This window comes from Hippopotamus amphibius, chromosome 3 (assembly GCF_030028045.1).
Source record: "Hippopotamus amphibius kiboko isolate mHipAmp2 chromosome 3, mHipAmp2.hap2, whole genome shotgun sequence".
NCBI lineage: Eukaryota > Metazoa > Chordata > Mammalia > Artiodactyla > Hippopotamidae > Hippopotamus > Hippopotamus amphibius.
The window spans coordinates 125,550,877-125,612,853 of NC_080188.1; the positions used below are offsets into that span (position 1 = coordinate 125,550,877).

Below are 61,977 nucleotides of genomic sequence, written 5' to 3' on the forward strand. Positions count from 1 at the left end.
GACCTTTAGAGAGAGAGGGTCAGATTACAGGCCAACTTTGGATAGGGGCCACCAGCCTGGAGCAGGGGCCCCTGGGAACTGTAGTCCTGTGGCCCACAGGGGTAGAACTGAAGCACCCCCTACACACAGACACACACACGTGCACAGTGGCCAATGGTACTAGGTCCCCCCATGATGCAGCTGCCAGGTGAGTGAATGAAGGCCTTCTCCCACTCATTTCTCCCACCAGGGGCCATGCAATAGGCCAGGATTTAGTGCACCAGGTTCACAAATGTGACTTCACCTATAAAAAGGGAGCCGCTGTACCCGGGGAATGTTACAACATTCCTCCTCATGGCCTGGCAGCTACAGACCCTTCCTGCTGAGGCTTTGGCTGCCCGCAATTCACTGCTGGTGTCCTGGCCCCTGCCCTGATTTGCTGTGTGAACTTAGGCTGGTTGCTTTATTTTTCTGAGCCTTGAATTCCTTCAACCAAATGTACACTTTCAAATGAGAATATAAATCCCTGCTTCCTCTCAGTCTTGTGGAGGCAGACTTTGGAGCAAAAGGAGTCCAGGGCCTGATGCTACTTCAAAGGATGCCTGGGCTTCCCCGGGCAGTGGGCTGGTGCAAGGGGAGAACTGGGTGTTCTGGTCTGAGGGCCAAGGAAGCAGGTCAGAGGCCTGGACAGCTGCAGGATGCCACTGAGTCTAGTTCAAGGAAGGCCAAGCTGTTTCTGAGGACTTTTTGAGCCACAGCAGACCCAGCCCTGGAATTACCAGCTGAGCATGGGGGCCAAACTCTAAGCCTTCCAGAAGGCCAAGCCCTGCTCTGCCCCTGCTCCCAAATAGCGTCTGGACTGGTCTTCCATATTGCGTGCTTCAAAGCAGAGAAAGAAGTCCAGGAAGAGAACACCAGAACACATCTGCACAGATGTTGTGAGAACATAAACAACTTTCTCTTAAAACTTTTTTGCATTTTAAAAGACTTTTACACCTTGTATTCCAAAAGAATGCTTGGTGTCTCTCAGGTCTCACCGCTCTCATCCTCAGCCTTTCCACCTGGGCTGTGCCTCTGGGGAAGTTCACCCCACCCTCCACCAAGCACCTGGCCTCTGGGCTTGACCAGCATCTCAGGCCACCTGGCCTGTGGTTCCTCGTGGAGGTCCAGGCAGAGCTCAGAGGCTCCTTGGCTCACAGCTGTCGACAAGGCAGCGCGCCAATTACCCCCGCTGTCACCTCACGCCCCAACTGTGGCTGTGTGCTTTGGCCACACAAACCTTTGCATTGACCCAATTTTCCTGCCATTAAGGACTGGCTCCAAAGAGAGCATTCCTATCTTCTTACCCCGCTCCCCAGGACAACTCAATCCCCACCCCTCTCGCTGCTCATCAACCCAGTGCTCACCCTGCCCCTGCACTCAAGGCACTTGAACTGGGACACATCCTGTTTCTGTTGGAAAACAAGTGTACTTTGGACTGGTTTTTCCAACTACCTATTTTTTTCCCTTTTTAAAAAACATTTGGTTGTGCTGGGTCTTAGTTGCAACAGGCAGGCTCCTCAGTTCTGGCATGCAGGTGGGATCTAGTTCCCTGTCCAGGGATTGAACCCGGGGCCCCTGCAAGGGAGCGCAGTCTTTTCCACTGTGCCACCAACGTAGTCCCTCTCCAACTACCTTTCTTGTGGGTTCTCTTGGCCTATGTTGTGTCAGTGGCACCCACTCAAACTTTCCAGTCTTCTCCAGGGGTGATGTCACCTCAGGAGCCCCTCCTTTATTTTGCTTGCCCTGGACCAGCATGATGGAAACTTTAAGGCTGAAACTGACCTGTTTCCCCTTTGCATTCCCTATTAATGTCGTGTGTAGATTTTTAAGAACCCTGAAAGCACACTTTCCCAACCTGAACTCTGTTGTTTATGTCCAACTAGGCTTCTAAACAGACATCTGAAGTAACTCAAGGTTGTTTATGTCTGACTAGGTTTCTAATCAGAAATCCTGCCTCCTTCCTGGGGCCAATCTTGGGTTTCTCCAGAGCCCTTGGCTGGGTCTCAGTAACAGAGCCCTAACAGTGACCTTTCCCAACCAACATTCCTTTCCCCAACCTAGCTTTGGGGGGGTGGGGAGACACTGCTGCTGCAGCAGAACAGAAACAGGGTCAAGTAGAGGGCTTTTCTCTACCCTAGGTGTCCAAGGCAGGTGGGAATGCACTTCTCATCTGGTTCCGCCACAAAGGCAGGTGCTTGCTGCGGTTCTGAGGGCCAAGCCTTCCTGCTGTCTCTCTTCCATTTTGGGGGCCTTGAGCTGCTCGGAGAAAGGCCGAGACGGATGCCTCGGTCAGCCACTTTGTTACTCTCCAAAACCTTAACAAAAGCTGACGGCAGGGAGTAGAGAAGGAGTGAGCACAGGAACGGAGCTGGCCCCAGGGGAGAGAGACGGAGGAGATAGCTGGGCTGTGGTTAAGTCATTTATTGATTTTATTTCTAAAACCCACATAGCGCCACTTTGCCTCTTCCAGAGCTTCAAAGAGCTAATTAACCGCCCAATGAGCCCACCAGGGAAACCAAGCTTGTGGGGGAAGCCATGAGGTGAAGCCAAGGTCAAAGAGGGTTGCCAGGCCCCAGGCCCTGCCCCTATTCTGTCAGCTAAGGACAAAGAGAAAAGATCTTCCCTCTCCCTTTCAGTCAACCAAAGTTTAGGGCTTGCTTAGGGAGACCCAGTGAACAGGTCTGGCTTCTGAGGCTTCATTAACCCCTGCAGGCCTACAGCAAAGAAGCACAGGCATCCTGGACAGGGCCCAGACACGCAGGCCCGACTCCGGATCAACAGCAGCAGCCAGCCCCAGCTTGAAGCTGGAAAGCAGCCCAGGCCAGTGTTGTCCCCACTGGCCAGGTGCCGTGGACAGCAGGAGCTTGCTGTCCCTCAGCCTCCCCAAAGGAAGGAAAAGCAGTGGGAAAGGGGAGGCCCCAGTGCAGCTCTCCACACGGGAACAGCAGCAAAGCAGCAGCAGCTGAACAAGAACCTCGCTGCTCCATGAAGTCCTGAGGTAGATTTTTCTGGTGCCACGATGGGCCCTGTCCACTATCCCACAAACGAAAGAACAAAACAGCCTGAGACCCTCTGCAAAGTGCTTACGAAGCACAAGGTAGGGCCCCTTCTCCTTGCCCCCACCTCTTCCTGAAGCCTGGAGTGCTGGCAGGCTGCACGTCACCAGCAGAGGAAGAAAAAGCCACTTGGCGGTTTTAATTTTAGCAGCTCTGAGCCTGACAGGCAGGATTCGTTGGCTTGACCTTTAGTGCTGCTGCCTCCCTAGGCCCAGAACCCCAGTCAGGAGGCAGCTTCCAGGCACAAATCACAACTGGAGCTCATCCAACGTGGGGGTCCGAGCCCCAGGGAAAGACCTTCAAAAAGACAGAGACCAGGGATGGGGGAATCTGGTTCTCAGCCATGAACTAGTAAACAAGGGGGAAACGGTGGGGCCGCCCACACACCAGCCTCCCCCAGCAAAACTGCACAGGAGGTAGACAGGAGGCTTCCTTAATAAAGGGTCCAAGCAGCTCTCCAGGGAGAAAGGAACAAGTGGGGCCAGGTGCTAAACACAGGTAACTGGTGCTGATGGTGGCAAAGTGGGTTTAAAAGAAAAGAAACACACCCAGAAAACCACACTGCTCTTTTATTCAATGGAACATCCCCCTTTAACGCAGTGTTGAATCATACACCAAAAAAAAAAAAAAAAAAAAAAAAAGGCCCAGAGAAATTTCTGCAGATAAACCAGTGAAGAGAACGCGCATTATACATTATCGTCAACATAATCACTCCATGAAGAGGGAAAGAGGAAAAAAAGGAAGCAGAACGAAAACAAGGGGCTCAAACCCCTAGACACTGCAAAACATTCAGACGTTTGGGACTAAAATAAATTTTAAAAGGAAGCTTTCCAGGAAGGAGAGGAACAAATGGAATCTGAGGCAGCTTAGGTGCTCAGGGAGCATGGAAAGGGCTCTCTAGGCTGGCAGACCAGCCCAAGGTGGCTTAGGCGGCCCCACCTACCGCTGGCAGGGCTGCCCGGATGGATATGGACCCTGGACCTGGGGGTTTAACCCACTACTCTACAAGGGCGGCAGAAACAAAACCCCACACTTAAAATTAAGGGAAAGAAATCTCAGGGTGACTATGGCACCCTGAAAAATCTTAGAACCAAAGGAAACCCCCCACTAACCCGACACTGATGGCCAAAAGCCTTTGCCTAAAAACCATGTGCTCCTCTCTCCTTAGAAAGAGAAGAATGAGGAATGAGAAAAGGGAAAGGAATCTAATTGCAGCAGAAGACCGGGGAGAGCATCTCCTTGGACGGAGTCTGAAGAAAGGAAGAGATAAGGAAATAACAAAGGAAAAAGAAAAAATTAATAAAAATTTCACAATATGGAGCCAGCGTGTTGCGATTCCGTCCATAAAAATAACTCAGGCTGCTTTGCCGAACCATCCTGTCCACCAGGGGCGCTGCTGAGGCTGTCTGCCTGGAAGGGTCACCAATGGGCGCGGAAAGTCCTCACTCTCATGGCTCGGGCCATCGCCGCCGCGGGGAGGGATCCTGGCGGCCCGGTTTGGGGAGAGGCAAAGGGATTTGGGTGAGGAGAGAAAGAAGACAAAGAAGACACTCGATGCTACGGGGCGCCAGGAGAGCCCAAGCCGGCGCCCCTACTACCGCCTGCCCGTTCCCAAGCGAGTCCTCAGTCGCTTGGCCCAGCCCGGTGCGTGCACACACACACATGCGTGCACACAACCACACGCGTGCGTCCCAATGTCTGGCTCCATATGGTGAGGTTCGGCGTGTGTTTAAACGAGACCAATTCTCTCTCTATATAATATATATTTTCTTAAAAAACCGAGTCTAGTTCTGTGGTGGAGGCGGTGGGGGAGCTGGAGGCATCCCGAAGGGTGGCATGCCCGCCACCCCCATGCCCATCATGGTGACAAAGTTAGAAGGGTCCATGGGAGGCGGAGGAGGAGGGGGTGGGGCATACATCATGCCGGAACCAGGCGGCGGAGGCGGCGGAGGGGGAGGGGCCCCGGGCGGCAGAGGCGGCTGGACCCCTGGGGGCAGGGGCACCATAGTGGGGTTGCCTTGCATCTGAGGGGCTCCTGGAGAAGCTGCGGCAGCCGCCTGCTGCTGTTGCCATGGCGGGATGGACCCTGTGCCAGCGCTCGTGGTGGTAGTCGTCGTATCTGGGGTGGTAAAGAAGCCCAAGGTCACACGCGCGGGGGCACACCGCGGCTCTCTGCGGCTGCTGCCTTGGGATGGGGGGGCGAGGGATGCCTGCTCCTTGCTTGGCATGCGGTACGGTGGTGGGGGGCGGGCGGGCGGGGCTGTCCTGGCGATGGGGGGTGGAGGGGTGGGCAGGACTACCCTGGGGTCAGCCTCGAGGTCTCTAGGCTTAACGGAGTAAGCCCTTTGTCACCAATGCCCCTGGAAGGGCTGAAGGGAAGGCACCAGACACAAGAACCGGCTCTGACATCCCTCCGCCCATCCGCCGCCACCACCGAACGGCACATTCAACCTCAAGGCCACAGCTACTCTCCGGTCCCCTCCCTGCAGTCTCTCCAGCCCCAGTCACAACCCTCTCCAGAGCATGCATACACCACCCCCAACCCGGGCCTAACGCATAGGCTCGGGCCGGCCAGCAGCTCCCTCGCGGAGAGCCTGGACTTCCGGCACCCTACCTATGATGGCGGGCTTCCCTCCAGGCCCCCGCAAACCTCTCCCAGACACAACCACGCCAAACATCAGCTCTCCTCCCCAAGAACCCCAGGGGCCACGAGGCCCTTTCTGTTTACCCCACAGCAGAGACCAGAGTCTCACCCCAAGGTGTGTGCCTGCCTGTCTGAGCTGTGAGGGTCTCTCATTCCTCTCAGCCCCACCCCACCAATCCCACCCACCCCCACAAGCCCAAAATATGCCACTCACTTTGCTGCCATGGCAAGGGGGTACTGGAAGCCATACTGCTGCTGGGTGGAGGGGGCGGCGGAGGCTGCTGCTGCTGCTGCTGCCACGGGGGCAGAGGGCCAGAGGGCGGGGGCGGCTGCCCACTGGGCGGCGGCGGCGGCGGCGGCATCATGCCCATAGGCGGCGGCGGCATCATGCCTGCAGGCAGCGGGGGGGCGAGGGTGAGGCCCCGGGGCAGAGGAGGGGTTGTGGCAGAGCCCCCACTCCCTCCCAGGCCCAGGCAGGCGACACCCCAAAGGGAGCAAACGACCAGGCTCCATTACCTTTTCCTTGATGCAGGCGATAGACCCCAGAGCCCACAGGCGTACTTCCCAGGTACTGATCTTGATGGAAGGAAAGAGCAGGGACTTAGCAGGACATGGGAACTGCCCAGGGAAGACGATGCCCCCACCAACAGCTTAGTCGCACAGCTTGCCATCGCTACCCTTACGAGAGCAGTTCTGGAACACCACCTCTAAGAGGTGGGCTTGTGCCTACTCCACACACAAATCCCTTCCTGAACCAGGATGGAGCCTTGTTCCTGCCCTGGAGCCCAAGCCTTGGCAAGAGACTCAGCACCAATACCCGACCACTCTGAGACCTACCCTCAGTGTGCAGTGACCTGATGTAAACCCCTGCTTATCCCAAAGCCCCAAGGTTTCTGGTCTGACACTTACTTACCCATTGGAGGAGGGCCATGGTGCCCAGGTGGGTGGGGGCCCTGGTTCATTGGTGGTGGCGGCGGCTGCATCCAAGGGGGTGGGGGTCCATTGGGGTTGTGCTGCATGGGATGTCCACCGTGCCCACCTGTCAGGCTGGGTAACGGGTGTGGGAAGCTGTGGGGGCCACCTCCGGGCCCACCAGGACCACCTCCGTGCATGCCATGGTAGGGCCGACTCTCTGACGGGCCAGAATTCATCCAGGGCGGGCGGCTCTGGGTAGTGGACATAAGAGACTACGGTGAGAGCATTTCCCGCCAGCGTCCCTGCCTGCTCCCCCTGGTGGCAACACTGTTCTTTCGGCTATGCCACAGGACCAGGACACAAGTACAAGATCTTCCCCAAGCTGAGAGGTCCCCAAACATTCTTGACGTCCCGAAAGAACAATGTTGCCGGCCACATCCACCTGTTCTACCCAAACCACCTGGCCACGTGCCCCAGTCTCTCAGGAAGACAAGGGGGGCCAGGCTGTGAGAACCAGCCCGTGAAGCTCACCGGTGGAGGTGGGTTGTTGGCGGGAGCAGCAGGCCTAGGCGCACTGGCCAGGGGTGTGGTGGCAGGCCCAGAGGTGGAGCCCACAGATGCGGGCACAGGTGCCTCCCCCAGTTCAGCCATGAGGGACAAGTATTCTTTATCCATCCGTGCTTTATCCTGAGCTGACTGGGGGTCACCAGGCCTGAAAGTGGGGTGGGGGACACAGAGAAGGGGAAAAGAACTCGTTAAGAAGGAAACCTTTACTGTGAGGAATTTACACAAAGAAAGTTCTGAGGAATTTAGTCACCCTTTCTAACCCCTTCCTCAAAACAGTATCATCAACTCTTCAGTTCCAGGCCCAGCTCTGCACCTGGGATTACCACCCGCACCTCTGCCACAGCAGAGACCCCCTGGGACAAGAACAGAGGAAACAGGAAGCACCAGCCCATAACCAACCAGGCCAGCCAGGGAAGTGTAGGTCTTCCCAAACAGGGAGTATCATCAATTTCTACACAGCAAGTATCATCAATTTCTACATTCAGGTCTCAGGGAAGGAAAATCTACGCAATACCGGAACAACTGCCAGAACTTCCACTTAATAAAGCTTTTTATATTTGCCACCAAAAGTAGAAAAATGTTGCTTTCAAGTGCTGGTTTGCAACTGGTCAAAACATAGATTGCTGTCTTCTTATACCAATCTTAAGCAACAAACAGCAGTTAATACTGAGCCACAATGAAAACACCTATACCCAGAAAGGAAGTTTCCAGTTTCCCTGGGCTCAAGATACGCAATAAAATAAGGATGTTCTGCATCGGCTGTTTCTAATCATCCTGGGCTTTAAATCACACCATTACAGACCACATGCACAGAAAGGAAGCTTCTCTTGGGTCTGTAGGTTAATAGCAGCTGTCCTGTACACCACAGGCTACCAGGAAATCCTCACCTTTGGAATTTGCAATCGGAAGCAATGTGGCCAGCCCCTCCACACTTGGTACACACTGTTGTATTGGTAATGCTGCGGGTCTCCGAGCTCTGCCAGGGTCTTAAGATCCTGTAGAGAGAAAAAAGTCACCTCAAGGGCTACGGCCAATCACCCTTCTTCCATAGGTCCTTCGGGTTTCTGTGCACTCCCCTCTAAACCCTTCACATACACACCTGTTATCATCTTCCCGAAGGGTCCCATTCAAGCGAGCCAACTCTCGAAGCTGCATCTTCCGTAGATCATTCTGGTCCTCAGGGGTCTCAATACCCTGCTTCAGAATGTTTCTTATCTGGTGGAGAGGCAACGGGCAAAGATACATAAGTCCTAGGACTACCACCTAGATTTCTAGCTACAGGCTTCCTTTCTGTCCTACTCCCTCACCTGTTCCACTGCTTTCTTCACATTCTCCATGGTATTGGCAGTAACCAGGGCATGAAGGGGCTCATCTTCTCCTGGAAGCATCTGGCCATCTTTGCGCCCGACTTTCCCTTCTTTCACAGAGCCTTTCCCCCGGATCATGATTTTGGCATTGCACTCCTTCTCTATGTTCTTCAAGGTGTTCCCTCTATCAAAGGCAGGAAAGAGCGTTGTCATACCTGACGTGCAAATTCACACACCAGAGTCGCCTGCTGGGCACTGGCAGGAAACCGTGAGTGCAGAGAATGGGATTTTCCCACCAAGAGCTTCATGACCTCTAAGTTAAGGTCACAGCCACAACAATCCTTAAGATTTGACTTCACTGTGGTGAAGTGGGGAAGTCAAAGAGATTTTCTCACAAAAAGGCATACACTCAGCCAAAGTGAACATCCAACCAAAAACAGGAAGGTGAGCCACCAATGGCAGCCCATTAGGCACAAGACAAACACATCTCACGGGTCCTTAGAAATTCTATATTCCACAGAATAGTAGCTACTCACCTGGGCCCAATTAGCAGCCCCACAAAGTTGATTTCTGGATACTCATCTTGTGGAATCATTACTTTATCGCTCACACGCGTCGCTGGAGGTCTAAAAAAGAAAAGACTCAGACTCTGCACACTTCTGAAGTGACATAGATCATCAATAGCTCTTCTTGGCACTACGTGTTAATTACAGATGATTGGGGGCATTGAATAAAAGGTTAGTACCAAAATTGCTCTACCAGACTGCACCTAATCCGCAGGTATCCTTGCCCCAGATTACCCTGCCCCCCACTTACTTGTAATCTGCAGGTGGCTTGAAATCAGGGTTGAGGGCAACCATTTCCGTGATGAGGTTATGCCGCTCCTCTTCAAGCTTTTTGCGCGTACGGAACTCGCGAGTGTTCAGCCGCTTCCCCTCGCTATTGTAGATGGGCTCAGGGGAAGGGGACCTGTGGGAAACAGACCACCATTACTGCTCTGCCTTCACTTTCCTCTCATTCTCAAATGGGCTAAAATAAGTCTTCCCCAGCCCCTCTGCCTCTTAGACCCTAACACAACACTCTTCGGAGGAACCGACCATAACGTGTGCTATTCAAGATCATAAGGAATGGGGAGGTGCAAGCTGGCTTAGCATTAGGGGGACTGGGGTGTGTGTGAGAAAGAAAAAAGTGGTTGTGCTTCTAAAAGTGATGAGAGGGAAAAAAAGTCTGTCCTGGGGGAAAATCTCTAGACTGTAAATGGCAAGGACAGTATCATCCTCTGGAGTCTTCTTGCCAAATATGAATTTTCTTTCATTTGAAAAAAAATTAACATTACAACTTCATGAACCACGGAAACCCCAAGTTTAGGTTAAATGTTAACTCTTGCAGAGCTCATGTCCTATCAGGAAGAGAGTCTGTACCCCTACCGCATAGTAAGTATGAGCTCTTTAACCCAATACAACTGGGACACAAGGCTACTGCAGCTACTTGGCCCCCACAATGGAGAGAGATGGTTCAAGGCTTCGTCTCTGCTTTTCCTTCAATGGCCTGGCTGGCTGTGTCCAAGGCCCAGGAGTCAACCTGTTTTCTGGCTGTTCGATGTTGGGGAGTCTGGGTAGAGAAAACCGTTAAATTGCTAAAGCAGCTTCTGTGAGAGGCTGCGAATGCAGATTTGGTCAAGTACTTGTCTAGGGTCTGAACCTGCAAACAGCAAGGGGAAAACCTACGATTCTCCACCAGAGTTTACAAGTCCAGAAAGCAGATTTTCTCTCCCTCTTTTTTTTAAGGAGTAAAATGCTGTTGCTACAAGTAAAAAATAGTAATGATAAAATGGTGAGTTTACCACAGCTGGATTTTGCGGTAATAAAAAAAAAAGAGAAGTTACACTCCTAGAATTCTGAGTTAAGATTACAAAAAGGACCATAGCTTGATAATCTGAATGAAAATTTAGTAGCAGCTGCAAGAAGGGAAGAGACCATGTGGATCAGGTTATTTTAAAAACATCCTGAAAGTAGTTAAGACTCCTATACCCTTGGTTTAGTTGAGAGAACCTTGCCTAGTTGGAGAGCAAGGACTGAACTCGGCTGCTCCCACTGTCTTCAGCCTAAAGGGAACCATGTCATACCACGTTACACACACGATGGAATAAAAGGTCAGGTTTGTTCATTGCTAATGACGGCTAAATGACACCTCCGTTTCTAGCATTTGTATAAACTGTTAGCACAATCCAATAATAGTGAAGAAAAACAAACATACCCCAGCTCATTAGACTATCATCTTATACATTTAAGTCTATAAAAGATTTTAAAACATTCTTAACTGTGCAACTTGAGCAACATCAAAATGGCATAAAGTGGCTTCATATTGAGAATACACCTTCTTAAGAAATGATCTTAAGTAAGAAACTCATGGCATTTCCCTCCAACCTGGGTTCTTTCACAGCAAAACCACAAGGCATTAATTAGGGCCTCTTTCAAACTGAACACAAGGGAGAAAAAAAAACTGTTCTGGTTTTATTTCTAATGTGCTTGACATTTCTAATTCCCACCTCATTCATACCTGTCTAGAATTAAGCATTTCTCACTAATCATCAAAAGAAGTTTTACCAGTACCAAATTGGCCATTTAAAGGCCCCACAACAGTGTACCTCTTTCCAAACTGTAGAAGTGAAAGGCAAAAGCCAACATTCTAGAGGTCAGATTGGCCCAACTTCTTCACTTTGAATAGGCATTGTATTTTAGATCCTCTACTTTCTAATCCAAATTCTCCAGAAAGCAAAGGTTTGTTAAAAATTCAACTTTTTGAGGTATTGCCTGGTAACCTGTAGACATGTTATTAAAGGGAAAAAGGCCAAAAAGGCGCTAAACAGTTGTGGTCTACGACCTATAATGCAAATCTTTGAAAAAAAAGAAAAAGAAAAAAAAGGCAAAATGTAAAACGTAACACAACCCTCCAACCAAAATCTACAGGTGAAAAAATAAATTTAATTAAGTAAAATTAAAAGCGTCAATATGGAGAAATAAGTTAATTTGTTTCCTGACAAAGGGCAGCAGAAAGATGTTATAGTGAGTGGCTTCTAAAACCATTACATCATCTTCCTGATTTAAGAAGTTATTAAAGTGGGTAACAAAAGCCAAAAACACTAGTTTTTAAAGCAAAGTGTTTCCAACTATTGCTGCATGCACTAGGAGAAATTTCACTGATAGGGAGGCATATGGCCCTTCTATTAAATGGACCAGATTTTAGCTGTTCAAATATCAGCCTGCCAGTAAAATTCCTGTTGAAAAAAGTATTTCCCTCAGATTTTTTATTTTTACTTTTCAGAGGTGAGAGAAACTATAAACTGAAATGACATGACCACAGCTGTTTGAGGACCACACTCCCTTTAAAAAAATAATAATAATTTAGGGTTGGTTGCTTGCCTGCCTTCCCAAAACAGGTCAGAGTATTCTGGCCCCTCCCAACACTCCAGGCAATGGCCAAGGCTGAAAATTAACTGGCAGTGAAGGAAGCTGGTTAGAATCTTGTCTATTTTAAAACCATGTCAAAACCATGAGCAGGAGACTGCAGCAGTGAGCTGGCCAGACTGAGTTTCTGGCCTGCCCAGATTCAACGATCCTCAAAAATACTCATTCCCTACATTGTGTAGCACCTGTGAGGAACACTTTACACCTGGGCTTTCAGCCAAAACAGGTACTGAAATGGCTGGTTAATGGGCCACCTCACTGTCCCTACCGGTGGGTAAATCAGGATAAACTCTACATGCTTACCAATTAAAACCAGTTGTCCGTTTTCCTGTAACTTTTGACTCTGCTAGTAATTAAATTTCATTCCAATTTTCTAACTCATGACTGACCAAATATACTGCTAATTTACACTCTAGTTCCCAGAATGGTCACAGTACCAGTCTTCTTACTAGGATTTATTGAACTGACACAACATGTTGCCACCAGTAAAACGTATTGAGAAAAAGGTAAAAGCGTTACTGTCAGCTGGTTAAAACTGTTTCCCAACCTGTCCTCAGGGTTAGGGGGGATGCCCAGGTCTCCTGTGCGCAGTTTACGAGTCAGGTCTTCTATCTGCAGTTGCACTGGAAGAAACCAGGTTAGGAAAGAAAAAAAAGGATGGAAAAAAGACAATGTTACCAAAAAACATCTCAAATCTCAACAATAAGCATGAAGAACTCGGAGACTTTGAAAGGGACGACTGATCAGTGAACACATTGAGGCAAAAAACCCCCAACCACCTACTGGCAGGAGTCCATTTACATCTATAAGTATCTTTCACTTCAAAATGGTTATCACTTAAGGAAGCAAACAATTTGTTGGAAGAGGGGTTAGCAGTATAGACTGTTCACTAAGGCTAACATCAAAGCAATTATTAGGAGGTGTTTCACCTCTCCCTCCCCACCAAGGCTTGCTATACAATTGGCACCCAAAACTAAACCATAGATTATTACCAATACCCTGTGCCCACCAAACTACATTCCTGAGTGCAAGACTCTTAAGAGTTTATTTTTCCTTCATTAAATATTAAACATAACCCAAAATGAGACTCAATTAACATGGGACAAGGAAAAACACCAGTTAAGCAAAGATCATTTTCACTGATACCAGGCTTAAAATTCCTTCAATAAGACATTTAAAAACCAATTCAACAATCTCATGTAAGTTTGTACATACTTTTTGTGTAAAACCAGACCCATACTGGTAACGATCTCCCAATACCTGTTGTTTTTACTCAAATTTTATGGCAATCCATATACCTTAATAAACCAGCAGCCACTAAGATGCAAGAAGTCTGTTTTTAGACTTGCTCCTTATGTGGGGAGTAAAAGTAGGGATGCAGAGGATGAAAAGTGTGGGTCAAGGAGAGTATGTGTGGCCCTCAGACTTTGACAAATGAGGCTGTATGTGAAAAAGAGAGATGAGGGTTTCACAAAAGTTCAGTGACTCCAAGGAAATATTACCCAGCTGATTTCTTAAGATAATGGAGCTGCAGAGCCAGGTCACTTTCTTCTGTATGCTGAGTGACCACCTGTTTCTTACCTTTGTAGCATCTGAGTATTCTAAGCAGATATTTCTAGTAAGGACAAGCCTTATTGGGTTGGGTTAAGGTTGAGTTGGCTCCAAGAATTAATGCATGTCTAACCCCAGACACCCTTCTAACTTTAAATACATTCCACAGGGCTATATCACACACTCAAATTCAGAAGAAATGAAAATCCACATTAATATCAAGAGAAGATATTGGGGGCATTCAGTACAAGGCAGTATGTACCATGAAAGACAGGAACGCAGTAGGACACACAGGGCCCCTAAGCTCTTTCACGCCAGAAAAGTTCTGACTTGGCAGTTAAGTATTAAGCCCAACAGCTCACGGTAAAAGTCACCTTCATGGAGGTAGGCAGTCCTCTTAACTGGACTGTAGGGGTGTGGGATCTGATCTTAGGAAATTACTGGCACTTATATCAAAAGGTTGCTATCTTCCTTGGAGCAGATACCTACACTGGCCTAGGCTTTGCTTCTCTCTACTTTGATTATAGCTATAAATAGCCCTTAGGGCCCAGAGCATTTACTCCCTCCAAGGGAAGAAAGCTGGAGACGTAAAGAATGAGTTTGTTTTTCCCATTTTCTACATCTGCTTGTGTTCCTGGGCTATCACTCCACTAGGGACACTTTCATAAGGTTATCAAGACCCAGACCAGTCAAATATGAGCCATAAAGGGACGCGTGGGTGTAGATTAACAGTGGGGGAAAGAAGAATTATTAGTACTGTAAAAAGGAGATAGACAATTCCAACACCTCAAAATTCTCAGCAGTCTAGAAACAAGACATTAAGATCGTCAAGAACAACAACGGCCTTGAAGTTTTTTATTCATGAAGGCCATAACCTCATGGGTCTAGGAGGCTTACTCCAAAGGGGATGTTTATTTGGTTAGTAAGAAATGTTTATCAAGTGAACTTTTTTGAGACAGCTGCACAGGTACATAAATAAAGGTAGAACTTGCATTAAAAACCTTGTATTTAAAAAAGGTAATTTTGAGGTTAATTTCATTTCTACTGTGGACAGTCATTCTTAATTCTCAAAACCTCCCAACAGTTAAGATCTTTTGTCCTAACCACCTCATTATTCCACATCCAAGCAGTATCCCTTTCCCTGCAGAGTTCTTTAGTAGTAAACACAAGAGCCTTCATTTTAAGACAGCTCTCCAAAGACCAAACCAAAAAAGATGCTGAAGGAAAGGTTAAATTCAACAACATGGTAAAAAGGGGTGCATTGTAAACACACTTTCAGAACCACGTTTTGATTAAACTGAGCTTTTTTTTCCCTTTCAGAAAGTACCTATAAAAAATAAAAGACCACATTTTAGGGAAGGGAGGAATATGAAATTATGGTGAAAGGCCATGCTGTGAAAAAGGTACTTGGTTTACAATACCTGCAGTGTTCTCCACTGGGGCCGTGTCCAGAGAGGCATGAAACACTCACCTCATCAACTGGCAATGAACAGAAGCTGAAAAGGGTGGGGTGGGTGCTGGAATGGGGACTATTCTTACTAAATGGGCCCCTTTACCCTCCTGGCACTCATGGAGAACACTGCTGTTACCAACAGACCAAAACAAGGAGCTACAAATGCAGGACTCACAAAGCAAAAACTGATGGGTTATACCAAAGTCGCAAGTACACCTGACCATACCTCCTCTCAAAAAAAGAAAAAACTTTAAAGTTCCAAACTTTCAACAGATAAAATGTTGCTCAGAATAGTAACAATCTGAAAATGCATTTGGGTGCAGAACGTGTATTTACCTATATAAGCTCTTTCTTGTTCCCGAGTAAGTCCAGGGGGGATAACTGTAGGCATTCCCGGAATCACAGTCTTCTGTTCCATTGTGTCTTGGTTCCAGCGGCTCCTCTTCCGCTTCTTGCTGGGGAAATCTAAAGGAGAAAAAGTTCATCAGATGCAAATATAAACCAGCAGAGTAACTACCAACAGGAAGTGTAGGATACTTAAGATACTACACACAACCTCAGCAGACTGTAAAACTGCGAACTTGACCTAAAACGGAAATGGCAAAGAATGGAAGACAAACCTGAGAAGTCAAGAGACATGGCCACTAGAAGGGGACCTGGACCTGGGTCAGAAAAGTTAACATTTCAAATTTATAATTTTTGTCCACAGAAATTCTGTGAAGTATATAAACAAGGTAACAAATCTTAAAGCATAAAGTTTCAAGTAGTAAAATATTGAGAAGATAACACACTACATGGTTGTCCATAAACACCTTAACAGTCCCGGGGAGACTAAGAGTAGACTAAATATTCAGACAAGTCTATAAAGCAATATTGGGACCTGCGGGCTCCTCCTACCCCATCGGTCACCTGTCAAAGGGGGCCAAAACACAACTAAACCTCTGGTTACTAGCCGAAAAACACTGGCTTCTTCAGCAAGGTAACTTTTTTCCTCAGAAGTTTAGCCAGGATCAGCATTCAATTTTCCTGGCCAGTTGGACACTTGGGGTCTAAAGAATGTATCAAAAGTTCAACTATCCAACAGTAGCCAAATCCTCCCTCCCCAGTACACCGGCAGAAACTCCCTAGCATTTGGTACACAAAAGCGTTTTTCTCAGGGGCCAAACCCAGGGGAAAAGCCTCAAGAGGGGAAGGCATATCACACTTCTTAGGTTGATAAAGGGAGATTAGGAAACGAACAGAATTTCTTCCCCCCAAAAATGTCACCAAAAAATAATAATAATAATAAATAAAAATTAAAAATCAGACCCAACCATCCGCTCAAGACTTTCAACCTCTTTGGGCCTCTGCAGTGAAAACCCTCCCTTATTGTAGAAGGAGCTACTCTTGGTATTTTTCTCCCTTTAGGACTCTTCTACAACCAGGAAGAGGACGCTCCACGTCATCAGTGGACCCTTTCCCGCCCTCCAGATTTGCACACCCAGCACCCCATCCACCCACTCGACCCCCGCCAAATCTCTCCGCTACACCAGGGGTGGAAAGCAACAAGGGATCCCCCCCACCTTGGCCTTTGGACTGGCCGCAAAGCCCTGCCTCCACACTGCGCCTGCGCGCCACAAACTTCCTCCCGCCGGGCCCCAACGCCTAACGCGCGTGCGCACTCGAGGCCCGAGAAGCGGGCCGCGCGCCCCGTGGCGCCTCCGCCCGTGCCGCCCCGTGCGCGCGCGCGCCCCTGCCGCGTGCAGCCGCCGTCGCCGCCGCCGCGCGCCCCTCAGCCGGCCGGGCCCATCCGCGCAGCGCCTCTCGCGCTCTCTCGGCCCGACTCACCTCCTCCGCCGCCGGCCGGGCCCGGCTGCTGGTCCTGACGCGGCGGCTGGGGTGGCGGCGGCTGCGGTGGCGACACGCGCTGGTAGAGCGGCGGCGGAGGGGGCGGCGGCGGCGGCGGATACGAGGAGCCCGGGGAGGGCGGCGGCGGCTGCTGGGGAGGTGGGGGGGGCGGCGGCGGGGGCGGCGGCGGCGGCGGCAGCGCCGCGAAGGGGAAGGCCGCGGTCAGGGCCCCCACCGAGCCCACGGGCGGGGGCGGCGGCCTGGACACCAGCAGCCCCGCCCCAGGGCCGGGGGCAGGCGATGGCCCCGGCTCGAAGCCCCCTTTGGGGCCGGGGAGGGGAGGGAGGCCGGGGGGGCCCAGCTTACCCAGCGGCGTGGCGTTAGCTCCGGTCGCCATGGCGCCCCCAGGGACCGGCACCAGCGGCTCCTTTTCGGCGGCGGCGGCGGCTGTTTCTTCTTCGCGAATCTTCTGACGGGAGGGGACCCGACGCTGCTGCCGCGGAGCGCGCGGACCCCGTCCTCTCACGCGGCGGGCGAGCGGGCGGTGGCGGCGCGAGACGCACAAAGAGGGAGGAGAGAGGGCTCCGCGGGGGCGGGCCGGGGGCGACGGGGCCGGGACCTGGATTGGGTCGGGCCGAGGCAAGGGGGTCGGAATCGACGGCCTCCGATTGGCGGAGCCTGAGCCCTTCTCGATGCGCGCTGGGATTGGCCGGACCGTTAGGCCAGGCGAGGAAATGGCGGCTGAGCCCGGACAGCTGGGAGGTGTCGCAGCGCGCACTTCATTTGTTACTGCGCGAACTGAGCTCGGAATCCAGAGAGGAGGGGATAGGGTGGGGCAAACTCTGTGACGTAGGGGGGCCAAGCGCTCTTCCATTGGCTGGAGGTGATGGAGTCAATCAATCTCGGTTGCGCCGTATTGTCATGGGATTGGCTGTCGTTGGTTCGATTCTTATTTTTTTTTCTACTCCCTTCCCCCGGGGAGTAGTTCCTCTGGGTTTAAGCGAGAGGTCGCGGCGGAAAAGCCCGGGCCTAACGAGGTTTAAGGTCGGGGATGAGCGGAGCCCGAGCGCGCATGCGTATATGGGGCAAAACCGCCTCTCAGCTGCTGGCTTCACTGTCGACTCTCGGGTCCGGCGCGGAAGCCCTTGGTGACGTCAATCCTCGATTCCCATGGTAACCCGGAACCGAGGGATGGGGGAAGGGCTGACGCCGGCGGGTAAACCAGATCCGTTGACGACTCAGGTAAAAGGGACTTCCTGGTTGGTTAGTTGGTTCGTTGGTTGCAAAATTTTGTTGAGATATAGTTGACATACAGTAAACTGCATATATTTACAGTGTACAATTGGGGACATCTTGTTTTTGAAAAAAATAAGTGGGGGGGAAGCTATAAAATAGAGGCTTGTTGAAGGATTAAGAACGATATCTGAGCCGATGGAGGTATACGTATTTTAGGTGGGAAGCAATATGAAGTTGTCAATTCCAAAATTAGTTTACATATGTAGTGCATTTTTATTAGAATCCCATCGAGGTTGGGGTTGATTAAATCATCTTTAAGTCGTATAAAATACTGATAATAGTGGGGAAACTTGTAAACGAAGTTGAGGAGGAGCTTACCTCCAGATAATGCACACTATATAAAAGACAGTAATGAAACAATGTGATATTGCTGTAGGAAAGACAGATCAGTGCGACAGAATAGAGTGGAAATAGCTTCCCTTTGTATAGGTAGAAATGCCAAAAAGTTGGTGTTTCAGTTCAGTAAGGAAAAGATTTAGCCAGTAAATGGCATAGAGTCCTAAGTCTAAACAATAAAACAGACACAATACAATTTAGGAGATTTTCAGGGCCATTTGGGGTAGAGACTTTATGAAGACAGGGAACTCAAAATATAAAGAAAAAATATACCTGATTACCAAAGAAAGTAATAAACCTACGATAAAAGTCAACAGAGGAAAATATACTTGCCGTATATATATGATAAAGAGCTAATATCTGTAATATGCAAAAAAGTCTTAAAAACTAATTAGAAAAAAGACAAAAACAAGAGAAAATGAGCAAAAGACTGAATAGGCAAGTCTCAGAAGAGCAAATCCAAAGAGCCAAAAAAACGTGAAAGGTACTAACGTCCCAAGCAAGGAAATGCAAATTAAGGTGATAATGAGAAATCTTTAAATAATCAAATTCGGAAAAAAAAAAAGGTGCTAACCCCTACTGTGAATTCTCTTTTGGAAAGCATTCTGTTATTTGTTGAAATTGTACCCTGTTCAGGAAAAATAAAAAACCCTTTCAGTGTAGCAATCCCACTCCTGGGAATATGCCCCAAAGCAAGGCATGTGATTATGTAGTGTAATGTGTTCAAAGTCTTCTACTGTATTTACTGCAGCATTTTTTGTAATGGCAAAAATCTGGAAACAGAGTAAATTACCATCTATATGTGAATGGTTGAATAAACTAGATCATCCGTAACTTGGATTAGTAGGCAGCCTTGGAAGGCAGTTAATCCATACCTACTGACCTGGAGCCAGGGACTTCTGTGGTATATTATTAAATGAGAAAAGAAGCAGATAAATAGATATTACATGGTCTTGTTTTTGTAAAACAAAGTCCATATGTGTGTGCATATTTGCATATGATATATATGAGATAGAGAAGGCTGTGGAGGATACACAACATGTCATCAGTGAAGACATTGGAGAGGGAAATGGATACTTGAAAGGGTATCCAATACATTTTAAGAACCCAACATATTTTTAAAATGTTTTTAATACTGTTAAAAAATGTATGATGTGATCCCATTTACATAACATATAATTGTATAGATATAAAGAAATGCATTGTGAGGGAGTTCCCTGGCAGTCCAGTGGTTAGGGCTTGGCGCTTTCACTGCCAAGGGCAGGGGTTTGATCCCTGGTCAGGGAACAAAGATACTGCAAGCGCACTGTGCTGCCAAAAAAAAAAAAATGCATTGACAGACAATCACCAAATTTCCACTCGTGGTGGGATCTCAGGTAATTTTTAATTTTTCTCCTATTTCTATACATTACTTAACTTTTTATACTGAGCAAGTATAATTATATGGTGAAAATGAAGCTAATATTGCAGACAAAACAAAGAAAGATAAAATGTTTGAATCATCTGTTTGAAAAAGAAGGAAAAATTAATTTATCAGTAAATACAACAAACTCTAGGAAGGAAGGGAGAAAAGAGTCATTCAGTGTTTGAGGAACTACTGGGTGCAAAACAGCTTGGCGGATACAACAGTAAATGAAATTTAGCTCCTCCCAGAAAATCATGGTCTAGCAAAGGAGAAATAAATAAAAATATATTACTATTAATGATACTACCATACTAATAATGGTAAAGGCTGCAGTTGTGACTCATGGGGCAGTCATTTTCACTGCTTTCTGAGAGTGTTTTTAAATTACCAAGTTAAAATATTGTTTTTATTTATTTCTATTTTTGTTAGATTCTGCAGAATATGCCTTAAAAATCTTTAAAATTACATTTTCTGTTGTGGTCAAGTAATATGTGATCATTTCTTGTAAGTGTTCCAAGGACAAATTAATAGCTAAGAATTTGGATGTTGGCTACTTCAGGCTCTGTTCTGAGTTCTTTTCCATGTAGTAGCTAATTTCATCCTCACAACCACCTTTGGAGATGGGTATCATCTGTAATTTATAGATGAGAAAACCAAGGCCCAGAGAGGTTAAGTAACTACCCCAGGGTCACACAATCTACCAATATAATCTACTGGTCCAAGACTCCTATTTGGCAGAACAAGATTGGCACATACGTCATGGCACTTTCTGGCTGAGGACCACTGAGGAAACTCTTCCCAGTTTTGAGGCAAGTTGGAGTCCTACAGACCCAGTCCAACCCACCAGCTGGCAACTAGGGAAGTCATTTAATCTCTCTCTGCCTCAGCTTCTTTGTGTGTAGCATATGGACATTAATGCTACCCTATAGGGTACTGTGCTGATTCAGTGAGATTAAAGGGCACAGTTGGTTTTAATGGACTGTCTCCTGAGCTGTGGGGTCAAGAATGACACACAGATGCCTCCTGATTTTATACCAGGGTGCGGTATAAGAACAAATATCTATCTGGTCTTTGTCCCCTGGCTCAGAGCTTCAAAAACCCTTGGGATTGCCTGAGTGGTAGGAGTGTCTTTCGTTCTTCATAATGAGCCCCTTTGGACCACACTGAAGTTAAGCTAACAGGGAGACTCGTTGCCAGCTCTGGGGGCCCTGAGAGAGCTTCAGAATGGTGGCTGAAAACCACCAGGAAAACCAACCAATTTTCAGCCCCACCCCCCACCTCTGAGCCAGGGAGAGGGGCTAGAGATTGCGTTTGATCACACGACCAATGATTTATTCAACCATGCTTATATAAAAAAAAAGCCTCAATTAAAACTGAACAAGGTTTGGAGAGCTTCCCGGTTGGTGAACATATTAAATGTGACAGGCGGGTGATGCACCCTGACTCCATGGGGCAGGATAAAGCTCCTGGGCTCAGGACTCTTCAGACCTTGCCACCCAATGCATCTCTTCATCTGAATGTTCGTTTAAAAGTAGCCTTGGGACTTCCTAGGTGGCGCAATGGTTAAGAAACTGCCTGCCAATGCAGGGGACATGGGTTCGATCCCTGCCCCAGGAAGATACCACATGCCGCAGAGCAACTAAGCCCGTGCGCCACAACTATTGAGCCTGTGCTCTAGAGCCCGTGAGCCACAACTATTGAGCCCACGTGCTGCAACTACTGAAGCCCACGCACCTGGAGCCTGTGCTCTGCAACAAGAGAGGCCACCGCAATGAGAAGCCTGCACACCACAAGGAACAGTAGCCGCCGCTCGCTGCAACTAGAGAAAGCCCATGTGCAGCAACGAAGACCTAACACAGCCAATAAAATAAATTTATTAAAAAAATAAATAAAAATAAAAGTAGCCTTGGGACTTCCTAGGTGGCGCAGTGGTTAAGAATCCGCCTGCCAATGCAAGGGACATGGGTTCAGTCCCTGCCCCAGGAAGATGCCACATGCTGTGGAGCAACTAAGCCCGTGCACCACAACTGTTGAGCCTGTGTGCTCCAACTACTGAAGCCCAGGTGCCCAGAGCCCGTGCTCCACAACAAGAGAAGCCACCACAGTGAAGAGTAGCCCCTGCTCGCTGCAACTAGAGAAAGCCCGTGTGCAGCAATGAAGACCCAATGGTGCCAATAAATAAATAAATAAATTTATTTAAATACATAAACAAAAGTAGCCTTTAAAATAAAGTGATAATCAGGACTTCCCTGGTGGTGCAGTGGTTAAGAATCCACCTACCAATGCAGGGAACACAGGTTCAATCCCTGTTCCAGGAAGATCCCACGTTCCTCAGAGCAACTAAGCCCACGCACCACCACAACGAAGAGTAGCCCCGCTCTCTGCAACTAGAGAAAGCCTGCGCACAGCAACGAAGACCCAACGCAGCCAAAAGTTAAAATTAAAAATAAAAAATTTTAAAGTTTTAAAAAATAAAGTGGTAATCATAAATATTGCACTTTCCTGAGTTCTGTGTGTCATTCTAGCAAATTATTGAACATGAAGGGAGCTGCGGGAACCCCTGAATTTGTAGTCAAGTTAGAGGTGTGGGTAGCCTGGTGACCCAGTATTTGTGATTGAAATCCTTCACCTGTGGGTCTTCACCAACTCAGGTAGTTCGTGTCAGAAGTGAATTGCAGGACATCCACTTGGTCAGAATATAAAGAGTAAGAAGTTTCAGGGTTTCCCTTGGTGGTCAGTGGTTAAGACTCTGCAGGGGGCACCAGTTCAATCCCTGGTGGGGGAACTAATATGCTTCATGCCCCGTGGTGCAGCCAAAAAAAAAGTTTTGACTCCTTCTTACTAATCTCTGGCGTTTTCTGTCTTTTAGCTCTAATCTGATAGTTCAGAAACCACAGGCCCCTGGCAAGATTGAGAGGTAGTATGCAGCTACCCGAGCCTGGAGGGAGCAAAGCCACAGCTGTTCAACACCCCCCCACCCCTCCCCCGCCCCATGTCCAGCAACACGTGATTCCATTGCCCAAATTAGGAATAATATCTACTATGGTGTGAGCACAGGTGATGTGATGTACCAAGTACTTTTCATAACTTTTTTTTTTCTAGAAAACCATGTTTATTTACAACTTCCTATTGAAGGTCATTTGAACAAGGGGAGGGGATGGGTATTGGAATTTGTGAGTTAAGTGCAAATTAGAAATAATAGTGCTCTCACAACCTTCCTGCCGCCACGTTTGGCTCTCGCAGCTCCAGCCTCTGGGGCCCGTCCCATCCTTCCAGCCTGGGACCAACAGCAGAGAGAAAACTCAATACATACCATTTTCTTGCCCCATATACACTTTGAGGCAAGCAAAAGGATTAGAATATATTTTAACAATGAGGGAAATTATGCACATCCAGGCCGGTCAGTGTGGCAATCGGATCGGTGCCAAGTTCTGGGAGGTGATCAGTGATGAACATGGCATCAACCCCACTGGCACCTATCATGGGGATAGCGACCTGCAGCTGGACCACACCTCCGTGTACTATGATGAAGCCACAGGTGGCAAATATGTTCCTCATGCTATCTTGGTGCGTGTAGAACCCGGGACCATGGACTCTGTTCGCTCAGGTCATTTTGGGCAGATCTTCAGACCTGACAATTTGGTCAGTCTGGGACAGGCAACAACTGGGCTGGGCCAAGGGCCACTATGCAGAGGCGCCCAAGCTGGTTGACTTGGTCCTGGATGTGGTTCAGAAGGAGGCTGAGAGCTGTGACTGCCTGCAGGGCTTCCAGGTGACCCTCTGGCTGGGCAGGGGCACGGACTCTGGAATGGACACCTCCCTCATCACCAAGATCCGTGAAGAGTATCCCAACTGCATCATGAATACCTCACCCAAAGTGCCCGACGCTGGTTGAGCCCTACAACACCACTCTCTCTGTCCATCAGCTGGTGGAGAACACTGATGAGACCTTTGATGAGGGCCTTGACAACAAGGCCCTTTACGACATCAGCTTCCACACCCACAAGCTGATCACGCCAACCTATGAGGACATGAACCACCTTGTCTCAGCCACCATGAGTGGTGTTACCACCTGTCTCTGCTTCCCTGGCCAGCTCAGTGCTGACCTCTGCAAGCTGGCAGTCAACATGGTGCCCTTCCCATGTCTCCACTTTTTCATGCCTGGCTTTGCTCCTCTAACCAGCCGTGGAAGCCAGCAGTATTGGGCCCTCACTGTGCCCGAGCTCACCCAGCGGGTCTTCAATGCCAAGAACATGAAGGCTGCCTGTGACCCCCGCCATGGCCGGTACCTCACCATGGCTGCTGTCTTCCGTGGGCGAACGTCCATGAAGGAGGTGGACGAGCAGATTCTCAACATGCAGAACAAGAACAGCAGCTACTTCGTGGAGTGGATTCCCAACATCAAGACAGCCATCTGTGACATCCCACCCCGTGGCCTCAAGGTGGCAGTCACCTTCATTGGCAATAGCATGGCCATCCAGGAGCTGTGCAAGTGTATATCAGAGCAGTTCACGACCACGTTCCGCTGGAAGGCCTTCCTCCACAGGTGAGGGCATGGACGAGGTGGAGTTCACCGAGGCTCAGAGCAACATGAATGACCTCGTCTCCGAGTACCAGCGGTACCAGGATGCCACCGAAGAAGAGGAAGAGGATTTCGGTGAGGAGACCAATGAGGAGGCCTGAGGCCGAGTCCCCATCACCTCAGGCTTCTCACCCCCATCAGCCTTCTTCCTCAGCTGCCCCTTTTCTCTCCCTCAATTTGCATTTTCTGCCTCTATCTAGTTTTTCTTTGGAAGGGCGGGGGGGGGGGGGTGTCTAGAACAGTGCCTGGCACATAATAGGCACTCAGTAAATACTCGTTGTTTGTTGAATGTCTCCCCTCTCTTTCCCCTCTGGGGAACCTAGATTTCTGCCATTCTGGGTAACTCTGTATTTCCTTCTGGTGCCCACTCCTCCCATCTGTCCAGTTAACATGTCCTTCTCTGTTTTTTAGATAACTCTCCGAGAAGCTGGGTCTCATCAAATTCCATTTAGAACCGTGTGCTGAACACCTGGATAGATGACCACCATCCTAGGCCCATGTGGCAGCCCAGGGTGAGGAAACCAAGAGCAGGCAGAAGTCCCTACAAGGAATGAGTGGGGTTTTGGAGAGGGGCATCCAGGCTATTAAGTCCTAGTTTCCAGATATCTCCCTGCTCCTCTCTCACCTTCTCAGGAGGTGTTAACGGTATTATCTCCATTTTCAGTCTCCCTCCAAGCTCTGTCCTGAGCTATTTCCTTTAAGGTTCTGGCCACCACCCTGTCAAGGAGGATCCTTCCCTCTTCCACTTTACCTCTTTCATAATGTTGGATTCCTTCCTTCCCCAGGTCAGAAAAGGGGGTCAAGAGGAGCAAGAGAGAGACTAGCCTTAGTCTCTAAGCCTCCAGAAAGCCTCCTCCCAACCCTATCTTTTCTTACAGAAAAAAAATGAATATCAGCCCTTCTATACCTATATGGAAAGGTGTGTGCTGTGACCTAAATGTCATTCCCCAGAGAGGGGACGACACCCTTCATCTTTTGGCAACATCTCATCTCTTACTCTTGCTAGTGCCTCCCACCCCCCCCCATCCTTGGTTTTGTCCTGTTCTACACTTCAGGTTTCTATTGTGTTGAAAATAAATGGGAATTGAAAAAAAAATAAATAATAGCAAAATAGATACGCACAAATCACATAACTGATAAAGCACTTTTATCCAGACTCTCAAAACTCAACAATATGAAAACAAACAGGGACTTCCCTGGTGGCGCAGTAGTTAAGAATCCTCCTGCCCATGCGGGGGACATGGGTTCGATCCCCGGGCTTGGAAGAAGTCTGCACGCCTAGAGCCCGTACCCCACAACAAGAGAAGCTACTGCAGTGAGAAGCCCGAGCACCAAACGAAGAGTAACCCCCGCTCTCTGCAACTAGAGAAAGCCCGAGCGCAGCAACGAAGACCCAACGCAGGCAATTAAATAAATAAATAAGTAGAATAAAGTAATTAATTAAAAAATAAAATACAGTAAAAATTAGAATTAAACCAAACAGGGTAAGTGAAACAACACCTACCATATGACCCAGCCCTTCTACTCCAAAGCGTTCACTCAAGAGAAGTGAAAGTATATATCCATATAAAGACATGTATGTGAGGGGCTTCCTAGGTGGTGCAGTGGTTGAGAATCTGCCTGCCAATGCAGGGGACACGGGTTTGATCCCTGCTCCAGGAAGATCCCACATGCCACGGAGCAACTAAGCCCGTGTGCCACAACCACTGAGCCTGCGCTTTAGAGCCCGTGAGCCACAATTATTGAGCCCATGTGCTGCAACTACTGAAGTCCACGCGCCTAGAGCCTGTGCTCCTCAACAAGAGAAGCCACGGGAGTGAGGAGCCTGCGCACCACAATGAGGAGTAGCCCCCACTCACCACAACTAAAAAGAAAGCCCATGCACAGCAAAAAAGACCCAACACAGCCAATAAAATAATAAATAAATAAATTTATATATATAAAAAAAAGTATGTGAATGTTCATAGCAACTTTATTTGTAATAAGTAGCCCAAAGCTGGAAACAGCCCAAATGTGTATCAACAGGCAACTAGCTACACAACCTAGTACATCCATACGATGGAATACTGCTTGGCAATAAAAGGAATGACATGGATGAATCTCAAAATGATGCTTAGGGAAAGAAGCCAAATTAAAAAAAGTACATATCGTATGACTCTATGTATATAAATTCCAGAAAATGCAAATTCAGCTATAGTGACCAAAAAGCAGATCAGTGGTTACTTGGGGATGGGGAGGCAAGGAGGAACAGGAGGACCTGATTACAAAGAGGAAGCTTTGGGGGTGGCGGAAACGTTTATCTTGATTGTGATAATGGTTTCCCGAGTGTCTGTGTGAAAGTCATCAAATAGCATGTTTTTAATATGGGCATTTCGTTGTGTGCTGATTATACCTCAAGAAGCTGTTTTAAAAGGAGCAACAGAAGGAAGCAGCTAGAGAGAGGGACCTAACCATAGTTTGTCACAGAACATTGATTTCATCATCTCCACTTGACTTCACCACCTAAGAAAGGATTATCTTGGCTTTTTGGTTTTGTTTTTTAAGCCATTACAGAGGTTTTTTTGAGTGATTACTTTAAAATATTTAACCTAACGTTTCCTTAACATTTGTTTGTTTGTTTTGTCCATGAGGCGTGGCATGGGGAATCTTAGTTCCCTGACCAGGGATCGAACCCATGCCTCCCGCTGTGGAGGCTCGGAGTCCTAACCACTGGACAACCAGGGAATTCCCTTACACAGTATTTGATACATACAAAAGGGTGTGTGGAACCTTATGTGCATTAAGAACTGAGCTACAAATAGAACGCCCATGCACCCACCACCCAGCCTGAGAACCACGATATTACCAACACCTTTGCAAAATTATGGGGTCCATTCCCACTCCCCTCCCAGGGGCCATCATTTGAATTTTGTGCTTTTTCTTCCCTTGATCTCCTAAGAGTTTTATCACACGTGGTTAAATCACTGAACAAGAGATGGTTTCATTTTGCTTATGTTTGCTATCATACTGTATCATTTTATGCAATTCACTGTTTTCATTCAGCATTACATCTCTATGATTCACCTGTGTTGTTGTATCCTGTGTATTACAATACATCCAATCCTCCCTACACCCTGCAGGTAGACCTAGGATATGGTCTACCTGGCGAAAACACAGCTCAGCAAGCTCACCCAGTCCAGAGGCCCAACTCCAGGGCCTCCTCTTCATAATATCACACTCATTCCTTCACTCAGAAAGCATGATTGAGGGCCTTCTGTGTACCAGGTAGTGACGAGGCAGTGGACATGCCACCGTGAGCACGGCCAATACCCCACTGTCTTGAAGCGCACATTCTGGCTGTCACCTCTCACCTTGACCCTCACTTGACTCAGCATATGGGCCAGTGACCTGAACATCCTGGGGTACCCTTGCCTCTTCCACTTACCCACAGAATGGCTTAGAGAGGCTGATCTGACCCTTGCCAGAGCCTTCTGCCCAGGGAAGGCAACGTGACAGTTGCCACAAGGACAACTGTCACAAGGACAAAGACAGCCAGCTCTGACCCAGCAAGGCCACTTCCGGGAATTTATCCTATGGGACACTTGAATATGTACACAGTGGCACTGGCATAAGAGTATTTATTGCTGCATCATTTGTAACATGAAACTAGCAGAAACAACTGAACTTTCCATCAGTAGGGATATAACTACAGTTAATTCACATTAGTTATGGAAAACCCATCCAGTGGAATACCACTAGCTATAAAAGAACAAAGTGGGAGCCACTGATCATGGAAAGCTCTCCAGGACAAATTTTTTTTTTGGCCACTTGCTCAGCTTTCGGGATCTTAGTACCCCGAGTAGGAATCAAACCCAGGCCCTCAGCAGTGAAAGCGCAGAGTCCTAACCACTGGACCACCAGGGAAGTCCCTTCAGGACAGATTTTAAAGGGCAAGATTAGAACAGTGTGCGGAATATATTACCGTGCATGTAAGAAGACTAAAGCATACCAAACTGCTTAAACATGCATAAATACTTCCACAGGGTTCAAAAGTAACTGGGACCTGGATAGGAGACTTTTCATTGTATCTGTTTTGTATTCTTAAAAAAATTGTGTATCATGGCCAAGGGCTATCTATTAAAAAACAAAGATAAAATAACAATTTTGGTCTTTCAGTGCATATTTCCTGGCTTCTTGGCCTTTCTTTGGCTGGTAGCCAGGCTTTGCTGGCAACAAATATTTTATCGGGGCCCCTGCTTTTCCCAGCCCCCCCGACACCCCCCTCTTTGGCACATTACATTCTGACAACACCCCCAACCCTCCTTTTAGAGTGTTGGGGCAGCCTGCCACAAGGTGGCGCTGTCTGCTGCCTGCTGCTCTGTGAGCTGAAAGTCCTCTCCGGGTACCTGGGGTCAAGGGTCAGGGGTCTCTGTCCACTGAGCAGAAGCTAACCTCCCCACCCCTGGCACTCCTTAATCCTGCCCCTCTGCTAAGAAATCTGGAAAAATGAGGTTAGGAATCATCCCAGTAACCCCCTCCATCTGGCCCATCAAATGCCCCAGCCCCCGCCCCCCGCCCCAGGTGGATGCAGACAAATCTTCAGAAGTTGGAAGGTGCCTCTTACCTTCCTTTGGGTCTCAGGGAGAACACAGGCAGGTGTGCCTGGTGCACAGGAGCTGTGTCTCTGCCCCAATGTGACTCCCCATTTCAGCTGAGAAACCCTCCCTTGTGGCTAAGAGAGCAGTCACAGCTCTGCTGGAGGGTGCACAAGGGGACAATACGACAACCATGAGATGGCCTGGGGTCCCCTGCCAGGAGCACTAGGGACTGGCATGCCATCCACCCAGCACCCACCCACTCATCATTGCATTTATTTATCAAGTATTTACCAATGGCCCACCAGGCGTAGAGTTCTCATTCTAACACTGGCCTTGAACATCAAAAGGGAGATGATCGGGCCAAACAGACCCTGGACCTTTGCTTAAGCTCCTCCCCCAGACCCAGGCCTTCCCACCCTCTGCAGCCCTGGTCCTGCCTGTGCACCTGACCCCTCCTTCAAGGCCAGCTGCCTCGTTGGCCTCACCTGCCCAAAGGCGCTGGTCAAGAGCAGCCTGGTCGGTGCCTGGGGCCACAGGGGGCTCCCTGGCCTGGGGGGAGCCCTCGAAGAGGGAATCATGGGAGAATGACGATGCAAAGCACAAGGCCAGGAACGGGTGGACAAATGTGCTCTGGAGATGCAGATTCTGGCAAAGAGGACAGCTCCCCTCACTGGGGGCTGGTCCACATTCTTGGTAGGGACCCCTCTGAGAGTTCAGGGATTGGCACTGAGGCGACGCTCTGGGAATTCTTATTAAATGGACACAGACTAATCTTCCCAGAGTCTAGCTTGGTAAGCAAGCCTGTGTTCAGTAATCCCGGCCTGACAGAGCAACTGATACCCAGGCAGCAGGCGGGAGGCCGCGAGGCAGCCCCAGGCTTGGGTGGGGGATACAGGTCATGGCAGGCTGTCTCCACAGGCCAGCCTCCCTGGGGCTGGGTGGAGCAGCCCTTAGCGGGCCCTTACTGGGCCCTTCCATAGGCTACCTGGTGAGAGATGCTATATGGGGCAGGGGAGCTCTGGATGAGTTCCTTTGTTTAGTGCCTCCCCCTGCCATGCCCACCCCACCTACTCCTCCCCCTACATCTGCATGACTCCTTGGCCACAAAAGAGACCTTACCCTGCAAGGCTGAGGGCTCATCCTGAGCAGAGGAGCCTGAGCCCAGGAAAACACAGCGACCCTGAGATGCCCCTGGGGGCCACGGCCTCCCCCTCACCTCTGCCTGGCTCCCCGTGAGAGAACCACCAGAACACTGGTGGCCCTCCTTCCATGTGATGTCCACAGCACCTGGTGCCACAGAAAGAAACCTGTGCTGGCGGGAGAGGTGGAGGGAGATGAGTGGGCTCAGCTCCCCCTAACCCAGAGGGACCACTGGAATAAAATCAAACCAGCTTTAATACCAATATAGTCTCTCTTTTAAATACCGTGTTCCCCAGGACAGAGCACAGGGACAGGCTCTTGGCAGGAAGAGTGGAAAGGAAATGTGGAACCAAATGGAATGCACAGCCCCGGGCCCGCCCCTGACCTGCCCAGGGCCCCTGCCACGGGGCACTGGGGACTGGCTGCCTGCCGGGAACGGGGAGGTGGCAGCAGCTTCCTCTGGTCCAGTTATTGCAGAGGTGTGGGGTAGGCGCCCCTCCCCTCCCCAGCCCCCAAACCCTTCTCAGGATTTCTGCCCTTCAGACCAGCAGAGCCAGGGCCTGCTCCCCTGATCTGAGAGGGGCAGGCTCAGTTCTGCCTAAAAGAACTGCCACCAAGGCCTGGGGCACGCGGGGGATGCCCCTGGCCAGGCTGGCCCACTCGCTCAGTAACTGCTCTGATGGCCTGTGAGAATGTAGAGGTTGCTGTGAGCCCCTGGCTTGTCGGTGGGAATGCTCTCAAGGATGATGTCTCTGGAGGGGAGAGAACCGCAGGTGAGCAAGGTGGGAAGACACCTGGGCACCTCCACCTGGCCCGGAGGGCATCTGAAGGGGAGGCCACGGCACGTGTCCTACCTGTGGGCCCCAAGCACCCGGAAAATCCTTGTCTCGTCTGTGATCTCCTGGGTCACCTGGGAAGAAAAGGGGCACTGAGGCCACCCCAGCGGGTCCTCTCCTGAAAGGTGGGGACAACTGGGTGGGGAGCCACCAGGTTCTGGAGTCCCACTCACCTCATTGGTGTCAAGGCTGCGGCCTTGCATCCCATGACTCCAGAAGGCCAGCACGCTGTCCTGCAGACACACTGGGGGGAGGGCCAGGCTGCCATCAGCCCTGCGCTGCCCTGGGGACATTGGCTCCCCCAGCTATGCCCTGGGCCCAGGTCTGGGTCACAGAGGTCCTCACGGACTGGACCGCAGTTGACCAGGATGGCTCTCGAGAGGGGCTGAGGGACCCGCCTCCTTGTCCTGCTGCCAGCCCGGGGCCCCAGGGCCACATCACGTGCTCCAGGCAGGGGACACTCCACCCCATCTCTGTCTGGCGCACTCACCCACAGTCTCGATGGGGAAGTCAAATGTCAGCACAGGTGCCAGCGTGGCTGTGGGCTCGCCCAGCAGGTTGACAATCCTCACGCAGCCTGCACAGGGGGTGGGCTGGTGGGCAGGGTGGGGCAGCTCCCTTCTGGGGAGACAGACCCACATGGCCTCCCTCACCACCCCCTCCCACTGCTCCCAGCCCTGATCCCAGGAACACTCACGGTCAAAGCACACTAGGACTGTGTCCCTGTCCACCTGGATCACCTGCTGGGCTGAGCCCGGGAGCCCCTCTGCAGGCAGAGAAGGGAGACATGGCCTGGCTGAGCCACCAGCCCCGCTCTGGCCCCAAGAGGAAGACACAGGGGGTGTGCGTCAGCCAGCTTTCACCACGAGCACACTTCACAACAGCCTGGGACAGGTTACAATGCCTAATCTCACTGCACAGCTGGGGAACTGATGCTTTGCAGCAAAGTGACCCATGACCAGGGACAGGGCTGAGGCCCAGGGAGCCTCAGGAGGGCAGGGGCTCCGGAGTCAGGAGAACCAGGCTTCATGACTCAGTCACTGCGTGACCTCGAATCTCTGAGCCTCAGTTTCTTCACTTGTACCCCAGGCGTGACGATGCCTTCCTTCCAGGGCCATTGTGAGGATCCAGAATGAAGTCCCATGAGACCCTTGGCTGGGGGTCTGGGCCACCCCAGGGCCTTGGTCCAGGGCGCCTTCCCTCTCCTTTACCCACCACCACTCACTCCACTCCCCTGAGCTGTCCCAGAACCCAGGGTCCTGCTTCCTTGCTCAGAATGGAGGCTGGCTTCTGGCACCCGTCTTCCCCGGTTTGGCTCTGTCCCTGCAGCCCCTGCAGGGTTGGTCAGGTTTTCTCAGCTGCTGAGTCCTTTGGTCTAATGACATCTTTTACAGGGAGACCCAGCTGAAGGGAGGCTGGGAGCTTCGGGTCCCCAAGGTCTCCGTGGAGCCGTAAGCTGTGGGGAGCTCTCTCTCTCTCTATGTATATATATCACATGAACGTGTGTGTGTGTGTGTGTGTGTGTGTGTGCGCGCGCGCGCGTGCGCGCATTTGCGCACGTGCACGCGCACACACACACACTCACACAGCAGCCTGGCCCTCCAGCTCACCGGGTGGGATGAGGATGTCCGGCATCAGGCCAGCCTCCAGCGGCAGGACGTGGAACAGGACGCGACAGCCGGGCCCTTCGGGGCCCTCGGCCCCCACGCACACCTGCGGTAGCTCCTTCCCATCCAATACCAGCGGCTCCAGCATCCCTGCTGGGCTGGGCAAGGGACTGGAGAAGTTCTGGGGGCAGCAGGGGCGCTCAGGTCTCCGTTTCTCCTCCCAGAACCCCTGCCACCCGCCTGGGGGTCTCCCCACCCACCCCGCACCTTCAGCAGCAGGAACTTCTGCAGCGGCTCATACCACTGCAGCAGGAGCAGGCTGGCGGGCAGCGCGGCCAGCAGGAAGGTGCTGCCTGTGTGGGGGTTCCGCACTGCGAGAGAGGAGGCGGTGGGCCCAGGGCTGTGCCCGCCTGCGCCCACCCGGCCCCACCCTGCCCCGCCCTCCCCACCTTGCCCCGCCCTCCCCACCTCGCCCAGCTCTTACCCACGCGACACTGCAGGCAGCCTTTGGTGTCGGGAATCTTGGTGGACAGGGCAAAGCGCCTGTGGGGGTGACAACCAGGGCAGGTGTCACGGGTGCCATCCTGGGCGAGACCCTCCGCAGATCCCTAAAGGGTGGGTGCTAACACCTTCCCTGCCTCACAGGTGGCAGACAGGCTCAGAGAGGCCAAGCCACTTGCCTGAGTACCCAAGAAACCATGAAGCTGTGAATCGCACAGGATGTGACGCAGGGCTCATGGCTGCAGCACCCCCTCCACAGCCTGGAGCGTGTATATCCAGCCCAGGGGTCTGGGTCACAGAGTTCTCTCTAACCATGCAACTCAGGGCAAGGCACTCAGCCCCTCCGTGCCTCAATTGCCTCATCTGCAGCCTGGGATAACCGTGATACCCACCTCGCAGGGTCGTAGGGAGGCCTAAATGAGTTAACTTAGGGGAAGGGCTTGCAGCGCAGCCCGGTACATCAGGTGCCCTCACAAAAGGCTAGCTTTTCTCATCCTGCTATGATTACTTTCTCACCTATTTTCGGTCATTGTAAATCCTTTTTAGGCAAAGGCAGGGTGTAAATGAAGAAATGAATGAAGAAACGAGGGTGGGAAAGGGCCGGGATTTGATGCGAGCTCCAGCTCCTCCAATGGCCAAGCACTCAGGGCCAGTCCCCGCCCCACATGTCACAGATGCGCAAGCCAGGCCGAGGAGAGGAGATGAAGACTGGTGAGAAACAGCAAACGTCCTGCCCTCTGCTGCTTCAGCTCAGGCTATTTCGGGGCGGGGGGCGGGGGGGGGAAGTGGGTGGCTCACCTTGGTGCTGAGGGAGAAGTGGGGTCCTTGCTTTGGTTACTGGCTGTCCCCCAAACCCTCAGGGGACCTTCCGAACCTGTTTCTTCCTCTGGGGAATAGGGCTACACGTCAGCAGCCCTGCCACCTCCTCCCAGCGACCCAGGCCCTGTCTGCACCCCCTGCCGGGATGTGGGCCCCGCCAAGGAAGCCGGCACCTCTTGCTCCCTCTCTGTCCTCACTCTTCTCTCTCCCCTTGTTCCTTCCACCCTCTTCCCAAGCTGGCCTTCAGATGGGACACAGGCAGATATTTTTTGTTTTTCTCTCTAACCATTCGAGATCTCCACTGTGATGCTGTGAGACTGTGATTTCCCAAACACACACCCAAAGCTGCCTGTGACTTGAGGCTGTAATGGGCCTGTTTCCTGCAGAGGTTGGCTTAGGACTGAGGTCAGGAAGCCCCAAGGCCGTGGGGCTCCCGATGTGGTCCTTACGCGAGCCCGCTGCACAATGGCCCTGGGCCCCTTGCCTCCCCAGCTGGTGGAGCCATGGCTTGGCCTCCCCCGCCCTCCCCACCAGCTTCCACCACCCATCTGGTCATGAGGATATCTAAGCCCACAGCCCGCCTGCCCACTCAGAACTCAGCACCACCCCCCCCCCCAAAGGGCTGAGGACCCACTTGCATGTTTCAAACTCCATGTGACAACACTGACTTCTGCTCCACCCATAGCTGATGACAGCTCCATCCTTCCCGTTGCCTAGGCCAAAACCTTGGAGTCATCCTTGACTCCTTTTTCTCTTCTATCCACCAACTGTCAGGAAATCCTGTTGGATCCGCTTTCAAAATAAAACTGGACTCTGACCACTTTTCTCCTCCTTCACGGCTGCCCTGGCCCAAGCTGCCATCACGTCCCACCCGACACGTCCCTCCCGACACGTCCCTCCCGACACATCCCTCCCGACAGGTCTCTGCGTCCACCCCCACCCCCTCCGGTCTCCTCCCAGCACTGCAGCCAGAGTGACCAGTGAAAGCCTCAGTCACGCCTCTCCTCTGCAGTGGCCCTCAGGCTGCTCTGAGTCAGGGGCAGAGGCCTCACTGTGGCTACAGGGCTCCCCGAGGAGGGAGGCCAGCTCCCTCTCACTCCACCCATACGGACCCACCGGCCTCCTTGCTGTTCCTCACACAGGCAGGCCCACTCCAGCCCCCCATATACCCTCAGGACTCGCACCATCACTCCCTCCGAGTCTTCGCTCGAACAGCACCTTCTCAGCGAGGTCCTTCCTGACCACCCTGTTCCAAACTGCCTCCTGGCCCTCCTTCTCCCTGCTCTTCTCCACGGGGCACTCTCCCCTCTGCGTCACTGCTGTACAGATTCCTCCTCATGTCCATTGCTGTCTGTCTCTCTCGACAGGAGAGTCTGAGGAATACAAGGGTCTCTTGTTCCCAGGTGTATCTCAGGCCCAAGACACTGCCTGGCGCATACTAGGTGCTGAATGGCTAAAAGAGGGACTCTACTGCCTCATAAACGCACCACACAGGCAGCTCTCTGGGGGTGTCCCAGTCCCTACCTTTCCCTCACGCTCACTCCAATTAGTCCCCAAATCCTGTCAATCCCAATTCCTAAGTATTGCTCCAATGCATCCAGTTCTCAACGCCCTACATCGTCTCAGGTCCCTATACTGGCCTCCTTCCCAGGCCCTCTCATCACCCTCCCCCTCCGTTCATCCTTCCCACTGTCACCACGGCAACCAGCAGATGTTCCTGCTTGCATCTGCCCAGACGAGCCCCTCTCTCCTTCCCCCAGCTCCAGGAGAGGGCACTGGACGCAGGCCTGGCCCCTGGCTCCTCATCCCCTGGCCACAGTGACCGGCCCAGGGCTAGGCATGGACCTAAGCTAGGCCAATGAGAACTGGCCCTAGACTATTGTGGGAATTACTTGGAAACAGAGGTTCCGCTTCTGTGGGGTTGTTAGCTAGTGAAATGCTGGCCTGGACCTGCCGGCAGCCATCCCTGGACAGGAAAGTCTGTGTGAGAATGAAGGTGACAGAAGGAAAACAGAGCCAGGAGATGCAGGAAGATGCCTGAAGACGACATTTAAGCCTGGATCCAGCTGGACCTGCGGCTGGCCCTACTCCTACACGAGCCATTAAATTCCCTTTTGTGCTTAAGCCAGGGAGCTGAATCACCTGTGACAAAGAAGAATCCTGACTGACACAGAGGGATGCTTCTAAGATGCTCCCGGTGCTGCTGCCAGTCGGACAAAGCCCAGATCCTGGGCCTGGCATCAAAGGCAGGGCTCCGCCACCTGTGCAGCTTCCTCTCGGGCTGCTCCCCCTCCCCCCTCAGGCCAAACACCCCTAACTCCCCAGATCGACTACTAGAATTCACACTTGTGCCTCCCACTTCTGGAAGCCTGTGCCCTAACTCATCTTCCTGGAAGACCCCACACACTGTCAAAGTCCATGAGTTCACCTGGCCTCTCTGAGGCCTCCCCACCCCTCCCAGCTCTCCCACTGGCTCACCTCAGTCCCAGGAGCTGATTGGCAAGGACTTATTTGATCAGTCGTCCCCAAGCCCAGCCTAAGACCTGGCACATAGCAGGTGCTCAGGAAACATTCACCCCCACAGCCTACCTGCCACAACCCCCAGAGCTTGTCCACACGTTCACATCCACTGTTCTCCTTCCCTCCCAACAGGCCTGGGCGCAGGGGGAGGGGAGGCTACCAACTGTACTGACCAACTGTATTGACCGATGAGGAAACCAGGCCTCAGAGAGGCCAAGTGCAATGTCTAAGATCCCAACAGTCTCAGTACCAGGGAACGCGGCATTCCAGCCCTGGCTCTGTCCCTCTGCCTCCCCCTCCTCCCTCATCCCTGCAGGGCCAGGCTCCCCAGGGTCTCTGACCTGGGGATGATGCGCTGGGTGAGGCGATTGGTGGGGATGGACAGGGGGACCTGTTGCTGTAGCCGCCGCTGCTCAAACAAGCCTGGGAGGTCGTGGGCCCAGATGTGCGTGGATTTCCCTGCGGAGGGATGGGAGGCAGGCGAGAGGGGTTTAAAGTGTTTGTTGGTGGGAAGGGCGCCGGCCCCGCCCCCTGCCTGCCCCAACTCTTACCTGAGAGTGACAGCAGCACGTTGTTCACGCAGTAGAGCCAGGTGCAGCGGTGTGAGATCAGCTGGAAGCCACAGAGCGACAGGTGGACAGGGGTCAGCACCCCAGGCCCCCAAGGCCCTCAGCGCTCCCCCTCCAGCCGGGCCTCACCTTCTCCAGTGTATCCTCATGCAATTCATGCAGGTTGAGGGTGTAGATGCCTTCCTCGGCCCCCACCACCAGGAACTGGTCTGCAGGTTTGGGTATGGGGTCAGAGGGCAGCCATGTCCCCTGGCCCCAGCTGGGGATTCCCGGGCTCCTGCCTCCGCCCTGCCCCTGGCCTACCCCGGGTGACAGGGTGAACCCAGGTGACAGCAGCGTGGATCCGCAGGGGACAGCCGTTGAAGACCTTGGAGAAGCAGGCGCCCATCTGGAGAGGAGGCAAGAGGCTGATAAGAAAGCACCAGGTTGGGGGCGGGAGGAGGGAGCAGCAGGCAGCGGGGAGGGGAACCTATGGGCAGATACTTACATGCACCTTGGGGGTCGGGGGGAGCCCATGGCAGGATGACCTCTGGGAGGGAGGGAAGGAGTCAGGGCCACACCCTCAGCCTCCCATCTCGCCACCCCCCCACACACACACACAGCACCCCCTCACCTCATGGTGTTCCTGGTGCTTCATGGTGGCCCAGGCGGTGGAGAGCAGGGCGGGGCTGTCAGGGCCTGGGGGAGGTGGGGGGGGGGCTCCTGCAGGCACGGACCTGCTGTGAATTCCAGTCCGGGACCACCACCCCCGCCCCGGGGCCGGCCTCCTGGTCCCCCAAGCCTGGGACTCACCTGGGAGGCTGGATTGAAGGTCCTCAGAGGGGGGCTCAGCGGGGGGCGACCCCAAGAGCGGGGCCCTCTTGATGGTTCCTATGGCATCATCTGGGGAGTCCAGCTCCTGGTAGGAGGGTAAGGGGACCCAACCCAGCTGTTCACAGGTGACTCCGTAACCTATTTCCACCCCAACCGCACCCCCTATGGCACTGCCCCCCATCCCCAGCACCCTTCCTCTCCGCACCTGGAGTTCCAAGGCTGGCCGGATGGTCAGGCTTCTGCCAGGGAGCAATTAGAAGGCAGTGAGGTGTGAGATGCGACTGGGTCCCAAGCCTGGCCGCCCTACCCCTCCTCCGGGCCCCAACCCTTCACCTTTCCTCCAGGGCCTCCTGGACCGACTGCAGCAGACTCCTGGGCAGGGAGGGGAAGGGGTCAGAGGTCAGCCTTTCCTCCCGCCCCCACCCCCCTGCAGGTTCCCTCCCCATCACTCACCCACTCAGCTCCTCCTTTCCCAGCAGCATCCACTCCTCTTCCCACTGTGGGAAACCAAGTCGGGAAGACAGGGAGGGAGGCAATGAGACAGACAGGCAACGTGAGAGCGTGCTGGCAAGATTGCGGGAGACAGAGAGGGCAGGCAGACAGACAGACAGATGGAAAGTGAGATGCTAACAGGCAAGAGGATTGTGAGAGGGACAACGAGAGGCAAAGAAAGCGTGAGAGAGGGACAAACAGAGACACAGCGAGAGAGGAGGAGACAGAGAGTGAGAGAGAGAGGCGTGGCGGTACTCAGATCATGGGGGCGAAGAGAGAGGCTGATGAGGAGAGGCAGCGAGAGCAGAGATGGTGAGTCAGACAGCTCAGCAGTCACAGCAACCGAGGCAGAGAGGAACGTGCCGCAGGGGGTGGGGGGGGCGGGGTCCTCTGACTAGTGACAGGCCCAGGTTTTAGAAAGGCGTGGTCACCCTTCCACCCCCAGCTGAGTGTCCAAGACAACCTGCCCCAGGAAGGCGCCCCCAGACTTCCAGGTCCCTTGGCGGACAGGCCTGCTGGGACAGCTCTCCCAGACCCGAGGGCCAGGCTGTCTCTGCTCTGAGGCTCCTGGGTTTGAGATGCTTGGCCACCCGCATGCCTCCCCAGCCCAGCCCTGTGCACCACCTGCCACACAGCCGGCCCCTCACCGGCTCGTTCAGCGGGTCTGTTTCCTTCCTGCGTGGGGCGCCAAATTTCACCTGGTGAACTGGGGGGCCCAGATCCAGGGGTTAGGGGGCCAGAGTCTCAGGACTGACCCCTAAACTCACACCAAATCCACACACACAGGCCCCAATCCACACAGCAACCCCCCAGCTCCACCACAACCACCCATCACCAAATCCACACATAACCCCCAATCCACACAGTCCCCACCACCAAATCCACACACAGCCCCCCACCACCAAATCACACACAGCCCCCCACCACCAAATCCACATATAGTCCCCCACCACCAAATCCACACAGTCCCCCACCACCAAATCACACACAGCCCCCATCACCAAATCACACACACAGTCCCCCACCACCAAATCACACACACAGTCCCCCACCACCAAATCCACACACAGTCCCCATCACCAAATCCACACACAGTCCCCCACCACCAAATCCACACACAGACCCGCATCCCCAAATCCACACACAGTCCCCATCACCAAATCACACACAGCCCCCCAACACCAAATCCACACACAGTCCCCATCACCAAATCCACACACAGTCCCCCATCACCAAATCCACACACAGTCCCCCACCACCAAATCACACACAGCCCCCATCACCAAATCCACATACAGCTCCCCACCACCAAATCCACACACAGCCCCCATCACCAAATCCACATACAGCCCCCCATCACCAAATCCACACACAGCCCCCCACCACCAAATCCACACACAGTCCCCATCACCAAATCCACATACAGCCCCCCATCACCAAATCCACACACAGCCCCACACCACCAATCCACACAGTCCCCCACCACCAAATCCACACACAGCCCCCCACCACCAAATCCACACACAGCCCCCACCACCAAATCCACACACAGCCCCCATCACCAAATCCACACACAGCCCCCCATCACCAAATCCACACATAGCCCCACACCACCAATCCACACAGTCCCCCACCACCAAATCACACACAGTCCCCCACCACCAAATCCACACACAGCCCCCATCACCAAATCACACACAGCCCCCCACCACCAAATCCACACACAGTCCCCATCACCAAATCCACACACAGCCCCCCATCACCAAATCCACACACAGCCCCACACCACCAATCCACACAGTCCCCCACCACCAAATCCACACAGCCCCCCACCACCAAATCACACAGAGCCCCCCACCACCAAATCACACACAGCCCTCCATCACCAAATCACACACAGCCCCCCACCACCAAATCCACACACAGTCCCCACCACCAAATCCACACACAGTCCCCATTACCAAATCACACACACAGTCCCCCACCACCAAATTACACACACAGTCCCCCACCACCAAATCCACACACAGTCCCCCACCACCAAATCACACACACAGTCCCCCACCACCAAATCCACACACAGTCCCCCACCACCAAATCACACACACAGTCCCCCACCACCAAATCACACACACAGTCCCCCACCACCAAATCCACACACAGTCCCCATCACCAAATCCACACACAGTCCCCCACCACCAAATCCACACACAGACCCGCATCCCCAAATCCACACACAGTCCCCATCACCAAATCACACACAGCCCCCCAACACCAAATCCACACACAGTCCCCATCACCAAATCCACACACAGTCCCCCATCACCAAATCCACACACAGTCCCCCACCACCAAATCACACACAGCCCCCATCACCAAATCCACATACAGCTCCCCACCACCAAATCCACACACAGCCCCCATCACCAAATCCACATACAGTCCCCATCACCAAATCCACACACAGCCCCCCATCACCAAATCACACACAGTCCCCCACCACCAAATCCACACACAGCCCCCATCACCAAATCACACACAGCCCCCCACCACCAAATCCACACACAGTCCCCATCACCAAATCCACACACAGCCCCCCATCACCAAATCCACACACAGCCCCACACCACCAATCCACACAGTACCCCACCACCAAATCACACACAGCCCCCCACCACCAAATCCACACACAGCCCCCATCACCAAATCACACACAGCCCCCCACCACCAAATCCACACACAGTCCCCATCACCAAATCCACACACAGCCCCCCATCACCAAATCCACACACAGCCCCACACCACCAATCCACACAGTCCCCCACCACCAAATCCACACAGCCCCCCACCACCAAATCACACAGAGCCCCCCACCACCAAATCACACACAGCCCTCCATCACCAAATCACACACAGCCCCCCACCACCAAATCCACACACAGCCCCCCACCACCAAATCACACACAGCCCCCCACCACCAAATCCACACACAGTCCCCCACCACCAAATCCACACACAGTCCCCATTACCAAATCACACACACAGTCCCCCACCACCAAATCACACACACAGTCCCCCACCACCAAATCCACACACAGCCCCCCACCACCAAATCCACACACAGTCCCCCACCACCAAATCCACACACAGTCCCCCACCACCAAATCCACACAGTCCCCATTACCAAATCACACACACAGTCCCCCACCACCAAATCACACACACAGTCCCCCACCACCAAATCACACACAGTCCCCCACCACCAAATCACACACAGCCCCCCACCACCAAATCCACACACAGCCCCCATCACCAAATCACACACAGCCCCCCACCACCAAATCCACACACAGTCCCCACCACCAAATCCACACACAGCCCCCATCACCAAATCACACACAGCCCCCCACCACCAACTCCACACACAGTCCCCATCACCAAATCCACACACAGCCCTCCATCACCAAATCACACAGAGCCCCCCACCACCAAATCCACACACAGTCCCCCACCACCAAATCCACACACAGTCCCCCACCACCAAATCCACACACAGTCCCCCACCACCAAATCACACACAGCCCCCCACCACCAAATCCACACACAGTCCCCCACCACCAAATCCACACACAGTCCCCATTACCAAATCACACACACAGTCCCCCACCACCAAATCACACACACAGTCCCCCACCACCAAATCACACACAGTCCCCCACCACCAAATCACACACAGCCCCCCACCACCAACTCCACACACAGTCCCCATCACCAAATCCACACACAGCCCTCCATCACCAAATCACACAGAGCCCCCCACCACCAAATCCACACACAGTCCCCCACCACCAAATCCACACACAGTCCCCCACCACCAAATCCACACACAGTCCCCCACCACCAAATCACACACAGCCCCCCACCACCAAATCCACACACAGCCCCCCACCACCAAATCCACACACAGCCCCCCACCACCAAATCCACACACAGTCCCCCACCACCAAATCCACACACAGTCCCCCACCACCAAATCCACACACAGTCCCCATTACCAAATCCACACACAGTCCCCCACCACCAAATCCACACACAGCCCCCCCCCACCAAATCCACACAGTCCTCCACCACCAAATCCACACACAGTCCCCCACCACCAAATCACACACAGTCCCCCACCACCAAATCACACACAGTCCCCCACCACCAAATCACACACAGCCCCCCACCACCAAATCCACACACAGCCTCCCACCACCAAATCCACACACAGCCCCCCATCACCAAATCCACACAGTCCCCCACCACCAAATCCACACACAGCCCCCATCACCAAATCCACACACAGTCCCCCACCACCAAATCACACACAGCCTCCCACCACCAAATCCACACACAGCCCCCCATCACCAAATCCACACAGCCCCCCACCACCAAATCCACACACAGCCTCCCACCACCAAATCCACACACAGCCCCCCACCACCAAATCCACACACAGTCCCCATCACCAAATCCACACAGTCCCCCACCACCAAATCCACACACAGCCCCCATCACCAAATCCACACACAGTCCCCCACCACCAAATCACACACAGCCCCCCACCACCAAATCCACACACAGTCCCCCACCACCAAATCCACACACAGTCCCCCACCACCAAATCCACACAGTCCCCCACCACCAAATCCACACACAGTCCCCCACCACCAAATCCACACTGTCCCCCACCACCAAATCACACAGTCCCCCACCACCAAATCACACACAGCCCCCCACCACCAAATCCACACACAGTCCCCATTACCAAATCACACACACAGCCCCCCACCACCAAATCACACACAGCCCTCCATCACCAAATCCACACACAGCCTCCCACCACCAAATCCACACACAGCCCCCCACCACCATATCCACACACAGTCCCCCACCACCAAATCCACACACCGTCCCCATTACCAAATCACACACACAGTCCCCCACCACCAAATCACACACACAGTCCCCCACCACCAAATCCACACACAGCCCCCCACCACCAAATCCACACACAGTCCCCACCACCAAATCCACACACAGTCCCCCACCACCAAATCCACACAGTCCCCCACCACCAAATCCACACACAGTCCCCCACCACCAAATCCACACAGCCCCCCACCACCAAATCACACCCAGTCCCCCACCACCAAATCACACACAGCCTCCCACCACCAAATCCACACACAGCCTCCCACCACCAAATCCACACACAGCCCCCCACCACCAAATCCACACACAGCCCCCCATCACCAAATCCACACAGTCCCCCACCACCAAATCCACACACAGCCCCCATCACCAAATCACACACAGCCCCCCACCACCAAATCCACACACAGTCCCCCACCACCCAATCCACACACAGCCCCCCACCACCAAATCACACACAGCCCCCATCACCACATCCACACACAGCCCCCATCACCAAATCCATACACAGCCCCCCACCACCAAATCACACACAGCCCCCATCACCAAATCCACACACAGCCCCCATCACCAAATCCACACACAGCCCCCATCACCAAATCCACACACAGCCCCCATCACCAAATCCACACACAGCCCCCCACCACCAAATCCACACACAGCCCCCCATCACCAAATCCACACAGTCCCCCACCACCAAATCACACACAGCCTCCCACCACCAAATCCACACACAGCCTCCCACCACCAAATCCACACACAGCCCCCCACCACCAAATCCACACACAGCCCCCCATCACCAAATCCACACAGTCCCCCACCACCAAATCCACACACAGCCCCCATCACCAAATCACACACAGCCCCCCACCACCAAATCCACACACAGTCCCCCACCACCCAATCCACACACAGCCCCCCACCACCAAATCACACACAGCCCCCATCACCACATCCACACACAGCCCCCATCACCAAATCCATACACAGCCCCCCACCACCAAATCACACACAGCCCCCACCACCAAATCCACACACAGCCCCCATCACCAAATCCACACACAGTCCCCATCACCAAATCACACACAGCCCCCCACCACCAAATCCACACACAGCCCCCATCACCAAATCCACACACAGCCCCCATCACCAAATCCACACACAGCCCCCATCACCAAATCCACACACAGCCCCCCACCACCAAATCCACACAGTCCCCCACCACCAAATCCACACACAGCCCCCACCACCAAATCCACACACAGCCCCCATCACCAAATCCACACACAGCCCCCATCACCAAATCCACACACAGCCCCCATCACCAAATCCACACACAGCCCCCATCACCAAATCCACACACAGCCCCCATCACCAAATCCACACACAGCCCCCATCACCAAATCCACACACAGCCCCCCATCACCAAATCCACACAGTCCCCCACCACCAAATCACACACAGCCTCCCACCACCAAATCCACACACAGCCTCCCACCACCAAATCCACACACAGCCCCCATCACCAAATCCACACACAGCCCCCATCACCAAATCCACACACAGCCCCCATCACCAAATCCACACACAGCCCCCCACCACCAAATCCACACACAGCCCCCCATCACCAAATCCACACAGTCCCCCACCACCAAATCACACACAGCCTCCCACCACCAAATCCACACACAGCCTCCCACCACCAAATCCACACACAGCCCCCCACCACCAAATCCACACACAGCCCCCCATCACCAAATCCACACAGTCCCCCACCACCAAATCCACACACAGCCCCCATCACCAAATCACACACAGCCCCCCACCACCAAATCCACACACAGTCCCCCACCACCCAATCCACACACAGCCCCCCACCACCAAATCACACACAGCCCCCATCACCACATCCACACACAGCCCCCATCACCAAATCCATACACAGCCCCCCACCACCAAATCACACACAGCCCCCACCACCAAATCCACACACAGCCCCCATCACCAAATCCACACACAGCCCCCATCACCAAATCCACACACAGCCCCCCACCACCAAATCCACACACAGCCCCCCACCACCAAATCCACACACAGCCCCCCACCACCAAATCCACACACAGCCCCCATCACCAAATCCACATACAGCTCCCCACCAAATCCACACATACAGCCCTCCACCAACTCCATACATACAGCCCCCGCAACCCAAACACAGAGCTCCCCACCAAATCCACACACAGCGCCCCTATTCCCCAAAGCAGACTCACACTGGATCTCCGAGGGGGTCCTCTCAGCTGGGCCATGCTGCCCCCGGGAGTGAATGGTGTTGGGAAACATGTCATAAGTCTACAAGAGAACACAAACAGTGGACACAGGTCCACACTCACCTCATACCAGGTATTCCTTGAGGTGTTTTACACACACTGACGTGTTTGTTTTCACGACAATGCTCTGAGATTATTGCGAAATTAAATGGTATCCTTGTTTCACAGATGAGAAAACCAGCAGAGAGAGGCAGGTAACTCGCCAAAGATCACAGAGAAAGCAGAGGATGTCTTAACTAGAGTCACGACCATGCTGGGCCAAAAGCAAGAACCTATCACAGCGGGGCGGCAAGGAGGCAAACCAGTTCAGGGAAGATTCCTAGTAGGCGGGCGCAGCCAGACCGAAGCTCCCTGTGCCGGAAACACACAAGCTGAAGGGACCTTGATTTCTATCACCTCTGCGTGCCTTACGACCAGACCAGGTCAAGACCCAGTTCCCAGCGGCTCTCACTTACCTCCAGGTCACAGTCTTCTGGGGAGGGGGTTCCCAGGTGGGGGTCATTGGCCTTGTCCAACAGCTGTGTGAGGAGAGCCCGGGGCAGCTGCTGGGTCGTGAAGGGGTGCTGGAGGATGGAGGAGGGTGCAGGTTGGTCCCTGGCGTCCAGGCCCCTGCTTCTGAGCGCCAAGCCCCCTGCCCCACGCCCCTGCCTCCCACCTGCAGAAGCTTCTCTGCTGTTGGCCTCTTCTTGGGGTTCTTGGTCAAGGCAAGCTTGAGGAAGTGATGGAAATACTGGGTCCTAGTGGGTACAAGAGCCCCCACCCCCAGGCCCAGGTTAGCCCTCAGGCAGCGCAGCCTGTCACCGTTCCAGAGGAGCCTGCTGGGCCTGCCCAGGAAGGAGCCAGCCTGAGGCTGAGGGCAGCTGGCCTGAGCAACACTGCTGTTGCGACATGGCAGCGCCTCCACCATCAACCATCTGCCCTTCTTCCCTGTCCACACCGGTCCCCGGCCCAGAGGCAGAGCCCAGGGCCCTCCTGCAGATGGTCTGTGGGGGCCCAAAGAGGGCAGGGCCCATGAGGCTGCACTCTGGGGGCTGGCAGACGCCTCCTCTGCCCGCATAGGGCTGGGCTGAAAAGGGGGCCCCAGCAGGGGATGTAGGCCCTCACCAGCGAGTCTTGTCTCTCAGCTTGGGCGGCTGGAAGCTGCTCTTCGACATGAGCATCAAGGCCCTATGGAGACCACGGGTCAGGGGTTGGGGGTCACAGGGCTCTTGGGGTCAGGCAAGGGGCAGGGATTCAGCTGACCTCATGGGGTGCAGGTGGAAGAGTGGGGGCTGCAGCTCGCCCAGCTCGATGGCGGTGATGCCCAGGGCCCAGATGTCACACAGCTCATTGTAGCCACCTTTGCGCTCCACGGCAGCCACCTCCGGTGCCATCCTAGAGGTGGGGTCACAGATGAGACGGCCGGGTGCCCCACTGTGGCCCCACCCCCTCAGCCAGAGGTGCAGCCTCACCAGTATGGAGTCCCAATGAAAGACCTCCTCTTCGCCACAGATGCCGTCAGCTCACCTGACACCCCAAAGTCAGCTGCAGGGGGAAAGAGCCGCTCTCACCCGACCTCTGGCTGCCACTCCCCACCCATGTCCAGGGCTCAGGCTCAGGATGCACCCGGCAGGGCTGAGACAACAGGCGGCCCAGGTTCAGCCACAACTGCCACAGGCATAAGGCAAGGCCAGGTCCCCTCTTGGGTGGGGTCAACCACCTTCTAGCCCTGACCAGGCGCCCGGTCCCATGTTAGACTCCATTCAGACCCAACCACATCCAACTTCTAGCAGGAAGGGAGAACTGTTCCACTTTCTAAATGGGGAAACTGAGGCTCAAGTGGTGAAAGGACGTACCCAAGGACAAGCAGCCCTGGCAAGCAGGCTCTAAGACTCCAGAAGCTCCCATAGAACCCGCACCCTGATTGTGTCCCCAGAGTACTGACCCAGCTTGACATCTCCCTGGAGGGTGAGGAGAAGGTTGGCTCCCTGTGGGAATGGAGGAGAGAGAATCCCGTCTGGTGCCCCCGAGAGCCTCCTCCTCCCTCCCACGATGCCCTGGGCCAGACCCCTACCTTGATGTCTCTGTGGATCTTCCCCTGAGAATGCAAGTGGTGCAGCCCCTGGGGACAAAGAGGAGCCCCTGAGTGCAGCTAGCCAGCATATCCCACCTCTCCTGAACCCCGTCTCAGGACTGGGGTCCCCCACCCAAGCGGCTTCTTCCTCCCCTCTCCCCAAACAGGAAGTGACTGAGCCAAAAGGGAAATGGGCTGCTTCCGGCAACAGGGCTGGGGCCCCTTTCCCCCAGGACCCACAGCCCCTCAGGCACCTCTCCCTGAGGCACGCCACCCACCCCACCCCCCACCACACACACTGGTCAGCTGGGCTCCCTGCCCTGCTCCTGGGGACTGGGGGTGTGAGCAGCTCTAGGGGCCCAGCTACCTTCAGTGCCTCCCGGCACACATAGGCAATCTGCCGTTCCTCCAGGGGCCCAGTGGCTGAAATGGAAGGGGTAAGGGCTGGCACGGGGGTCTGGGGTATATGCTGACCCTCCCAGGCTCCACCCTGCGGGGCGGGGAGCAGCAGGCACTGATGGCGAAAGGGGAGTCGGCCACATCCCCTCCCAGCACAGGCTACGATATACAGCCCAGAGAAGGACAGCATTTCTTTCAAGGTCACACAGCTAGTGAGAAGCAGACAGGGGCCCAAGGCCAGGGCCCCGGGTCTCCCCTCCTGCCTTACGTTGGGGTGGGGGATGGGAAGAAGGCTGTGGCCCTCTGGGGCCTGGAGTCCTGGCCCTCACCGTGGTAAATCTCCTGCAGGGACCCCCCTCCGCAGAACTCCATGCAGATCCACAAGCGGTCATTCCTGAGGTGACACAGAGGTGGGGTGGGCACATGGCAGGGCCACATGGGGGCTGCCTGGGGGCGGGCAACGGGATAAAGCAGCCTCACCTGAGGTAGCTGCCAATGTAGGCCACCACATTGGGGTGGCGGCACTCACGCAGGATGGTGATTTCCTGCTGAAGGGAGCTGATATCGTCCCCTGGGAAACACGGCGCATCATGAAGGGGGCCGCCTTAACTCAATGCCCCCATCTGCAAAATGGGCACAGACTGCCTCCTCTCTCCAGGCCAGACAGGTGCCAGGCGACGGTACCTCCCGGGGCCTCCCTCTCAGGGGGCCTGGGAAATGTCAACTCTCCGCCCCTCACACCGCGCCCGCGCGGCGCTCTGCCCTCCCTCCAGCGCTGAGGTCCTGGCTCTGGGCCCTCACCTGGGTCTAGCTTGACTATCTTGACCGCGGCCAGTTCGGACGTGACCGTGTCGCGGGCCTGCAGGGGCGGAGGGGGTGAAGCGGGATGAGGAGGGGGCGGGGCTGGGGGCCGGATCCCGCAGCGGGGCGCGGGGCGCGTCCCCTCCTCTCCTCCCTCCCGCGCGTCCCGCCGCCCGGCGCACCTTGTAGACGTCGCCATAGGTCCCGGCCCCCACGCGCTGCAGCAGCTCGAAGCGGTCCCGCGGATCCTGCAGCGACACGTTCTGCAGCAGCGCCATGGCCCGGCGCCGGGCGGGCGCGAGCTGCGGAGCCGGCGCGGGGCTGCGCGGGGCGGGGCGGGGCGGGGTGGGACCGCCGGGGCGGGCGCGGGTGGCTCCGAGGCCGCGGGGGGCGGGGCCGGGGCCCAGGGCGGGGCCAGGGCGGGGATGCCCCGCCGCCCGGCCGGGAGGAGGCGCCCGCGGGACCAGCCCGCGGCAGCCGGGGGAAGTCCCGAGCCCCGGCGGAGCTGGCGGCGCCCGGGCACTTCTGCCAGCCATCGCCTCCTCGCGCTCTACAGGTGGGGAGCCCGAAGCCCAGAGGAAAGAGGGGGCGCTCCACTCCCAAATTCCCAGATGAAACACGGACGAGTACTTTTTTTTACAAAATGTATTCATCTTCCTTGAAACTGAAAAATAAATCTATGTACAAAACAGGAAGAGATCAGGCTCCCCTCACCCACTCGCAAACCCCTGCAGATTTCCTCCAGGGTCCCCCGAGACGGGCTGGACCTCGGGAGGTTCCCAGAGGGTCGGAAGAGAGGTCTGCTCTGATCTAGGGCCAGTTTGGTCAGGAAGGGGGCGGGGCTCAGGATTCGCACGGGCCGGGAGCGGAGCTTCGTGTCGCGGACTTGTGCGACAGGGGAGGGAAGAAGCTGGGAGTTTCAAATTCCGGAAGCGTTACTTAGGTTCTTTGCGGTAGGGGGCTTGGATTCCCAAGGAATGGAATTCTGAAGTGCAAAAATGTACTCCTAGGGGCTGAGCGGGGTCCTTGGTTCCGGGGCTGAAGGTGGGACCTGTGCTTCTAGGGTTTAGAGTGAAACAGCCCTATGGGGCTGGAAGCAACCCTCAGCCAACACTAGTCAGGCCGAAGGTTAGAGTCTCGGTTCTCAGGTGGAGCCTGAGTTTCCTGTCGTTGGACCTTTAAAGACGGGTGATGGGCTCAGGGCAGGGTTTCAACTGGCCGCCTGGTCCTGGGGGATGGGCTCTATATTCCAATGACTTGCGCACAGCCCTGGGTTCGGGCGCTGGGTAGAGTCCCTACTCTGGGAACCCGCAGCCTGGGTTCCGGGTAGGGGTGGGGCCTGGAGGCGGGGCCTAGGCCCCTCGGCCAAGGGCGGAGCCGGGGCTCCTTCGGGGCCCGGGGTGGAGCCTCATTCGGATTGAGGGCGGGCTCTGCGGGGGTCGATACGGAGTCCAGCGAACTTCAGAGGCTCTTGCGCTGCCGCTTGAGGAAGGAAAGAGTGTAGTCACTAGGTGTAGACACCTTCTGCTTCTTCATCTGCACTTGTGACTGCGCCGTGAGCTGCAGCTTGATGGCACTCGAATTGATCTTGGTGGCCACAAGCAGCTCCTTCATGCCCTTCATCTTCTCGCTCTGAAAAGTGAGCACCGGACCCTCTGGTGGCGGCGATGCGGCGGGCGCTGGCGCCGGCGCCGCGCTGCCGCCTTCAGCGCCGCGGGCAGTGCCCGGGACCGTGCCTGGGGGCTTCCGGGGGGGTCCTGGCACCGCACCCTGGCCCGCTCCTGGGCCCTTGTCCAGCGCCGGCTTCTTAGGCGGCGGAGGCTCCTCGGGCTTGGATTCCCGCCGTGGGCCCCGCCGCCGGCCTTCTCGCGCTTCCTCGCCCCACGGCTCTTCCGCCTCGGCCGCCTCCGCCTCTCGGCTCACTATGCGTACCTTCTGCCGCACCTGGACCGGGTGGAGGGCGAGAGAAGGACAAGGCTGCAGGCCAGTGGCTGGAACCAGGACCCGGCCTCGGCCAGCCTGTCGTGAGGCCTCAGTCTCACCCGCACCAAAGGGGAAGGGCAGATCCCCTTCAGGGCTACAAAGGTTCGGACTCCTCTGTAGCTGCTGTCACCACCTGTCCTCCCCGGCCACCCTGCACAGCTGCCCCTCACCTGTCCCTCAAAACGGCCCAGGGACTGCACAAGGAAAGTAGCCCAGCCCACGTGCAGCACCGGTGTGGGGCTGCCCTCTTCCCATTTGCAGATGCCATCATAGAATCGCAGCAGATGGGCGAAGCATTCCGGATCCTGGAGAGCAGAACACTGGCTCTGGGTGCCCTGGGAGAGGGGGAGAGGAGGGCACAGTTCAGACCACATTAGTCACCCCTCATCAGAGGGCACAGGCCAGACCTCTCGCCTGGACAAAGACCCCTGGCTCTGGCAGATGTCAGCATAGGGGGAGAGAATTCTCAGAACCCCCTTCCTTTTATAAAACCAGTCCCTTACCTCCAACTCACCCCCTCAACTGCATGAGTGACCCTGACTGAGAAAGAGATGAGCTTTCACCCCATTTACCTCAGCTCCTCAAACCCAAGCCCGGGCCCTTGGCTACTGCATAAGAGAACACAGCTGTCTGCCTGTGCCAGGCCACCTTTTTCGTGCTGTCCCCAGTCCCACGCAGCAGTCCCACGTCCTGTGACTGGGAGCCCTGCTCGAGTGGGAAGGTGCGCACAGGGCGGCGCTCCAGTCCTTCACCTGGGTCTGCTCTCCCGGCCGCTCCTCGCCAGCCTCCAGCAGGCTGGCGGCCTCCTTCAGCAGGTTGGGGATGACATCGTTGGCTACTTCAAAGAACTCCTTGTAGATTTCCTCGTCTTCACGGCAGTAGTTGTAGCTGTGAGAGCAGCAGGGCACTGTGGGGTCTCAGCCATGGAGGGTACCCCCAGGGACCTGGCAGGGGATGGAGCCCTGGTTTCTTTTCCGGGGTCATCCAGGGACCGAGTGAATGGTTGGGGTCCTCATTCCGAAATGATGGTGTCTGTGTCAGCCCAGAGCAAGAGTGAGGAGGGGGGTTGGGGATGCAGATTCCACAGCTGGATGACAATGGTTAGAAATTAGGAGAAGAGGGGAGGGAAGGAAAAACGTGAGGCCCTCAACAGGGGTCCCTACCTCTTGGGTGACCGTGGCCTTGGCTGCCTAGTGACTGGATGGAGAGGGGATAGGGCTTGGAACCCAGGCCTCCCTCCTGGATGTAGGTGGTTGGAAATTGGGTGGAAGGGGAAGAAAGGCCAGGCTGGGGGCCCGTGGGGGAATCCTCACTCCTGGATGACAGTGGCCGTGTCGGCCCAGGCCTGCAGGGCTTCACGCACGTTGCGGTTGCGACAATGGTAGCCAGCCAGGTACATGTAGGGGTAGATGTGCTCATCCCGGTAGTAGGTCTTGGCTGAGGCAATGCCCTGGGGATAGAGCAAGCGGCCTCAGGGAGGCAGCTCCCAGCTGTCCCAGATGGCATAAATGTCCCATCGGATCACACCCAAGAGGGGCAATAGGAAGATCCCAGAGAGTCTCATCTCCCGTGCTCCCTCACCCCCCAGCCATCCTCTCTACCAGGTCTCCTCCCTGGGTCTGTAGGTCTGCACTGGGCTGGCCTTCCAAGTTCAGCCCAATGTCCCTCCTACCACCAGCCCTACCACCCCCACCTTGGTGCTCTCACCACATTTGACCTCTGTTATACTGCAAGAAGGACAAAGACAGCAGTAGAAAAAGTAAGACTGAGGGGACAAATCCAGGACCTACCATTCCCAGGCAGAGAACCCAAAACACCCCTCCGACAGCCCTGACTGCACTGAACATGCACGTGGTAAATACAAAATGGGGGCTGGATGGGCGATAACCCCAACACTACACGCAAAGTTCTCTCCTCACCTGCCCCCTCCCAGTCCCCAGATAGAAGGGGACCCCAGCCACTGTTGCACCTCCCTTCTGTACCCTCCTGAGATGTCCCCACCTTGTGGTAGAGGGTGAGTGGGTCCGGCCGGCCAGGGGTGGGCTCCAGCTCCTCCAGATCCGCCAGGTTCCCCAGCGCCATAGGGTACCTGGGAAAGCCTCATGAGCCCACGCTGCCCCGCGGCCCTCCCCGAGGCCCAGCCTGGCCACTTCCCCTTACTGACCTTTCCAGATGTCCCAGGTCATAGAGCAGCCAGAGCAGCTTCTAGGGGCCAAAGGAGAGAAGTGTGAGCTGGCAGGAGGGAGGGGGAGTCCACAGTTTACCAGGCAGACAGGGATCCAGCGCCAGTAGGGGCCTCCCCCCCGGGGCGAGAAAAGCCAGAATTCAGGAACTAGCCCCTTACTGGAGTCAAAGCACTTTCATGTCTCAATTCCCCCCCTCCCAAGAGCCCCAGGAAAGTCCAGGCCAGGAATGATTCACCCATGTTACAGAAGGGGGAGTTGAAGCTCAGGAAAGAAAAGCGCCCTGGCCCAGGGTCCCACAGGCACCCTTCACCTGCTGCAGCTGCAGCAGCTCCAGGGAATCGGTGTGCAGGTCAATGGAAGGGTTGATGGCGCACACCATAAATGCCACCTCCATCTTGCGGTCACAGCGCATGTAGGATCCTTTCAGGTACAGCCAGCTCTTGGGAGAGGACAAGACCAGATGTCTCATGATGGCCCACCTGTGCTTGCTCTAGGGAATGACAGCCAGGAAAGGGACCCTCCCCTTCCTGACATATGCATGTGGTGACAGGAAGAGGGGAGCATGGCCCAAGAAAGCAGAGCTCCTTGGATGGCTTCGGGCTAGAAGAGTATAAAGTGGAGGGGGGCGGGGGGAGGGGAGAGGGATGCAGTACCCGCTCAGCCACACCCGCGTTGACTGTCTGGCCCCTGCGGTCCTCGTTGCCCTTGCCATGCCAAGTGACCTCAGCTGTTTGTTCTCCATTGGGCCCAAACACCACCCAGGCATGGTCCTCAGACAAGGCCAGGTGGACATCCCGAAGACCCAGAGCCTGGCAGGCCCCCACCACGGCAAAGGCCACACCAGAGCTGTCCAGTTTGGTACCTGTGGAAGGGAACGTAATGAATGAGGGTCCTCTGAGCTCTGGCCTGGGGGAAGGGACTAGGTAGTGATGGGCCATGCTCCCTCCCACCCTCACCTCCAAGCCTGTGTGGAAACCTCAGGCACTGCTGCCTGTCTTCCCTCTATTCCTTTCCTCCTACATGTTCAGAGCCTCTCCCTCCCCCTTTACATTCCCATCCTCAACAGGAGACCTTGGATCTTTCATAGTTCCACTCAGCTTTTGACCCTGTCTGTTCTCTTTCTCTGTGACTGTGTTATATGTTTCTGCTAATTTAAGAATTTCCTCATTTTATTGTACGTATTAGGTTATAACCAAGGACAGCAAAAACAGGACACTGGCCAACACTTTTTTTTACACACCAACTGGCAGACACTCCTCATGTATCTCTGCACTCTTTTCCTGCTAAGCTCAGAAGCAGCCTCTGATTCCTTCTCAATATGGCACTCCAGGACCTGACTGCCAGTCAACTGGGCTTGGATCAAAGAGGAGAGCTCCTTGCAAGCCCTGAGCCTTCAGCTTCTTAAAGTGAAGCCCTGGTCGGTTCGCTTTCAAAACACATTCGTAGATATTTCATGGAATTGTCTCAAATGTAGCCCGATCTTGGCTCCTCACCCCCTAAATCTGCTGCTGCCCTCTGTACCTGCTGAATGGGGGGCGGGGGGGGGGTAGGTTGTTAATGGATTTGAAGTCAAGTGATTGGGGTCGAGTCCCAGCCCTGCCATTCTGTGTGACTTTGGCATATCACTTTCCCTCTTTGGGCTTCAGTTTCCCTAGCTGCAAAGGGGGACATAACACTTGCCCCACCTCACAAGGCTTACAGGTCTCAAAAGGGCTCTGTAAACCACACAGTGTTGTGAAGGGCCAAGGTTCTCCCGTGAGACAGGATTCTCGCCCCTTGCCACCTGTCGGGCTCCAACCTGTGATGAAGCTGAAGAGGGACTGGATGTGGGCCCGATCCTTGAAGTAGGAGCGGCTGAGGCTGTTCCAGATGACATCAGAGACCTTCTTCACCAGCTCGCGGCTGGAGACGCCCCCCTCTCGCGGGTAAAGAGACAAGTCGACGGCGCCGCGGATCTGGGCGGTGAAGCGGGCATATAGCGCGGCGATGATGGACAGGTCGGCCACGGGGAAGTAGGTGAGGCCGCCAGGAGGGTCGGGCGCAGGGCTGGGCTGGAAAGTGAGCTCGGGCACGTTGGTGGGGATGACGCGGTTGACAGCTAGGAAGTGCTCCACGAAGCCCAGTACCAAGGATAGGAGCACCAGGTCCGGCTCCTCTCGGCCCAGCTCTGCAGCGAACAGGCGCACCACGTCGTCGATGGAGCGCAGCGGGAACAGCGTCTTCTGGGCGGCCTTCAGCCCCATGGCGGCGGGCCTCGGCCTGCGGGCGAGCGGGGGGAGGGAGGGTCGGGTGGGCAAGGCCCAGGAACCCCCTCCCAGGCTCAGCTAGCGTTCCACACCCCCCTACACACAGACGCAATCCCTTGTTTCCCCGCCCCTTCACGCTCCGCTCATCTGTTCCCCCTTTTTCATCGAAGAGACCCCTCAGCCCAGGTTGTAGGGCCTTCTTGTCCCCCACAACCCCAGGAGCCCCGGCCCCAATGGGGGTGCGCCCCTAGGAACCGCTGAGGACTCCCAATGGCCGCCCCGCCCCCTCTCTGCGCCCATACCCCCGGGGCCCTAGAGTCCGCCGGGAAGGCACCTTAGGCCAGGCCCCCCAAATCCCAAGGAGAGTCCTAGCCTCGGTCCCCCGCGCCCACCTCCGCGCTTACATCCCACACAAGGCACCGCGGCGCCCGCCGCCTGGAGCCTGCTGGGAAATGGAGTTCCGCCCCCTCGGGCCGCACTGCCTGCCGGGAAGTGGAGTGCGGGCCCCCCTCCCGTCCCTGCAGACTCTTGAAATGGTGGCCCGGCCGGGCAGTCCGCGGAGGCTTATGGGAGTGGTAGTCCCGCTGCTCTGGGCGCCGCGGAGGTAGGTGAGGACCGGAGGCAGCGCCGCCTTCCTGAGGTCCTCAGGGATTGGTCATTCCATTTCACGCAGACCCAGGTAGGCAGAGGAACCGCCGTGCATTCTGGGAGATGTAGTCCGGGGAGTGAGCCGGCGTCATCAGCCGTAACTGCGCTTCTGTAGGTTATCACGTGTCAGCAAGATGTGATGAAAACGGGTACTTTTAAACGCTTCTGGAGTACTGGAGTGTTCAGCCACTTTAGCTGGCTATTTATCAGTATCCATTAGCATGTAAATGTGCCTACTCTATGTCTAGCTTTCTGTTCATAAGTAACGTCTAAAGAACCATTGTAGTTATTTTTAATAGAGCAAAAGAAGAGTAAATTTAGTAGCTCTGAAATGGATTTTCAGGGCATATTGTTGAAGGGAAAAAGCTGCAGAACGATATGTATGATAGGGTAGGTTTATATTTACCATTTTAAAACTTCAAATAATTAACTAAATAATTTCTACAGTATCTTTCATTCACTTATTCATTTAACAAACAGATTTTGGCACCTATAATGGGCCAAGCACTCAGTCCCAGGCACTGGCTATGTAGCTGTGAATAAAACAGATCAAATTCCTGCTCTACTTCACCTCTGTGGGTTTTTTCCCCAAAACCCGTAAGTCTAGCCTAATCATGAAAAAACATCTGGCAAACCCAACCTGGGGGACTTTCAGACTGGTTGTACCTGACAGTTCTCCTCAAACGTGTCAAGGTCATGAAAGACAAGGAAAGACTGTTGCATTCGAAGACACTAAGGAGACAGGACCACTAAATGCAACGCAGTGTTCTGGATTGAATCCCAGACCAGAAAAAAAGGACATTAGTGGAAAAACTGATGAATAGGGTGGCTGGATGTCCCAGCTTGCCCAAGTCTGAGGGGACTTCAGGGGAATGAGACTTTCAGTTTTAAACTAAACCAGTCAAGGGACTTCCTAGGTGGCTCAGTGTTTGAGAATCCACCTGCCAATGCTGGGGACACGGGTTTGATCCCTGGTCCGGGAAGATCCCACATGCCTCAGAGCAACTAAGCCCATGCACCACAACTACTGAGCCTGTGTTCTAGAGCCCGTGAGCCACAACTACTGAAGCCCATGCACTTAGAGCCAGTGCTCCTCAACAAGAGAAGCCACTTCAACGAAAAGCCCAGGCGCCACAATGAGACTGTCTGCAACTAGAGAAAGCCCGTGTACAGCAACAAAGACCTAATGCAGCCAATAAATACATAAATAAATAAATAGACAAACCAGTCAAGTCTTGGGCACCTGCGAGCCCTACTTACGAAATTCAAATAAAATCTGTAGCTTTGTTTACAGTTATCACCAGTAAGTTTTGATAAATGCACCATGTTGTGTAAGATTTTAATATTAGGGGAAGCTGAGTGAGGGTATATGGGAATGAGATCACCAAGGACTGAGTTCTGGGGTTACTCCTTCATGTAGTGGTTGGGAGACCAGGAGGAACGAGCAAAGGATTCTGAGAGCGATTGGCCAGAGAGATGGGAGGAACACCAGATGGGTATCTGGTTCAGAAGACCAAGGCAGAGGGGAGATTGACAGGTCAGGTGCTGCCCACAGGTCAGCAAGCTGAGTCACCAAGGACTGACTGCATTTAGCTCTGTGAGAACACCTGGTGACCACCTTAGGAGCAGTTTGGGAGCAAAAGCCCAGAGTTCTTGGGATCAAGAAAAATGAGAGGAAAGAAATTGGAGACAGTAAGAATACACAACTCTTTCAGTGAGCTTTGCAGCAAAGAGAAGGGAAAAAACCAAGATGGCAGCTTGGAGGGGGAAGAGGGTCAAAGGAGGTCATGGTGTTGTGGCTGTTGTTTAATAAGAGAGAATGCAGGACCGATGACCTTGGACAGGTGGAGAGGGTGAGGGTTCCTGAGTGGCAGGCTTGTCCTTTGCTAGGAGTGTGAACAGTCTAGGGACGATAATTGGAGAGAAGGCAGAGTACACGGGTACTTTCATTTTCTCAGTGAAATAGGAAGCCTAGTGGGTCTCCTTCCCAAATGCCACCTTCTCAATGAGGCTGACCCAGAGCTAAGTAGCCTGCTTAAAATCACACTCTCCAACCCAAATTCCTCTTTCAATCCCTCCACCCCACTCTAAATTTTTTTCTTTTTAAAGCATTAGCGCCTTCTAGAATAGGGTGTCTCAACCCAGGCACCACTGACATTTGGGGCTGGATAATTGATCATCCTTTGTAGCTGGGGGCTGTCTTGTGCCTTGTAGGATGCTTAGCAGCCTCTCTGGCTTCAACCACTTCTAGGTGCCCCTCCCCTTCTTGTGACAATAGAAATGTCTCTGGACTTTGCCAAATGTCCCCTGGCAGGGGCGGGGGGGGGGGGGGGGCGGAGGGAGGCAAAATTGCTCCCGGTTGAGAACACTATTCCAGCATCTAATATAATCTACTTATTTGTTTATTATTTGTTTCTACCACGAAAATATAAGCTCCTTGAGGACAGGGAAGATGTCTATTTTGTTCACTGATGCGTTCCACGTGCCTAGAAATAGTGTCCCGCACATAATTGACGTTCATGAACAAATACATTCATACAAAGGAGTGATTATAACAATTGACTGGACTTTAGGCTGTTTGAGGGGGGAAACGTGAGGACACGAGGGATGAGGGGCAGCAAACGTGTGGCAAAATCAATGGGTTGTAGGTTCCAATGGGGTCAAAAGTTTACTGGAGTTGGGGTGCTAGAGAGAGCTGGAAAGATAGGGGTGTTGGTTAGAGAGTAGGAAGTTTGGGATTGAGATTATGGGGAGAGGGTTGCTGTCATTACTGGCAGTGAAAAGATTTAGGGGACTTCCGTGGCAGGGCAGTGGTTAGGACTCCATGTTCTCATTGCCCAGGGCCGGGTTCAATCCCTGCTTGGGGAACTAAAATCCCACAAGCCATGCCAAGCAGCGTGGCCAAAAGAAGAAAAAGAAAAAAAAAAGACTTAGAGCAGTGCTTCCAGTAGAAACCTAACACGAGCTGCATATGTAATTTTTAAATTTCCAATAGCTTCATTAAAAAAAAGGAAAAGATACAAGTGAGATTAATTTTAATAATATATATCCAAAATGTTATTTCAGCTTGTAATCAATATAAAAATTATTAATTATTTGTATTTTTTTCCCATACTAAGTCTTTGAAATCTGGTGTGTATTTTATCCTCATAGCCCATCTCAATTCAGACTAGTCACATTTCAAGTGGCCACATGTGACCAGTGGCACCCATATAGGGCAGTGTGGCTCTCCAGGATGGCTATGGGAGTGAGTGGCTGGAAGGCAAGATCATGGGAGAAGATGGGTTCAAGGAACTGAGAGGCCTGGAAGCTGGATCATCCACATGTATATCAGAGTCGCTAAAAATTAAAATAGGGGAGACTTCTCTGGTAGTCCAGTGCTTAAGACTCTGTGCTCCCAATGCAAAGGGTTTGATCCCTGGTCAGGGAACTAAGATCCCACATGCCGCACGGCGCCACCTGAAAAAAAAAAAAAAGAAGAATTAAAATAGGAGTAGGATGGAGGGAATTCCCTGGCAGTCCAGTGGTTAGGACTTGGTGCTTTCACTGCTGAGGGCCCAGGTTCGACCCCTGGTCAGGGACATAAAATCCTACAAGCTGTGAGGTGTGGCCAAGATAAGTAAATAACTAAAAATAAAATGGTAGTAGGATGGAGAGAATGACAGCAAGCCAGGAGCTATGATTATCAACAAATGAGCCACACATGGGTACGGAGACATCTGAAACAAAATGGGTGGTATAAGCTGATAACTTGAGTTCAAACCTAAGTATTTGAAAGGAGGAGGGAGGAGGATATCTATCAGTGGCCATGGGGAGGACACCTACCTCATCTCCAGGCCCAGGGGCGGGAGGCATGTAGAAAGTCTGTGGCACATGAGCGAGCAGCAGTGACCAGAGGGAGGGCAAAGTTTCCACCAGAGCAGGAGGGTTAAGGACCATTTGCAGAAGGGGGAAGGGGGCAAGGACATGGGGGATTTTGCTGAAGGTGGACCATCAGCTCTAGAGCACATGGTGAACAGCTATCAGGAGGTGAGGGTGGAAATGGGATCAGATAAAGGGAATGGCCTGAGTTATGGAGAACCTAGAGGCCTCAGCCTCTGCAGTGAAACTGGGCAACAGGAACAATGAGTAGGACCAGTTCTGGTGGTCTTGAGGCAGGGGTAGGGTGGTCCCTGAAGGTAGGAAGGGTCCTGAAGCTCCAACTTGATTCCTGCTGATGGAGGCAAGGAGGCTGCTCCCTCTTGATGCCTGCCAATAACATGTATGGGCATATATGGAACACAATGACATAAATCAACCCTATGGGGGGAAGGCAGGGAGTCAAATGGGAATTCAGCCTCTAATTTACCAAAAAAAAAAAAAGTGTATTATTGTAATTAAAATTAATTTTTAAAAATAAATTTATTTATTTATTGGCTGTGTTCGGTCTTCATTGCTGCATGGGGGCTTTCTCTAGTTGCAGCGAGCAGAGGCTACTCTTCATTGCAGTGCGTGGGCTTCTCATTGCGGTGGCTTCTCTTGTTGCAGAACACGGGCTCTAAGTGCGTGGGCTTCAGTAGTTGTGGCACATGGGCTTAGTTGCTACGTGGCATGTGGGATCGTCCTGGACCAGAGATCGAACCCGTGTCCCCTGCATTGGCAGGCAGATTCTTAACCACTGCGCCACCAAGGAAGCCCCTAAAATTAATTTTGAATAGCATCTGTTATGTAATATCTTGACAAAAATACAATCAGACAAATGGAAACTGCAGGTTATTCTACAAAAGAACTGTCCTGGACCCTTAAAAACTGTTATTATCATGAGAGGCTTCCCTGGTGGCACAGTGAATAAGGCTCTGTGCTTCCAATGCAGGAGATGCAGGTTCAATCCCTGGCGGGGAACTAGGTTCCCATATGCCCCTTTCCCATGTGCCGCGTGGTATGGCCAAAAAAAAAAAAAAGTTAATATCATGAAAGATGGTGGGAGGAGAAAGTTGTTGTAGATTAAAGGAGATTCAAGAGACACAAGAACCAAATGCAGCATGTGATCTAGAATTGGATACTCAATTTTTTTTTAATGCTAGAGAGAACATTTTTGACATACTTATACCACAGACTGGGTGGCTTAAACAGAAATGTATCATTTCACAGTTCTGGAGCCTAGAAGTCCAAGATCAAAATGTCAGCAGTATTTGCTACTCCTGAGAGCTGTGGGAGAACCTAGTCCAGTCTTCACTCCTAGCTGCTAGTGGTTTGTTGGCAAATTCATGGCATCCTTTGCTTGTAGAAGCATCACTCTGATCTCTGCCTTCATCTTCACATGGTGTTCTCCCTGTGTGTTTGTCTCTGTGTCCAAATTTCCCCTTTTTTAAAGGACACCAGTCATATTGGATCAGGGCCCACCCTAATGACCTCATCTAAACCGCTTACATCTGCTATAACTCTAGTTCCAAATAAGGTCACATATTGAGGTATTTGGGAACAGGACTTCACTTTTAGGGGTCATGATTCAACTTAGATTGATACAGAGGATCAATATTCAATCTCTCGTGATAATACTGACTTCTGGTGATTCCTTATTCTTTTTTTCTTTCCTTTCCTTTCTTTCTTTTCTTTTGTGGCTGTACCACGCAGCTTGCAGAATCTTAGTTCCCCAACCAGGGACTGAACCTGAGCCCTTGACAGTGAAAGCATGGAGATCTAGCCACCTGACCACCAGGGTCAAAAAAAAAAAAAAAAAAAAAAGACATGGGCTGCCAGGGAATTCCCTTGGTGGTTCCTTATTCTTAAGAGATGCCTACAAAGTATTTAGGTGCAAAGTTCAGGTTGTCTGCAACTTACCTGCAAATGATAGTAAAATACATGCTATGTACACACCTGTATGTGGATAAAGAAGTAAAGCAAAAGCAGCAAAATGTTAACAATAGTGAGTCCAGGTGAAGAGTGTAGGGAGGTCACATTCTTTCAATCTTTCTATAGGTTTGAAATTTGTCAACACAAAACTTTGGATTGGAAGAAAAAAATTTGTGATGACAAATTGTGAAAATCTTTTGGCTAAATTATTGTGGGGTGCTAGG

At 53.2% G+C, this 61,977-nt stretch overlaps 3 protein-coding genes and 1 pseudogene across 20 annotated transcripts; 1 reads left to right on the top strand and 3 right to left on the bottom strand.

The window, feature by feature from the left end:
* Positions 1–3,628: 3,628 nt before the first annotated feature.
* SF1 (splicing factor 1) lies at positions 3,629–17,605 on the bottom strand. Of its 12 annotated transcripts, none has more exons than XM_057726362.1 (14): positions 17,175–17,605; positions 15,318–15,446; positions 12,525–12,600; positions 9,327–9,479; positions 9,047–9,136; positions 8,511–8,694; positions 8,303–8,418; positions 8,091–8,198; positions 7,168–7,348; positions 6,635–6,908; positions 6,238–6,297; positions 5,936–6,112; positions 4,995–5,196; positions 3,629–4,561 (listed from the first exon to the last, which is right to left on the bottom strand). In XM_057726362.1, the coding sequence occupies exons 1-14, from the start codon at positions 17,203–17,205 to the stop codon at positions 4,432–4,434; spliced, it is 1,911 nt and encodes a 636-aa protein (XP_057582345.1). In that variant the 5' UTR covers positions 17,206–17,605; the 3' UTR covers positions 3,629–4,431. The 12 variants fall into 12 exon arrangements, with proteins under 12 accessions (XP_057582345.1, XP_057582339.1, XP_057582342.1 ...); XM_057726356.1 differs by having other exon boundaries at positions 16,809–17,605; XM_057726359.1 differs by having other exon boundaries at positions 3,629–5,196; positions 6,238–6,321; positions 6,635–6,887.
* Positions 17,606–23,204: 5,599 nt separating this feature from the next.
* On the bottom strand, positions 23,205–49,169 carry MAP4K2 (mitogen-activated protein kinase kinase kinase kinase 2). Of its 5 annotated transcripts, none has more exons than XM_057726352.1 (32): positions 49,041–49,169; positions 48,859–48,916; positions 48,538–48,628; positions 48,387–48,451; positions 48,026–48,081; positions 47,659–47,706; positions 47,530–47,572; positions 47,057–47,129; positions 46,848–46,979; positions 46,710–46,772; positions 46,261–46,342; positions 46,061–46,168; positions 45,549–45,627; positions 38,949–39,007; positions 38,263–38,306; positions 38,143–38,181; positions 38,015–38,048; positions 37,789–37,894; positions 37,610–37,698; positions 37,484–37,525; positions 37,300–37,384; positions 37,126–37,205; positions 36,979–37,039; positions 36,769–36,886; positions 33,072–33,130; positions 32,855–32,958; positions 32,591–32,768; positions 31,678–31,746; positions 31,471–31,557; positions 31,154–31,224; positions 30,999–31,054; positions 23,205–30,896 (listed from the first exon to the last, which is right to left on the bottom strand). In XM_057726352.1, the coding sequence occupies exons 1-32, from the start codon at positions 49,134–49,136 to the stop codon at positions 30,809–30,811; spliced, it is 2,463 nt and encodes an 820-aa protein (XP_057582335.1). In that variant the 5' UTR covers positions 49,137–49,169; the 3' UTR covers positions 23,205–30,808. The 5 variants fall into 5 exon arrangements, 4 of the variants coding, with proteins under 4 accessions (XP_057582335.1, XP_057582334.1, XP_057582336.1 ...); XM_057726351.1 differs by having other exon boundaries at positions 30,999–31,072; XM_057726353.1 differs by lacking the exons at positions 38,949–39,007; positions 46,261–46,342 and having other exon boundaries at positions 30,999–31,072.
* On the top strand, positions 23,218–24,972 carry LOC130848212 (tubulin beta chain-like; annotated as a pseudogene).
* A 257-nt stretch (positions 49,170–49,426) lies between the features above and the next one.
* Positions 49,427–55,781, bottom strand: MEN1 (menin 1). 3 transcript variants are annotated; one of them, XM_057729530.1, is made up of 10 exons: positions 55,678–55,781; positions 54,826–55,286; positions 53,681–53,889; positions 53,338–53,466; positions 53,006–53,046; positions 52,843–52,930; positions 52,155–52,291; positions 51,594–51,729; positions 51,012–51,176; positions 49,427–50,802 (listed from the first exon to the last, which is right to left on the bottom strand). In XM_057729530.1, coding segments are annotated over exons 1-10 (1,851 nt in total). In that variant the 5' UTR covers positions 55,680–55,781; the 3' UTR covers positions 49,427–50,319. The 3 variants fall into 3 exon arrangements, with proteins under 3 accessions (XP_057585513.1, XP_057585514.1, XP_057585516.1); XM_057729531.1 differs by having other exon boundaries at positions 55,666–55,761; XM_057729533.1 differs by lacking the exon at positions 55,678–55,781 and adding an exon at positions 55,608–55,655.
* Between the last annotated feature and the right edge of the window lie 6,196 nt (positions 55,782–61,977).

Bases quoted from the DNA above. Each gene is read 5' to 3' on its own strand.
- MEN1 (XM_057729530.1), bottom strand. The intron at 53,467-53,680 runs GTACTGCATCCC...TCCTCTCCCAAG, and splicing joins ACGCGGGTGTGGCTGAGCGG to AGCTGGCTGTACCTGAAAGG. The intron at 52,292-52,842 runs GTGGGGACATCT...CTCTATCCCCAG, and splicing joins CACTCACCCTCTACCACAAG to GGCATTGCCTCAGCCAAGAC.
- MAP4K2 (XM_057726351.1), bottom strand. From the start codon at position 49,136: ATGGCGCTGCTGCAGAACGTGTCGCTGCAGGATCCGCGGGACCGCTTC. The intron at 37,526-37,609 runs GTGAGGGGGTGC...CCTCCCTCCCAG, and splicing joins AGCACCAGGAACACCATGAG to AGGTCATCCTGCCATGGGCT. The intron at 32,769-32,854 runs GTGCGGGGTGGG...TGCTGCCCCCAG, and splicing joins AGAAGTTCCTGCTGCTGAAG to AACTTCTCCAGTCCCTTGCC.
- SF1 (XM_057726355.1), bottom strand. From the start codon at position 17,205: ATGGCGACCGGAGCTAACGCCACGCCGCTGGGTAAGCTGGGCCCCCCC. The intron at 8,419-8,510 runs GTGAGGGAGTAG...CCTCTCCACCAG, and splicing joins TGAAGAAAGCAGTGGAACAG to ATAAGAAACATTCTGAAGCA. The intron at 7,349-8,090 runs GTGAGGATTTCC...CCCCACTTTCAG, and splicing joins TCCGATTGCAAATTCCAAAG to GCCTGGTGACCCCCAGTCAG.